The sequence below is a fragment of the Myxine glutinosa genome, chromosome 5 (assembly GCF_964187855.1).
Source record: "Myxine glutinosa chromosome 5, kmMyxGlut1.1, whole genome shotgun sequence".
NCBI lineage: Eukaryota > Metazoa > Chordata > Myxini > Myxiniformes > Myxinidae > Myxine > Myxine glutinosa.
Window position 1 is genome coordinate 113778722 of NC_136265.1, and position 72089 is coordinate 113850810.

A 72089-nucleotide genomic window follows, 5' to 3' on the forward strand; every position below is an offset into this window, starting at 1 on the left:
CTGGGAATACAGAGAACGAAAGTTATTGGATCACAAACGACGGACCGCTGAGAGAAAAACAAAGCCTCAAGGTTGTACAGTGCACACTGTACAAGGCCTCAAGACACGACACGGCAAACAGACGATCAATTTATGAAAGATAAACACCGAGAAACAACCAAAGTTGCACACAATAACTTCACACACCGAAAGATAAATACAGTTTCGACAAAATACAATTGTGAACAGACTTAACTTCGAAAAACGTGGAGACCGTGTGGAGCTTCGAAAATCCCTCCCACCGTCTCCGAGATCTCTAATACAAAAAATGTCGGGACGGGCCCCGGGAAGGTTATAAGCTGGGTGGCGAGGCCGTTCGAGGCCAACCTCAGCGGAGCTGGGTCCATTTCACAATTAAAAGCTGAGCTGAATTATAGTAGTCCATCGTCTACAGCCGCAAGTAAAAGCTGAATTATAGTTGTAAATTCATTCAAAATCAACCCGGGCAACGCCGGGTGCTTTCAGCTAGTTTATTATAATTTTTCATGGCGCATCAATCTTCGACATAAATTGAGTTTGTACACTCGTTCCTCAAAAGTATAAAATCCTTCCTTGGCACCCAAAGGTTTCATCTCAAGGATTTGGAAAACATCTGAACAAGTGAAGAACGAAGGTTTGGTTTTGGTTATCAGTGATATCTGTCACCACCACCGGCCCTACTCATGTTTACCCACCACATACTGATAGGGTGGTGGTTTCATCACTCCACCAATGATAAATGATATCCCACCTTCACCAAGTCATTGTGGTTATAAAACTCACACTGGATCCAAGGTGTGTGATCTCACCTCTACATATCCGTTCACTATTGACCTTCCCACGAGGAGAATTATCCATACACAGACAACAACACAACAACAGTCATTTTAAGGCCATTTTCCCTATTAGAGCATGGGTTAGCCTTGCGGGCCCCATGACAATCTTCTCCATTTTGCCCTATTTTCTCTATCTCCCCTTGTTAACCTCCTTGCCCGTGCAGCCGAACGAGAAGGACCAAGGGAAGAGCTCTTGCTTGGTTGCCTTGCGCCGACGGCTGACGGTGGACCAGACTTCACGCCAATGCGGGTTTTCCCACGCAGGGACGCGGGACCTGTGACGGCACCAAACCCAATTGTTACGGCACCTCCCCGCTGCCTAATGTTCGGATTCGGAACCCTAACCGCAGCAACTCGAACCCTTACGTCGAGACCAGAGCTGAGGGCCGGCAAAAAGGGGGGATTTTATTTTATCATCCCCTTGTCTGTTTTCGAGGAATAGCTCCTCATCTAGGAATTATAGATTTTCACCTCAACTTTCCTTCTTTTTTTTTGTATACAAGATGGAGGCTCGTGTAAGAGCTAGAATTGATCACAAAAAGACAAACTGACACATAAAACATATGATAAAGGGAGCTGGAGACAAGATGGAGAGCAGGGACATCGGGAGATCTGTGGGAGAGAACTTCGGGGGAGGAGGCATGGGAAGGGGGGGGGGGGGGTGGGAGAGGTAAAATCAAGGTTTTGGATGGGGGAAGATAAGAGATGGTGGTGAACAGCTGTTTCAAAGACCTGGAGGGAGGAGTGGGATTGAAGAGAGTGAGGGAGTTTGTTCCAGAGGGAGAAAAGAGGAACGAAGGAGTGAAGGTGAGCAGAGAGTCTTGATTTTAGCAGTTTCACCAGAAGAGGGTTTCTAGCAGCTCTTGTGCGACCCGTAGGAGTATTTGGAGGACAGAGCACAGAGAGAGCTGGGGGAGCTAGGTTCGGAGGGGAGTCAGTAGAAGACAGAAAGACCACCAACCTGCCTGCAGTGAGAGATGAAAGGCCCTCAGAATCAGCTTCATCACGGGATATTCCAATGATTCTGAAAGCTTTGGTTTCAACAGCGTGAAGCCGAGCTAGGTGTGAGGCAGGAGCACCAGCCCAGAGGGGAGAGCAGTACTCCATTGAGCTGCGGATGAAAGCCTCGTATGTGGTGAGGAGCTCAGGTGTGCCATGGAAGGACTTCGCACGACGGAGGATGCCCAGTCGGCGACTGGCTTTGGAGGCCAGCTTGGAAATGTGGTTTTCCCAGGAAAGAACATGGCAGATCGTGAGACTCAAGAGCTTGAGTGACAGAACGTATTGGACAGGATTGTTGAGAAAGTAGATGGGAGGGTTGTCCAGTCGGTCTTTTCGGAGAGACATCGTAAGAGTGTGAGATTTGTCAGGATTGAAAGACATGTTCCACTTTTTGACCAGTCTGTGATTTTGTCCAGGTCTGCAGAGAGTGAGGAGGCTGCAGACTGCCGATCTGAGGGATGAGGAATGGAGCAGCAGAGAGTGGAGTCATCAGCAAAGAGATAGAGAGGATTTTACAGAGAGTCGGAGAGATCATTGATGAAGACCAGAAAAAGCAGAGGGCCCAGAATACTACCTTGGGAAACCCCAGCCGGGATAGTAAGGAGAGATGAGAGAAATCCATTCAGTGCTGCACGTTGACTACGACCAGAGAGGAAGTCCGCAAGCCATGTATGGAGGTTCTAATGGATACCATAAGGCATAAGAGGAGAGTTTGGAGAGCCATTCTTGCTTTGGGGTGCCAGACCGTATCGAAGGCACGAGATATGTCAAGGGAGACAGCTCTGATTTCCTGTTTGGCATTGAGAACCTCCATCCATCATGACACTTAATGTTGGCAAGTCGAGATTCTACAAAACATTTGTGGAGACTATTGTTGAGAGCCCTCCCAAACCCACCACCCTGCCCACGTTCCCCCTCCAAGGTCCGAAAGACCCTTCCCCAAAAAATTTATTCTGTATCCATCTTGTTCTGCTGTGCTCCTCATCGTTACTTGCATTCCTTGTTTCTCAGTCCCCTTCTTTATCCACCCCCTCCTCCCCCACCCCCTCCTGCTGTTGTTCCTTTTGTTATGTTACATCCTGATTCGTTCTGTGTTCTTGCTCTTCCATGAGCCTTGACTGCATGAAAAAAATAAACAAAGTTGTCCAAGTGGAAAGCACGTTCACGATTCAATGAAGGAAAAAAGCATTTTATTGCTTCAATATTGTCTTGCGTTGCTTTATTTCTCAATCTCCGTCTATGGTGGGTCCTCTGAGTCCTCAGGGTATTTTGGGGGTGTTTAGGATCTTGTCGGTGTTAAAGTGATGATTCATTGGATTAGCGATTTATTATTCTCAGGTCACAGTGTGTACGAACAAAAATCCCTCCCAACTTTCTCCCCAACATGTGCATAAATTAGCAAACCAATGCGCATACATTTGCACAGCAATGTGCATGACTTATCATGACAATGCGCAAACAAACAACATAACACAACAATGTAGCATACATTAATGTCGCAATTTGCACGCGTTAACAAAACAATGTGCATTTAGCGTCGTCTGCATGAATACAGGTGACCAGGACTACTCGTCACGCTGTCCACAGCAGAGGATTCGCCGTCGGACAGGACCTGAGATGTTGCTGTGTGGTCTCCGGTCGCCTCTGGGACAACTTTTGGAGAATCCTCGTTTTTCAACTTGTCTTGAGTCATGAAGTCGTCTGCGGAATCAAAGTATTTCTGCTCCTATTTGTGGGGTGAGAAACGGTGAAGGTGGGAGTAACAAGAATGACGAATACAAAAAGTATATGATTAGACGAGCAGTTTTAGGACACACGATCTTCCATTACTTTTTCCAAGCATTATAACATCCCGGGTGGTAAAAGTGAAGGTAAATTCGACTACATCAGAAAGCATTGACTGAAAGCATGCATTCCTCACCTGATGATTGGTACTTATCCTCAAAAAACACACAATATTAAGTTGACATTACTGTATCTCCTTTTTTTGGTGCATTCTATAAAGGTTTTTTATGCGTTAATAATTTTTTTTATTAATTTTTTTTAATTTTATGTAATGTTTTAATTTAAAAAAAGCTATGACCCCGGTTTGCAGTGAGTGCACCCTTCGAAGTTCGAGTAGTAATTTGAATTTGTTCATGGTGTCGCCCATTACTCATTCACTCTTCGTGAAGGACACCTTCCATGTCCACCAACTAATGCCAGCACACGAAATGCTCAGCTTATAGACGTCCATCCGAGGGACAAATTGGTGATTTTACGCAACCTTGACCTTTGACCAAATTATTAATTTGCCTTCTCCATATTATCATAATAAAACTTTGTTGAAAATTTTACGACAAAACCCAAATGGTAAAAAAGTTATGGCCCGGACACACACACACACACACACACACACACACACACACACACACACACACACACACACACACACACACACACGCTCCAGGCCTTCTTAACTCCTGTGTCGCCCTCATTGAGGCCAGGCCTTAAATAAAAGAGAAGAAAAGTGTGTGATGAAAAGAGTGAAAAGTCCACAGCCCACACGCACCCCATCACGTATCATATGTCGTAGGTTGACCAAGTATTGGTCCTCATCCCCGTAATCGTCTTCAAGAGCATCACCCAGTTTGGGTTGTTTCTCCAAGGGCGAGACAGAGTTGAGAAAATTGGTTTTAACCAATGAAGTGAAAAAAATAAACAGAGAAGGCAAAATATTCTCGATTTGAAGCAGCTAAGGTAACCAAGAGATGCAATGACACCTTTCACAAGGAACAGGAGAGCCGAGGAGATGCGAACAACAAATGACCTCTCCTGGGCCGAACTTGCAGCAACTTTGCCCCGCAATGCCAGCTGCAAACTGGGCATCCTCCGTCGTTCCAGGTCTTTCCTTGGAAAATCAGAATTCCTCTCGGGCTGCAAAACCTTTGTCTGTAGCTCAATGGCGTACTGCTCTCCCCAATGGACAGAGTTTACAGATTACACACCTACACCTCATCCCTCACCCCTAGCCCCCTCTGGCAGCTTTAATTGCACCTCCAGGGCTTTAAGCAGACGATGCACCACCTTCTCATGTCCTTCCCCCATCCCAACCGATAATCTTTTCTTCCTCCATGAACCCCACCTCACTCAACCCTCCAACTTGCAGGTTACAGTACTTCTTCCCTTCCTCATTTGTTCATTTCCTTGCTGGTTGTGTCAAACTGGGACCCCATTGGCCCAATGTCAGTACATTACCTTTGTGCTCTCTTCCCTCATTCTTCCATGAGCCTCAATGTTGCATGAAAAAAAGTACACAAATTCTGCACACAGGTTAATAGTGCTGCCATTACCAAACAAGCTGAGAACATTTGTGGCGGTGGAATGCTCGTGACCTCCACCACCTAAGGTCACCCCTGTCTGCCTGTGAGTAGGTTATCTCTAAAGGTTGTGGACGGATTCAGACAAAGTTTGATGGAGGTGTGTGTGTGTGTGTGTGTGTGTGTGTGTGTGTGTGTGTGTGTGTGTGTGTGTGTGTGTGTGTGTGACAAGTAAAATATTTTGGTTGAGGTCCAGATCCAGATCCGGTCTTTACGTAAGCTGTTCAGCCTGGTGGTGGAGGTAAGCTCTCTAACGAGTACCGTTCAAGTTTTACACCTGTGCTATCAATTACATATCCAGGCATTATCGAAATAAAACCACACACTCAGTACAATTTGCAGGTGAGAATAAACCTTTCCATTCATTCCGAGACCTGCCTTCCCTGCATCGGTCCAATCAGCAACGGCAACCTGCTTGAAGCATGACCAGCAGCAATTTCAGAACGCTTTGCAGCAACTTACAAACATAATTATGGACTAATCTTCTGTTTGAACATGTTCTTGATATGGCATCAATGTCAACGACTGGAAATGACCTCAAATCAATTGTACCTATCTCGCTCTTCTTCTTCTTCTTCTTCTTCTTCTTGCATATGGCATACAGGCCCATGTCTAAATTATACTTTAACACCATCACAAGTTTGACAACAGATTATATCAGTCTTGGTCACGAAGTCTTGTCGTCTTGTCTTGAAGACATTTGACGTTCTTGACGTTCTTCATTCTTGACGAAGACGAAGTATCAGTCTTGTCGTCACGAATCAAGTCGTGATTTTGTTTTTATCCTTGAACTTGAATGTTTAATCTGAATTATAACACTTTTGGGGCTCGTTTGTATCTCATTTGCATATATATTGGACAATTTGTCCAGGGAGGTAGGTCTGTCGTCTTTCACAATTTAAATGGGACATTGGGACAAAAAGCTCCCCAAAAAGCTTACATACCAAAATTACACAAAGTTGTGGTTAGATCATTAACAACTCAAACAACTCACCATGGAAACCATTGCTTGCGACTTTGGGTGAAAACCTGAGCGTTTCTGTGATGGAAAAATAGGAGATTTATCGATATCATCTTCCATATCGTCATCCTCGATATCAGACATGGCCTCCAGACCTGACACAAGTACACATTGGAATGTTTAGTTACATCATAACTAAAGGCCAAGGAATCCAAGAGGCACAACAAAAACACAACCACTTTTCAACACAAACCACAAAATGACGCCGACACAGCCTGTGATATCATCCTCCTTTTTCCTTGCAACTCACAATATTGCCCAGAAATGTAAATCGGACCAGAGCCAGCCTTGAGCTTTAAAGTCACTGGTGGTTTCACATTGAGGCCCAATAATGGTACCTGGGAAAGGAAGACAACGGAAAACGGTATGGAATGGATTCAAGAACAAGAACAAGTAGGAGAAGGAAGTAATGTCACCCCCACCCACCAAAAAAAAAAAAAAAAAAATTAAAAACAGGAGAAAAAAAGGAAGATGGAGTACGACATGGATACAGGGAGATAGAGATACAGGGAGCGTCTATACCGATAGCTGTACGGAGGGTTTCAACGTGGCGATCGTAGCAACGACGTTTCTGCCTTGGCTGTCCAGAGATTGAACTTCAACAGAGTGCATCTCGTCAGAAGCATCTCCACCAAGACATACCTGGGTAACACCAAACGGTAAGTTAGCAATTCATAATTCAAAGATACAAACAACAACACCGAAAGTGTAACAGCGGCGTAGCCGGGCTTGTAAAATATTATAAACCACAAAAACATGCGATTGGCTTTTTGAACAGTCGCTAATGCTGTTCATGACATTAAACAAAGAAATTTGGAGGAATCCCGACATCCGTGAGGTAAGTTTTACAAACAGAACTGAGCGAAGATCTACTGTAATCTACATGCCCCACAAAGGTTGGGTAAATAACATGACCCTTCCTGCCGCTAAAGTGACGTTTTTCGTCGCGGCTTTTTGAAACCCACCAATTAAGGTTTTGTTTTGAAAACCACCAAGGAAACCCACGTTTCCTGCTGTTTAACACGAAACTGAAAGGGAGAAGCTCGGTTGTGCTCATTTACCAAGCAGCTAGCTAGCGCTTGCCAATCCAGCCGTTCCTTAAGGGTTTTGAATGGAGTGCTTGCTCGAATGTTTAAACCACTTGGTGATCTCTCCACAAGAAACTTGGTAAATGAACACACCCAATGTTCTTGAGACCCGACCATCGATCTACTGTAATCTATATACCTCAAAGAGAAATGACCCTTCGTGCCTCACCCGTCGTGAGCGGGTGTACTAGAAAATTAAAATATCGATCGGTGGAGTCGACCGTTTTAATGACATCATAGACGTAATGACGTGGGGTGACGGCCGGACACAAAACTGCCGCTACTTTAATATATAGAACATGATGTATTTTAACCTCCAGATATCGGTGAGGAGACTCAACGCAAACGTATGAAAAGCAGAGATACAAGTATTAGTGAAGAAGAAATAACAACTCGTATTAATAACAATAAAGAATTTGATGAAATATTTAAAGAAAAGGATTTATTTCAACACATTTACTATAATGATGAAGAAAAGGAAAATTTTCCCATTGACCTTTACAATTCATTAAACGATATTTTTCAATAAATAAATACAGAAGATGAATACCGAAGAAAGAGCAAGAAAGTTTAAAGAACATCAAGAGTTGCTTTCAAAAGTTGTAAAGCAACAGGAAGAGATAAAGAAGAAACGGAGACAGAAACTAACTGGTGAAGAAGCCTTTGAAAGAAAACAAGAGAAATTTTTTAAACCACTTTAGAAAACTCAACAAACGATTTCACCTACAGTTCCCACGGTAGAATTTACTCCGAAAAATCTTCAAATGCTCAAAGATTTTAGTCAAATGACAGAGCAAGAACTTGGTGAATTAGAACATGATGATGAAGGATTATTTCGGAAACTTGAGGAGGTAAATCAACCCCCTAATTATGTTGTGGAAGCTCTTCAAAACAATGAATATTCGGTGGGTTCAAAAACCAGAGCAGGTCTCATTCCAACAGAAGAACCAGCACAGTTTCATCTTGTGAAAGAAAAGTTATTGATATTTAATGATAAATTGGTGTTCTTAAGTTCTGCTCAACCAAATGTTGAATTAACTCCAAGATTAATGTTTCTTCTAACAAACTCCGGATTCAGCGGTTCAAAATATTTTGAGGAACCACTTGTTATGGAAAGAGAGGAAGATAGGGTATATATTGATTTACTAAATGCACTTGATTATGGAGTTTCTGTTGCTGGTAAAAGTAAGAAGAATGAGAAGGAGAAACATATTATTGATGCTTTAAGTAAACTTGGTTCAGGTGTTAGTTTTCTTCCAAATGACCCATCACAATTAGTTAATAGGCTATTATTGTTGTTAGGTAGTAAGAAGGCTGGAAACAACAATTGTTTTAATGAATCCTCAGCCATTTTAGACCAGTTGATGAATATGAAAATAATTAATAAATGTCAATACAAAGATATTTTATTAGATATTAAATAAGATGAGAAGCACAATTCTTAGTTTTAATTTCACAACGAGTGATTACACAGCATCATTCCCTTACCCACTACAACTTGACCCCCTTACCTCATATGAGGCATCTTTATTGTCAATGGAGACTTACAATACCCTTTTTAATATCACAGAGAAAAACAACAAGTTTAGTTATAATCCAGGAAGTGGATATAAAACTATAACCGTTTCACCCGGAGCTTACGATCCACACTGCGTTTACATGTTTACTCTGGTTCATACACTGCGTTTACATGTTTACTCTGGTTCATACACTGCGTTTACATGTTTACTATGGTTCATACACTGCGTTTACATGTTTACTCTGGTTCATACACTGCGTTTACATGTTTACTCTGGTTCATACACTGCGTTTACATGTTTACTATGGTTCATACACTGCGTTTACATGTTTACTCTGCTCCATACACTGCGTTTACATGTTTACTCTGGTTCATACACTGCGTTTACATGTTTACTCTGGTTCATACACTGCGTTTACATGTTTACTATGGTTCATACACTGCGTTTACATGTTTACTCTGGTTCATACACTGCGTTTACATGTTTACTCTGGTTCATACACTGCGTTTACATGTTTACTCTGGTTCGTACACTGCGTTTACATGTTCACTCTGGTTCATACACTGCGTTGACATGTTTACTCTGGTTCATACACTGCGTTTACATGTTTACCCTGGTTCATACACTGCGTTTACATGTTTACTCTGGTCCACACACTGCATTTACATGTTTACTCTGGTTCATACACTGCGTTTATATGTTTACTCTGGTTCATACACTGTGTTTACATGTTTACTCTGGTTCATACACTGCGTTTACATGTTCACTCTGGTTCATACACTGCGTTTAAATGTTCACTCTGGTTCATACACTGCGTTGACATGTTTACTCTGGTTCATACACTGCGTTTACATGTTTACCCTGGTTCATACACTGCGTTTACATGTTTACTCTGGTCCATACACTGCATTTACATGTTTACTCTGGTTCATACACTGCGTTTACATGTTTACTCTGGTTCATACACAGCGTTTAAATGTTCACTCTGCTTCATACACTGCGTTGACATGTTTACTCTGGTTCATACACTGCGTTTACATGTTTACCCTGGTTCATACACTGCGTTTACATGTTTACTCTGGTTCATACACTGCGTTTACATGTTTACTCTGGTTCATACACTGCGTTTACATGTTTACTCTGCTCCATACACTGCGTTTACATGTTTACTCTGGTTCATACACTGCGTTTATATGTTTACTCTGGTTCATACACTGCGTTTAAATGTTCACTCTGGTTCATACACTGCGTTTACATGTTTACTCTGGTTCATACACTGCGTTTATATGTTTACTCTGGTTCATACACAGCGTTTAAATGTTCACTCTGGTTCATACACTGCGTTGACATGTTTACTCTGGTTCATACACTGCGTTTACATGTTTACTCTGGTTCATACACAGCGTTTACATGTTTACTCTGGTTCATACACTGCGTTTACATGTTTACTCTGGTTCATACACAGCGTTTACATGTTTACTCTGGTTCATACACTGCGTTTACATGTTTACTCTGGTTCATACACTGCATTTACATGTTTACTCTGGTTCATACACTGCGTTTACATGTTTACTCTGGTTCATACACTGCGTTTACATGTTTACTCTGGTTCATACACAGCGTTTAAATGTTCACTCTGGTTCATACACTGCGTTGACATGTTTACTCTGGTTCATACACAGCGTTTACATGTTTACTCTGGTTCATACACTGCATTTACATGTTTACTCTGGTTCATACACAGCGTTTACATGTTTACTCTGGTTCATACACTGCATTTACATGTTTACTCTGGTTCATACACAGCGTTTACATGTTTACTCTGGTTCATACACTGCGTTTACATGTTTACTCTGGTTCATACACTGCGTTGACATGTTTACTCTAGTTTATACACTGCGTTTACATGTTTACTCTGGTTCATACACTGCGTTGACATGTTTACTCTGGTTCATACACTGCGTTGACATGTTTACTCTGGTTCATACACAGCGTTTACATGTTTACTCTGGTTCATACACAGCGTTTACATGTTTAACTGGTTACCCTGGTTCATACACTGCTTTGACATGTTTAACTGGTTACCCTGGTTCATACACAGCGTTTACATGTTTAACTGGTTACCCTGGTTCATACACTGCGTTTACATGTTTACTCTGGTTCATACACTGCGTTTACATGTTTACTCTGGTTCATACACTGCGTTTACATGTTTACTCTGGTTCATACACAGCGTTTACATGTTTACTCTGGTTCGTACACTGCGTTTACATGTTTACTCTGGTTCATACACTGCGTTTACATGTTTACTCTGGTTCATACACTGCGTTTACATGTTTACTCTGGTTCATACACAGCGTTTACATGTTTACTCTGGTTCATACACTGTGTTGACATGTTTACTCTGGTTCATACACTGCGTTGACATGTTTACTCTGGTTCATACATTGCGTTTACATGTTTACTCTGGTTCATACACAGCGTTTACATGTTTAACTGGTTACCCTGGTTCATACACTGCGTTGACATGTTTAACTGGTTACCCTGGTTCATACACAGCGTTTACATGTTTAACTGGTTACCCTGGTTCATACACTGCGTTGACATGTTTAACTGGTTACCCTGGTTCATACACAGCGTTTACATGTTTAACTGGTTACCCTGGTTCATACACTGCGTTGACATGTTTAACTGGTTACCCTGGTTCATACACTGCGTTGACATGTTTAACTGGTTACCCTGGTTCATACACTGCGTTGACATGTTTAACTGGTTACCCTGGTTCATACACTGTGTTGACATGTTTAACTGGTTACCCTGGTTCATACACTGCGTTGACATGTTTAACTGGTTACCCTGGTTCATACACTGCGTTGACATGTTTAACTGGTTACCCTGGTTCATACACTGCGTTGACATGTTTAACTGGTTACCCTGGTTCATACACTGCGTTGACATGTTTAACTGGTTACCCTGGTTCATACACTGCGTTTACATGTTTACTCTGGTCCATACACAGCGTTTACATGTTTACTCTGGTTCATACACAGCGTTTACATGTTTACTCTGGTCCATACACAGCGTTTACATGCTTAACTGGTTACCCTGGTTCACACACTGTTGACATGTTTACCTGGTTACCCTGATTCAACAAGCGAGAACGCAACCTGAAAAGCGCTTCTGATTGTGCGTGGTGAGGATTCACTGACGAATAGGAAAAGAGGATCAATTGGGCGTGGCGAGATAGCTCCTCCTACGAAGAGGCGAAGCTTAATTTCGGTTGGGTGTGGTAAGTAAAATCCACCAATGAAAAGGAAAATGTTTCCTGTTGGGCGTGGTTAGGGAGGGGCGGAGCGTGAACGAATGTCTGCTGCAGAGAGTGGTCATCGATGGTAAATGACGCTCTAGTACAGTGCGTGTACAGTACGGTATCGCGGCTATTTTTATTACATCGTCACTGTGTCCTCCATCACGGACTCGGTGTTCATGTTTGTTTGACGTTCAAGCGGAAGTTACAATTTTTAATATGATAAAGCGGGTTTTTATTTCCCATTTCTGTATGCTGCACCTTGCCCTGGTACACGTTGATGTTAATCGTTCATGTAGGGCGTGGCTTGCGCTGTTTATTCGTTCATGTAGGGCGTGGCTTGCGCTGTTTATTCGTTCATGAAGGGCGTGGCTTGCGCTGTGTGTTTGATGGAAACACGAACTTGTTTCTCCATCGATCACGTGCGAAAGCCGTGGATACCATTTTATTTATTGTGATGTTTTTTTGTTTTGTTTTGTTGTTGTTTTGGTTTTGGCCCAGTCAGTTCCGGTACTTGAGACGTTCGCCAGGGTTGTGGGTCAAGCCGATCATCTGTGGGATTGATGTGTATCGTGTTGTGACTGATCTTTATTTAGTAAAATTAAACTGAAGGTGTGAGGAGGGAATTAAAATGAGGGTGATGAATGAATGGACAGAGATTATGGACACACGTCGTGGGTATGGGAGACATTTGGGGGAGGGTAGTGGAGGCGAAGGGGACAAGCCCCAACCCCCCCCCACCCCCAAACCCTCACCCCTCCTCTCCAAAACTCCCCCCTCGCCCCTCCTCTCCAAAACTCCCTCTTCACCCCTCCCCTTCAAAACTCCCTCCTCACTCCTCCCCTTCAAAACTCCCCGAGCTTGACATGCAGGACCCAAATATATTGAATGAGCACGAAACCATACACAGGAGTGAGCACTGAATACGAAGAACGATCAATACAAAGAGAACATCAAATTGATGGCAGCGTAGACCAATCAATTACCTGGCTGTTTCGAAGTCTATCTCTCGCAGGACCAGGACAAGCGACCACGAGTGGGAAAACGGAAACCAATTTAGTTAAATTTAATCGATCAAGTTACTTTATATGTCCTCTTCTGATTTCAGCAAATAATATTTTGTTCTTATTGAGTGATACAAATCTCAATTGTTGTTTTAATAAGATTGGTGATTGATGATTTGTTCTGTAATATGGCTGGAAGTTTTCAAAGTTTTGGTCCTCAAACTGGAGGTCCTCATAGTGGAGGTACTCAAACTGGAGGTCCTCATAGTGGAGGTACTCAAACTGGAGGTCCTCATAGTGGAGGTACTCAAACTGGAAGGCCTCATAGTGGAGGTCCTCAAACTGGAGGTCCTCATAGTGGAGGTACTCAAACTGGAGGTCCTCATAGTGGAGGTTCTCAAACTGGAGGTCCTCATAGTGGAGGTTCTCAAACTGGAGGTCCTCATAGTGGAGGTACTCAAACTGGAAGGCCTCATAGTGGAGTTACTCGAACTGTTTGTTATCAGGCAATGCACACACGGAGGAGAGTGGAAATGGACACCGAGCTACAAAATGCCAATGCTTATCCTGTCCCCTCTGGCATCACCATGGAGTATGGGACGGCTGGTTTCCGTGCTCCTGCATGCAATCTTCCCCACGTGATGTACCGCATGGGTCTACTGGCGGTGATGAGGGCGAGGTACACCAGAGAAGTCATTGGGGTAATGGTGACTGCCTCGCACAACCCAGAGGTAAGTTACCTGTGTGTGTGTGTGTGTGTGTGTGTGTGTGTGTGTGTGTGTGTGTGTGTGTGTGTGTGTGTGTGTGTGTGTGTGTGTGTGTGTGTGTACACACACGTACCAGATTTGTGCTTTATTACCTCTTCCCACCCACCCCTGCCCACTCCCATCCCTTCCCCTGCCCACTCCCATCCCTTCCCCTCCCTCCCTCCTCCAACCCACCCCTTCCTTCAACCCCACCCCTCCCTCATCTCACCCCTTCCTCTCACTCCTTCCCTTTCCTCCTCTCACCCTCTCTCCTCCCTACTCTCACCCCTATGTCCTCCCTACTCTCACTCCTTCCCTTTCCTCCTCTCACCCTCTCTCCTCCTTACTCTCACCCCTATCTCCTCCCTACTTTCACTCCTTCCCTTTCCTCCTCTCACCCTATCTCCTCCCTGCTCTCACCCCTTCCTCTCCCTCCTCTCCCTCCTTCCCTTTCCTCCTCTCACCCTATCTCCTCCCTACTCTCACCCCTTCCTCTCCCTCCTCTCACTCCTTCCCTTTCCTCCTCTCACCCTATCTCCTCTCTACTCTCACCCCTTCCTCTCCCTCCTCTCACTCCTTCCCTTTCCTCCTCTCACCCTATCTCCTCCCTACTCTCACCCCTTTCCTCTCTCTCCTCTCACCCTTTCCCATCCCTCTGGACTCCCACCGCATCCCTTCCCTCCTCCTACCCCACCCTTTCACTCCAGACTCCCACCCTTTCCTTGCGACAGGTGGTGATTCATATGTTTACAGTGCCTTCAGGAAGTATTCACACCCCTTCACTATTTCACATTTGGTTGTTCCAGCCTGAATTTAAATTGGATTATTGTACACCGCTCCTTTCCTACTCCATCTCCAGGCGCTGCATGGCGTCATCACCGGGCACTGAAGGGGGCCTGGCGATGACGCGCGCTGAAAGGAAGTACTCGGTTTTCACTCGGGTTTCTTGTTACCCTCGCCAGAGAGGGTATTGTATTTGAGTCCGTTTGTCCGTTTGTCTGTTTGTTTGTCCGCACAGAATAAATATGATTTTCTCTGCAACCGTTGGTCCAATTGACAGGAAATTTTCACCATAGGTGCAACTCCACCTGTAGAATTTTTTAATGATAATTATGACGTCATAGGTCACATGGTTTGGCCGCTATCTCGGAAAAACCGAAAAACTTTGCACGTCTTGCTGAATAGAAAAAACTGAGACGTGGCTCATTGTAAAGAACTCTCCATGGGGAATAAAATATGTTAATGATGATGTCATTGGTGCCTCCATTATGACGTCATAATTCGACAAGTACAAAACTTCATCCGATCAGATGAAATTTTTTGAGAATAATCTAGGAATAAATTAGTTTAGAAAAAAGAAATAATGATGACGTCATTGGTCACGTGGTTTGGCCGCCATATTTGTTTTAACACAAAAGCCTTAAAAACCACTGAAAATACATCCTGGCGATGGTTTGCAATCACTGATTGCTCTTTTTCTTGTTTATCCAATTGCAATCAAACTTGACAGGGAGACCAAGGGTCACATGATTGGGGTTGTAGCAATTTAACCCCCTTCCCTCCACCACTCCAAGGTGGGTTTCACACCAAGGGTGTTGCATGTTCAGGTTTTCATGGTTGGGCTAGGCCCCTTAGTTCAAATGAAGGGAAATCTTAACGCTACAGCATACAATGACATTCTAGACGATTGTGCTTCAAACTTTGTGGCAACAGGTTGGGGAAGGCCCTTTCCTGTGTCAGCATAACAATGTCCCCATGTACAAAGCGAAGTCCATGCAGAAATGGTTTGTCGAGATCAGTGTGGAAGAACTTGACTGGCCTGCACAGAGCCCTGACCTCAACCCCATCGAACACCTTTGAGATGAATTGGAACGCCGACTGCGAGCCAGGCCTAATCGCCCAACATCAGTGACCGACCTCACCAATGCTGTTGTGGCTGAATGGAAGCAAATCCCCGCCGCAATGTTCCAACGTCTAGTGGAAAGCCTTCCCAGAAGAGTGGAGGCTGTTATAGCTGCAAAGGGTGGACCAACTCCATATTAATGCCCATGATTTTGGAATGAGATGTTCGACGAGCACATACGGGTGCGGGTGTGATGTTTCGGGTATCCACATACTTTTGGCCATGTATTGCATGTTATTCCTCATGGAGGGTTCTTTACAATGAGCCATGTCTCAATTTTTTTCTATGCAGTGCTTTTGGAGAAAAAGAGGTGCAAAGTTTTTTGGTTTTTCCAAGATGGCGCCATACCACGTGACATATGACGTCATAGTTATCATTAAAACAATTCTACAGGTGGAGGTGCACCTGTGGTGAAAAAAAGATTACAAACCACCAACACGTTTGATTACCTTTTGAAACAGTCGCTCCTGCTGTTTAACATTAAACTGAAGGGGAGGAAACCCGGGGTATGTTTAGTTACCAAGCAGCTAGCTAGCGCTTGCCAAGCCAGCCGTTCCTTATCAACAGATCAAATGGAGTGCCTGTTTATATACTTAATGCACTTGGCGAGCGCTGTACAAGAAACTTGGTAAATGACCAAACCCACAATGTTCTTGAGGCCTGGCCGGAGATCTATCGTAATCTATATATACCCCAGAGAGGAATGACCATTCCTGCCACTCCCTTAGGGAACGGGTGTACTAGTCAAGAAATTGACCAAATGCCAAGTACTCAACAACGAAGTGAAAGGATCCTGGAAGCTGAAGAGTGCCGAAATTGTACCAGTGATAATTGGGCAACTGGAATGATAAAGAAGAACCTTGCAGGGATCTTACAGACCATCCCTGGGAGCATTACGACAAATGATGTGCAGGTGGAAGGTGTCTGAGGTTCAGTGATGATCCTCAAAAGATCCTCCTCGGAAGAAAACTTTGAGAACAAGAAAACTTCACAAACTGGTCCATGAATCATGATCCTTTACTGAAACGGAGGTGGATGCTTGGAGACCTGGGAAACCTACATATTCCACCCTCTGAAACCCGCATAGGAGAGAATATACACTCACTCACACTCACACACACACACTCACATTTATTATTATAGATTAAATCTTATGTTGTATGTTGTGTCCACAGGAAGACAATGGTGTCAAATTGATGGAAGGGATGGGGGAAATGTTGCCAGTTAGTTGGGAGAGACACGCAACATCATTCGCTTCTGCTCACCTTGGAGAGCTTCGTACACAGCTGAGTGCTCTGCTCCGAGATTGCCCAGGGACTGAGAGCAGCTCACCTGCACAAAAGTACCACGTGCTAATTGGTGAAGACACACGGTAAGTGCATTGTGACCATCGTTTCGGGGAGACCCTTCATGTATTAGCGATTTAGGTTCCCATTGGGTGGTGTGTGTGTGTGTGTGTGTGTGTGTGTGTATGTGTGTGTGTGTGTGTGTGTGTGTGTGTGTGTGTGTGTGTGTGTGTGTGTGTGTGTGTGTGTGTGTGTGTGTGTGTCAAACCATGAAAGTGATGCAACGCAAGGCAAAGCAGGGCAGCTCCCAGCTGAACCAGCGTCCCTGGGGACTAACCATCCTCAGAGGATTTGTGGTAACTTCGACAAGGTAATGCTGTCGTTAACTCAGATATCCAGGCTGTAGGAGGTGGCCATTCTGGGTTAACCAATGGGGAAAACTTGTCTGAAGTCAAAGTGCGTAAATGTGGGATTTCCAATTGCAAAACTTGTCTTATATTTACCACAAACAATATAATTAATTGTACAGTAACGGCTAGATGTTACAAGTTAAAATAAACAAAATAATCAATAACATGTAAAACCTCAAATATAGTTTACCTATTGACCTGTAGCAAATGTGCGATGATGTAATATGTTGGTGAAACAATGCAGAGATGTAATGTGAGAATGAATGCACACAGGAGCGGCATGAAAAACCCAGATAGAACTACTGGTTGTCCACTACTTACCCATCATGTCCACTACTTACCCATCATGGCCACTACTTACCCATCATGTCCACTACTTACCCATCATGTCCACTACTTACCCATCATGTCCACTACTTACCCATCATGTCCACTACTTACCCATCATGTCCACTACTTACCCATCATGCTGACTGACTGATGGACTGACTGACTGACTGATGGACTGGCTGACGGGCTGACTGGCTGACTGACTGACTGATGGACTGGCTGACTGACTGACAGGCTAACTGACTGACTGACTGATGGGTTGGATGACTGGCTGCCTGACTGACTGACTGACTAATGGACTGGCTGATGGGCTGACAGACTGGCTGACTGGCTGACTGGTTGAATGGCTGATGGGCTGACTGGCTGACTGGCTGTCTGGTTGAATGGCTGAATGGCTGACTGGTTGAATGGTTGAATGGCTGACTGGCTGACTGGTTGAATGGCTGATGGGCTGACTGATGGACTGGCTGACAGGCTGACTGACTGATGGACTGGCTGACGGGCTGACTGACTGATGGACTGACTGACGGACTGGCTGATGGGCTGATGGGCTGATGGGCTGACTGATGGACTGGCTGACGGGCTGACGGGCTGACTGATGGACTGACTGATGGACTGGCTGATGGAGTGATTGACTGACTGACTGACTAATGGACTGGCTGAAGGGCTGACTGACTGACGGGCTGACTGACTGACTGACTGATGGACTGGCTGACTGGCTGACGGGCTGACTGACTGACTGATGGACTGGCTGATGGGCTGACGGGCTGACTGACTGATGGACTGTGATGGGCTGACTGACTGATGGACTGACTGACTGACTGACTGATGGACTGGCTGATGGGCTGACTGATGGACTGACTAATGGACTGGCTGATGGGCTGACTGGCTGATGGGCTGACGGGCTGATGGGCTGACGGGCTGACTGGCTGACTGATGGACTGGCTGACTGGCTGACTGATGGACTGGCTGATGGGCTGACTGGTTGATGGGCTGACTGACTGATGGACTGGCTGATGGGCTGACTGATGGACTGACTGATGGACTGGCTGATGGGCTGATGGGCTGACTGGCTGACTGATGGACTGGCTGACTGGCTGACTGATGGACTGGCTGATGGGCTGACTGGTTGATGGGCTGACTGACTGATGGGCTGATTGACTGATTAACTGGCGGACTGGCTGATTAACTGATGGACTGGCTGACTGGCTGACTGACTGACTGGTAGACTGAGTGACTGGTCGACTGACTGACTGGTAGACTGACTGACTGGTTGGCTGACTGGTTGACTGACTGACTTGTTGACTGACTGGCTGGTTGACTGACTGACTGGCTGACTGACTTGCTGACTGGTTGAATGGCTGACTGACTGGTTGACTGACTGATGGGCTAACTGACTGACTGACTGACTGATGGGTTGGATGACTGGCTGCCTGACTGACTGACTGACTAATGGACTGGCTGACGGGCTGACAGACTGACAGACTGGCTGACTGGCTGACTGGTTGAATGGCTGACTGGCTGACTGGCTGTCTGGTTGAATGGCTGAATGGCTGACTGGTTGAATGGTTGAATGGCTGACTGGTTGAATGGCTGATGGGCTGACTGATGGACTGGCTGACAGGCTGACTGACTGATGGACTGGCTGACGGGCTGACTGACTGATGGACTGACTGACGGACTGGCTGATGGGCTGATGGGCTGACTGATGGACTGGCTGACGGGCTGACTGATGGACTGGCTGACTGGCTGATGGAGTGATTGACTGACTGACTGACTAATGGACTGGCTGAAGGGCTGACTGACTGACGGGCTGACTGACTGACTGACTGATGGACTGGCTGACTGGCTGACTGGCTGACTGGCTAACGGGTTGACTGACTGACTGATGGACTGGCTGATGGGCTGACGGGCTGACTGACTGATGGACTGTGATGGGCTGACTGACTGATGGACTGACTGACTGACTGACTGACTGATGGACTAGCTGACTGGCTGATGGGCTGACTGACTGATGGACTGGCTGATGGGCTGACTGGCTGACTGGCTGAGTGATGGACTGGCTGACTGGCTGACTGATGGACTGGCTGATTAACTGATGGACTGGCTGATTAACTGATGGACTGGCTGACGGGCTGACTGACTGACTGGTAGACTGACTGACTGGTAGACTGACTGACTGGTTGGCTGACTGGTTGACTGACTGACTTGTTGACTGACTGGCTGGTTGACTGACTGACTGGCTGACTGACTTGCTGACTGGTTGAATGGCTGACTGACTGGTTGACTGACTGGCTGGCTGGCTGACTGGTTGAATGGCTGACAGGCTGACTGGTTGACTGACTGGCTGACAGGCTGACTGGCTGATGGGCTGACTGGCTGATGGGCTGACTGGCTGACTGACTGATGGGCTGACTGACTGATGGACTGATGGGCTGACTGACTGATGGACTGGCTGACTGAATGGATGACTGACTGGTAGACTGACTGACTGGTAGACTGACTGACTGGTAGACTGACTGACTGGTAGACTGACTGACTGGTAGACTGACTGACTGGTAGACTGACTGACTGGTTGGCTGACTGGTTGACTGACTGACTTGTTGACTGACTGGCTGGTTGACTGACTGACTGGCTGACTGACTTGCTGACTGCTTGAATGGCTGACTGACTGGTTGACTGACTGGCTGGCTGGCTGACTGCTTGAATGGCTGACTGACTGGTTGACTGACTGGCTGACAGGCTGACTGGTTGACTGACTGGCTGACAGGCTGACTGGCTGATGGGCTGACTGGCTGACGGGCTGACTGGCTGACTGACTGATGGGCTGACTGACTGATGGACTGATGGGCTGACTGACTGATGGACTGGCTGACTGAATGGATGACTGACTGATGGGCTGACTGACTGATGGGCTGACTGACTGATGGGCTGACTGACTGATGGGCTGACTGACTGATGGGCTGACTGGTTGACTGGCTGACTGGTTGACTGACGGACTGACGCGCCATCACATAAGCTCCCCTGAACTTTGTTCCAGGTGAGCTAAAGATAAATAAATTACGTGCATTACTTACAAAAGGACAAATAACTTGTGAAAACTAGAACGTCACTCAGAGCGCATGGTCTCAACTTGAGCGTTCATTCTGAACACAAATCGCATCGTTAACAGAACATGCCGCCATTATGGCCGATATACTCAGATATACGAAGTTTCGGATTTTTTGGAAACGGATTTCAATTCAACCAATTATGGCTGGAATACCACTTCATTGATGACATCACCGTTATTACCCAATATACCCCATGGGGAGTTGATGACGCACACAAAAACATAAATTATATTATATTTTATGAACAGCCGATACTGCACAATGAAGAAGAACTGTCAGGTGTTTGTGGTGTGTGTGTGTGTGTGTGTGTGTGTGTGTGTGTGTGTGTGTGTGTGTGTGTGTGTGTGTGTGTGTGTGTGTGTGTGTGTGTGTGTGTGTGTGTGTGTGTGTGTGTGTGTGTGTGTGTGTGTGTGTGTGCGTTTTCACGTGTTTAGTCAATTTTATTAACTGTATATAGGCTTGGACACGTACATTTGGTTGGTGTTGGAACAAAAGTGTTTGTAGGGCTTGAATCGTGGTCTGGCCTCGGTTTTTGATTTATTTTATTTATTTTCTTCTTTCAGGGCGAGTAGCAAGATGCTGGCTCAGGCTGTCAGTCATGGGGTCACAGACTTGGGAGGAACTTTCAAAAGTAAGGGTTATGTTATATGCAACCTTGACCATTGTTTCAGTATCTCAGATCAACTGTCATCAATTACCCTTTAGTTGTTTAATAGACTGACCAGACTTCTGCCACTCACCAAGTTATAACTTTTCAGCCTTGTGAGAGGATGGTTAAAAGTTTAATTGTGCATGTGTACACCCACGTTTAATAATTTAATTATTAACCATTGTTTAACCCCATCCTCCCTCATCTCGGCCCTCACTGGCATGTCTGATGTCTGCTGAAATCCACAGCTCTTGTTTCAGTATAATATCAAGAATAACAACGAAATTGGATGCAGGAAAAGGCCGTTCGGACTATCAAACCTGCGGGCTGCGGCGTACCAAAACTAGGTTGAACTAGAACTGCGCTCGGTACCTTCATCAGGTTGAACAGTTTATGTTTTCTATCCCACTGATAGGTAAGATCTGGATTCGGACCTGGAACAAAATTGAATCTGCTTGTTCTTGTCACTTACCCAACTCATCCACCAAATTTATCATAGGTCGTCCAAAACTTTTTGAAATATCGTGTTCTTTATCGTTTTTGGCCATTTCACTCAATGGTGAAGAATGACTTAGTTAAAAAAAAAAAATTCCACCAAAATCTAACCGTTTTCTCCTTGTCACATACCCAATCTCTCCACCAAAGTTCGTCCGAATGGATCCGAAACCTTTTAAAATGTACTTTCACAAACAGACAGCCAAACAAGCAAACCAAGAAGATATATGTCGTGCCGAGCACGAGACTTGCGAAATCCATAAAATAAAGTTTTGACCTTTGCCTATGGTTGACCTGTGGCTTATGTTGACCTCAAAAATAATTGGTGGTTGAATTCGGTGATCTCATACAAATCCTATTCAAATGTCAAGTCAATCAATGAAAATTGAGGATTTTAGAAATTTGGCCGACATTGACCTTTTGGCATATGTTGACCTCAAAAAGAATAGGTGGTTGAATTTACTGACCTGAAATGTAAATTATTTTCAAATTTCAAGTTGATTGGATGAAAATTGAAGATTTTAGAAATTTGACAAAGTTGTTGACCTTTGGCCTGTATTGACCTTTTGACCTCAAAATCAAATAGCTTCTTCCTTATGACCAGCTCCACCATTTGGTGAAGTTTTATAAAGATCGGTTGAAAATTGTGACCTGTAGCGGATTGACAGACAGACGAACAGACAGACAAACAGTCAGAACAATGCACAAGACCAACCAATATTTTTGAAAAATCTGGGATTTTCGCAATTAACAAGAATGATGACGTGCATAGCACGATACTTGTGAAATCTATAAAACAAATTTGACCTTAAAATTGGTCGTTGAATTAAGTGACCTGGTATGCAAATCCTCTTCAAATTTCAAGTCAATCTAATGAAAATTGAGGATTTTGGGTATTCCACCTAAGTTGTTGACCTTTGGCCTATGTTGACTTCAAAAATAATTGGTGGTTGAATTTTAATGACCAAATGGGAAAGTCCTCTTCAAATTACAAGTAAATTGGATGAAAATTGTTGATTTTAGAGATTTGACAGAGTTGTTGACCTTTGGCCTATCGCCTATGATGACCTTTTCACCTTTTGACTTCAAAATGAATAGGGTTCATGCTTATGACGAACTCCACAATTTCGTGAAGATCAGTTTAAAACTGTGACCTGCAGGTGATTGTCATACAGACAGGCAAACAGATAAACAGACAGATGAACAGACGGACAGAATAACACACATGACCAATCAATATACTTGAAAAATCTTCGACTTTCGCAAGTAACAAACAGACAGGGGTGAAAACATATCCTCCATCCACCATCTGTACCCAAAGTATGTAAAAACGACCTGCACTACCTTCAGAAAGCCGTCACACACTTTGACTTTCACGTTTTGTTGTTAAAGTCTGAATTTAACATGGATTAAATTGAGATTTTTAAAATCACTGATCTACAATTTGTCATAGCAACAATTTGGCCTAGCAAAGGGGTTGAAAAGTTATTGAATCCAGATATTTCAGATTTTCATTTTGAATTATTTTGTAAAAATTTCCAAAAAATATTTCCACTTTGACATTATGAGATATTATGTACGAGCAGAAGTACCCGGCGTTGCCGGGGAGGGGAGGGGAATGGGGTGGAGGGGAATGGGGAGGAGGGGGAGGGGTGGGGAATGGGGGGAGGGGAGGAGAAGGGGGGGAGGGGAGGAGAATGGGGGGAGGGGAGGAGAATGGGGGGAGTGGAGGGGAGGAGAAGGGGGGGGGGAGTGGAGGAGAAAGGGGGGAGTGGAGGGGGGCGGGGGGAAATGGAGGGGGGGGGAAGGGGAGCAGTCAGAAGTGGAAGCTCTTTTACAGATAATTTATATCTTAAAGGGGAGAGGGTGGAGGGGGGAAGGGTGGGGAGAGGGGGAAGGGGTGCAGTCAGAAGTGGAGGCTCTTTTACAGAGAATTTATATCTTAAAGGGGAGGGGAGGGAAGGGAAGGGGAGGGAGGGGAGGGGAGATGGAGGAGGGGGAGGGGGGAAGGAGGGGAAGGGTGGGGAGAGGGGAAGAGGAGGGGAGGAGGGGAGGGGGGGGGGGAGGCAGGAGAGGAAGGGGAGTGGCTCACATTTCTGAGTGAATGTGGCTCACGTTTCTGAGTTAAGTGTCATGCCGATCAGGAAGAAGAAGAAGCCATACTACCAAATTCGTACACTTCCGGAATTGTTTGATTTATTTGTATTCAAATGTCTGGTAATTGTTTTGTATTTATTTATGCGAATGTGTACTTGTATATAACTGTCATTCATTTAAAAAGGCTTCAGCACTATCGAGCGATAAAAAAATTTTTTTTTTTAACTCCAAAAAAACGAACCTTTTTTTTCCAATTTTTTTTGGTTTGCCTAAAACACTCCCAGGCACTCACTGATGAACCTCTGAAAGTTTGATGAAGATCCGTTCAGCCATCAATGAATAAAACGCGGACACACAGACAACTCACGTTTATATATATATATATATATATATATATATATATATATATATATATATATATATATATATATATATATATATATATATATATAAATCGGGATTTAAATTTAATTCAAAAATTGATCCAGACGTCTACTCTCTTTCAAACATTCAAACCGACAGACGAGAGATAGTTATTTATCACAGCATCTGTATAATTTTCACCCTTTTACTCAACTCCGTTTCGCTGTTATTTTGTGGAGCAAAAAGTCAACTGAGCTTTACAGATATTTAGATATCTCATAATGTCAAAGTGGAAATATTTTTTGGAAATTTTTACAAAATAATTCAAAATGAAAATCTGAAATATCTTGATTCAATAACTTTTCAACCCCTTTACTATGACAGTCCAAATTGAGCTCAGGTGCATCCAATTTCCTTTGATCATCCTTGAGATGTCTCTACAAGTTGATTGTAGTCCACCTGTGGCCAATTCAATTGATTGGACATGATTTAGAAAGAAACACACCTTTCTATATAAGGTGTCACAGTTGACAGTGAATGTCAGAGCAGAAACTCTACCAGGAAGTCCAAGAAACGATTTGTAGAACTCCAAGATAGAATTGTGAGGAGGCCTAGATCTGGTGAAGGGTATAAAACAATTTCTAGAGTGTTGAAAGTTTCCAAGAGCAAAGTGTGCTCCATCATGAGGAAATGGAAAGAATATTGAACCACCCAGACTCTTCCTCGAGCTGGACTTCCGACCAAACTGAGGAACCGGGGACGAAGGACCTTGTTCAGGAAGGTGAACAAGAACCCAATGACCACTCTGACAGAACTACAGAGTTGCTTGGCTGAAATGGGAGAACCTGCCGGAATGACAACAGTCTCTACAGCCATTCACAAATATAGGTTGTATGGGAGAATGGCCAGACGGAAGCCACTCCTGAGAAAAACGCACATGACAGCACGCCTGGAGTTTACAAAAAGGCACGTGAAATACTCTTGAGTATGAGGCAAAATATTCTGTGTTCTGATGAGCTGAAAATTGAACTTTTTGGCCTGAATACAAACACTACATCTGGTGGAAACCGAGCACAGCTAACCACAATCTAACACCATCCCTACCGTGAAGCATGGTGGTGGCAGCATCATGTTATGGGGATGCTTTTCAGTGGCAGGGACTGGGAGACTTGCAAGGATAGAGGGAACACTGAATGGAGACAAATACAGGCAAATCCTTGAGGAGAACCTGTTTCAGAGTGGAAAAGACCGTATACTGTGGCGAAGATTTACATTCCACCAGGACAATGACCCCAAGCATTCAACCAACGCAACACTGGAATGGCTTCAGAACAAGAATGTGAAAGTGCTTGAGTGGGCCCAGCCAAAGCCCAGACTTGATCCCATTGATAATCTGTGGAAAGACTTGAAGATTGCTGTTCACTGACGCTCCAATCCAACTTTACAGAGCTTGACAAATCTGCAAGGAAAAATGGGAGAAACTCCCCAAATCCAGATGTGAAAAGCTGGCACAGACAAACCCAAGAAGACTTGAAACTTCAATCACTGCCAAAGGCGCTTCTACGAAGTAGTGACTCGGGATGGGTGAGGGGGGGAGGGGATGGGGGTTAAATGCTTATGTCCATTGGATATTTTTGTATATTCCTTTTTAATTATTTTGTTAAAAAATTCTGAAACAAAATTCCACTTTGACATTCTGGGATATTATGTGTTGATCAGTGACAAAAAAAAAAATCTCAATTCAAACCATTTAAAATTCAGGCTGAAACAACAAAATGTGAAAAAAGTCAAGGGGTGTGAATACTTCCTGAAGGCCCTGAAATATTCAATTGGGTTAATAATAATCTCGCTTACCTGCTCAGTTGACATGTCGCTTACCTGTTCAATTAACATGTCGCTTACCTGCTTTGTAAAATCTTGCTTACATGCTCCGTTAACATCTCACTTTCCTGCTCCATTAACATCTCACTTACCTGCTCAGTTAACATGTCGCTTACCTGATTTTAACATTTCGTTTACCTGCTTAGCCACCTCGCTCAATGCTCTCAGGTGCCCATTATCTGTCTCGGGCTTTATCTACTCTTGGTTTTCCGAGCTGTTCCTTTACCTCCACCACTCCTACCTGGATCTTCTGTAAAATCCCTTCCTCACCTCTTTGATCGATCTTCTTCCTCGATGTTGCAGTTCGTTTGAATAGCGCCCACTTTGGTGAAGTTTACCTCTCTAGGATGGATTAAATTTCCCCAGACAACCACCTGACCGTCATCTTCTGTGGTTATTCTCGCCACCATAACCACCTGACCGTCATCTTCTGTGGTTATTCTCGCCACCACCTTGCCTAGCTTCTCCCGTCCCGGTCCAGGCCTCCCTCCCACGTGGGTCCACCAAAACTCGGGCCCTCCCATCCAGCAGCACAGAGTCCACGAGTCCCACCAGGCCTCAAGGCCAGGCCACGTCCCAAATGGCACAGAGTCCACAAGTCCCACCAGGCCTCAAGGCCAGGCCGCGTCCCAAACGGCACAGGATCCACAAGTCCCACCAGGCCTCAAGGCCAGGCCGTGTCCCAAATGGCACGTTCCTCCATCTTGCCTCAGTCTCCCACATCCTCGGTGGATGGAGCAAGCCCTCCGATTGACCGGATATTTGAGCAGGGTTTCAACATTGGGTCAACAACAACAACAACAGGCATTTTAAGGCCATTTTCCCTGCAAGAGCGGGGGTTAGCCTTGCGGTCCCCATGACAATGTTCTCCATTTTGCCCTATTTTCTGCATCTCCCCTTGTTAACCCCCTTGCCCGCATTTCTTCTTCGACCATCTTTAGCCAAGTCTTTCTCGGTCTTCCCCGTCCTCTACTTCCTTCTACATTCATTTCCATCACTCTTCTCAACCAGTCATTTTCATCCTTCCTCAACACATGACCAAACCATCTCAACCTGTTTCTCTTCACAGCATCCATCACAGGCTCTATTCCCATCATCTTTCGCAATTCATCATTTGTCTTCCTCTCTCTCAACGATACTCCACACATCCACCGAACCATTCGCATTTCCACCCTTTCCAGCCTTCGTTGCTGCTCTACGTTCATTACCCATGTCTCACTCCCATAAATCATAACACTTCTCACACATGCAGCATACACCTTTCCCTTCAGCTTCAACGACACTACCCTCCTCAACAGCACACCACTCAGTTCCCGAAACTTCTTCCATGCACATCTCACTCGAGCAACCGTTGCCGAGTCTGATCCACCTTCTCCATTCAGCATGTCTCCAAGGTAACAAAATGTTTTCACACCTTCCAGCTTCACGCCGTCTCCAAGATCCAACTCAACATTTCCTCCATTTGCAGCTCCCTCTGTGCACACCTTACACTTGAATGTAGCTGCCACACTGGTTAATGACCCTCTCAAACCACGACATTTTTGATGAACCCACTCAGCGCACATTGTACATTGAATGGAATTCACTCCGACACCCTTCCTGCACACAGCACACGACATTGGGTCACTGAAACATATTTGCTTTTGAGGTCAAAAAGGTCAAGATCTCCCAAAATCGTCAATTTTATTATTATTTTTACCTGTTTACATCAGGTCAAGATCTCCCAAAATCGTCCATTTTATTATTATTTTTACCTCTTTACATCAGGTCAAGATCTCACAAAATCGTCCATTTTATTATTATTTTTTACCTGTTTACATCAGGCCAAGATCTCCCAAAATCGTTCATTTTATTATTATTTTTACCTGTTTACATCAGGTCAAGATCTCCCCAAATCGTCCATTTTATTATTATTTTTACCTGTTTACATCATATGTAGCAAACGGAAGAAGAAGTCTGAATACAAGGCAGATGTGGACGGCCTTTCCATTTTCACCTGCTTTCTAGTGTATACATTTTTAGTTGTTACTGTAATACTCGTACCTGCTCTAATTACACGTTTTCTCATGTATACATTTTTAGTTGTTGCTGTAATACTCGTACTTACCTGCTCTAATTACATGTTTTCTAGTGTATACATTTTTAGTTGTTGCTGTAATCCTCGTACTTACCTGCTCTAATTACATGTTTTCTAGTGCATATGTTTTTAGTTGTTACTGTAATCCTCGTACTTACTTGCTCTAACTACACGTTTTCTCGTGTATACATTTTTAGTTGTTAATGTAATACTCGTACTTACCTGCTTTAATTACACGTTTTCTAGTGTATACATTTTTAGTTGTTACTGTAATCCTCGTACTTACCTGCTCTAATTACATGTTTTCTAGTGTATACATTTTTAGTTGTTACTGTAATACTCGTACTTACTTGCTCTAATTACACCTTTTCTAGTGTATACATTTTTAGTTGTTACTGTAATACTCGTACTTACCTGCTTTAATTACACGTTTTCTAGTGTATACATTTTTAGTTGTTACTGTAATCCTCGTACTTACCCGGCTCTAATTACACGTTTTCTCGTGTATACATTTTTAGTTGTTACTGTAATCCTCGTACTTACCTGCTCGAATTACATGTTTTCTGGTGTATACATTTGTAGTTGTTACTGTAATCCTCGTACTTACTTGCTCTAATTACACCTTTTCTAGTGTATACATTTTTAGTTGTTACTGTAATACTCGTACTTACCTGCTTTAATTACACGTTTTCTAGTGTATACATTTTTAGTTGTTACTGTAATCCTCGTAATTACCTGCTCTAATTACATGTTTTCTCGTGTATACATTTTTAGTTGTTACTGTAATCCTCGTACTTACCTGCTCTAATTACATGTTTTCTAGTGCATATGTTTTTAGTTGTTACTGTAATCCTCGTACTTACTTGCTCTAATTACACGTTTTCTCGTGTATCCATTTTTAGTTGTTACTGTAATACTCGTACTTACCTGGTCTAATTACATGTTTTCTTGTGTATACATTTTTAGTTGTTACTGTAATACTCGTACTTACCTGCTTTAATTAACGTTTTCTCGTGTATACATTTTTAGTTGTTGCTGTAATCCTCGGACTTACCTGCTCTAATTACATGTTTTCTCGTGTATACATTTTTAGTTGTTGCTGTAATCCTCGTACTTACTTGCTCTAATTACACGTTTTCTCGTGTATACATTTTTAGTTGTTACTGTAATCCTCGTACTTACTTGCTCTAATTACACGTTTTCTCGTGCATACATTTTTAGTTGTTACTGTAATCCTCGTACTTACCTGCTCTAATTACACGTTTTCTCGTGTATACATTTTTAGTTGTTACTGTAATCCTCCTACTTACCTGCTCTAATTACATGTTTTCTCGTGTATACATTTTTAGTTGTTGCTGTAATCCTCGTACTTACCTGCTATAATTACACGTTTTCTCTTGCATACATTTTTAGTTGTTACTGTAATCCTCGTAATTACCTGCTCTAATTACACGTTTTCTCGTGTATACATTTTTAGTTGTTGCTGTAATCCTCGGACTTACCTGCTCTAATTACATGTTTTCTCGTGTATACATTTTTAGTTGTTGTTGTAATCCTCGTACTTACTTGCTCTAATTACACGTTTTCTCGTGTATACATTTTTAGTTGTTACTGTAATCCTCGTACTTACTTGCTCTAATTACACGTTTTCTCGTGCATACATTTTTCGTTGTTACTGTAATCCTCGTACTTACCTGCTCTAATTACATGTTTTCTCGTGTATACATTTTTAGTTGTTACTGTAATCCTCCTACTTACCTGCTCTAATTACATGTTTTCTCGTGTATACATTTTTAGTTGTTGCTGTAATCCTCGTAATTACCTGCTCTAATTACACGTTTTCTCGTGTATACATTTTTAGTTGTTACTGTAATCCTCCTACTTACCTGCTCTAATTACATGTTTTCTGGTGTATACATTTTTAGTTGTTACTGTAATACTCGTACTTACCTGCTCTAATTACACGTTTTCTCGTGTATACATTTTTAGTTGTTACTGTAATCCTCCGATCTTACCTGCTCTAATTACACGTTTTCTCGTGTATACATTTTTAGTTGTTACTGTAATCCTCCTACTTACCTGCTCTAATTACATGTTTTCTCATGTATACATTTTTAGTTGTTGCTGTAATCCTCGTACTTACCTGCTCTAATTACACGTTTTCTCGTGCATACATTTTTAGTTGTTACTGCAATCCTCGTAATTACCTGCTCTAATTACATGTTTTCTCGTGTATACATTTTTAGTTGTTGCTGTAATCCTCGTACTTACCTACTCTAATTACACGTTTTCTCGTGTATACATTTTTAGTTGTTAATGTAATCCTCGTACTGACCTGCTCTAATTACACGTTTTCTAGTGTATACATTTTTAGTTGTTACTGTAATCCTCCTACTTACCTGCTGTAATTACATGTTTTCTCGTGTGTACATTTTTAGTTGTTGCTGTAATACTCGCACTTACCTGCTCTAATTACACGTTTTCTAGTGTATACATTTTTAGTTGTTACTGTAATCCTCCTACTTACCTGCTCTAATTACATGTTTTCTAGTGTATACATTTTTAGTTGTTACTGTAATACTCGTACTTACCTGCTCTAATTACACGTTTTCTAGTGTATACATTTTTAGTTGTTACTGTAATCCTCCGACTTACCTGCTCTAATTACATGTTTTCTCGTGTGTACATTTTTAGTTGTTGCTGTAATCCTCATACTTACCTGCTCTAATTACACGTTTTCTCGTGTATACATTTTTAGTTGTTACTGTAATACTCGTACTTACCTGCTCTAATTACACGTTTTCTAGTGTATACATTTTTAGTTGTTACTGTAATCCTCCGACTTACCTGCTCTAATTACATGTTTTCTCGTGTGTACATTTTTAGTTGTTGCTGTAATCCTCGTACTTACCTGCTCTAATTACACGTTTTCTCGTGTATACATTTTTAGTTGTTGCTGTAATCCTCGTCCTTACCTGCTCTAATTACACGTTTTCTCGTGTATACATTTTTAGTTGTTACTGTAATACTCGTACTTACCTGCTCTAATTACATGTTTTCTCGTGTGTACATTTTTAGTTGTTACTGTAAACCTCGTACTTACCTGCTCTAATTACACGTTTTCTCGTGTATACATTTTTAGTTGTTACTGTAATCCTCCTACTTACCTGCTCTAATTACATGTTTTCTCATGTATACATTTTTAGTTGTTGCTGTAATCCTCGTACTTACCTGCTATAATTACACGTTTTCTCTTGCATACATTTTTGTTGTTACTGTAATCCTCGTAATTACCTGCTCTAATTACACGTTTTCTCGTGTATACATTTTTAGTTGTTGCTGTAATCCTCGTAATTACCTGCTCTAATTACACGTTTTCTCGTGCATACATTTTTAGTTATTACGGCAATCCTCCTACTTACCTGCTCTAATTACATGTTTTCTCATGTATACATTTTTAGTTGTTGCTGTAATCCTCGTACTTACCTGCTATAATTACACGTTTTCTCTTGCATACATTTTTGTTGTTACTGTAATCCTCGTAATTACCTGCTCTAATTACACGTTTTCTCGTGTATACATTTTTAGTTGTTGCTGTAATCCTCGTAATTACCTGCTCTAATTACACGTTTTCTCGTGTATACATTTTTAGTTGTTACTGTAATCCTCCTACTTACCTGCTCTAATTACATGTTTTCTCATGTATACATTTTTAGTTGTTGCTGTAATCCTCGTACTTACCTGCTATAATTACACGTTTTCTCTTGCATACATTTTTGTTGTTACTGTAATCCTCGTAATTACCTGCTCTAATTACACGTTTTCTCGTGCATACATTTTTAGTTGTTGCTGTAATCCTCGTAATTACCTGCTCTAATTACACGTTTTCTCGTGCATACATTTTTAGTTATTACGGCAATCCTCGTAATTACCTGCTCTAATTACATGTTTTCTCGTGTATACATTTTTAGTTGTTGCTGTAATCCTCGTACTTACCGACTCTAATTACACGTTTTCTCGTGTATACATTTTTAGTTGTTAATGTAATCCTCGTACTGACCTGCTCTAATTACACGTTTTCTAGTGTATACATTTTTAGTTGTTACTGTAATCCTCCTACTTACCTGCTCTAATTACATGTTTTCTCGTGTGTACATTTTTAGTTGTTGCTGTAATACTCATACTTACCTGCTCTAATTGCACGTTTTCTAGTGTATACATTTTTAGTTGTTACTGTAATCCTCCTACTTACCTGCTCTAATTACATGTTTTCTAGTGTATACATTTTTAGTTGTTACTGTAATACTCATACTTACCTGCTCTAATTACACGTTTTCTAGTGTATACATTTTTAGTTGTTACTGTAATCCTCCGACTTACCTGCTCTAATTACATGTTTTCTCGTGTGTACATTTTTAGTTGTTGCTGTAATCCTCATACTTACCTGCTCTAATTACACGTTTTCTCGTGTATACATTTTGAGTTGCTACTGTAATCCTCGTAATTACCTGCTCTAATTACATGTTTTCTAGTGTATACATTTTTAGTTGTTACTGTAATCCTCATACTTACCTGCTCTAATTACATGTTTTCTAGTGTATACATTTTTAGTTGTTACTGTAATACTCGTACTTACCTGCTCTAATTACACGTTTTCTAGTGTATACATTTTTAGTTGTTACTGTAATCCTCCGACTTACCTGCTCTAATTACATGTTTTCTCGTGTGTACATTTTTAGTTGTTGCTGTAATCCTCGTACTTACCTGCTCTAATTACACGTTTTCTCGTGTATACATTTTTAGTTGTTGCTGTAATCCTCCTACTTACCTGCTCTAATTACACGTTTTCTCGTGTATACATTTTTAGTTGTTACTGTAATACTCGTACTTACCTGCTCTAATTACATGTTTTCTCGTGTGTACATTTTTAGTTGTTACTGTAATCCTCGTACTTACCTGCTCTAATTACATGTTTTCTAGTGTATACATTTTTAGTTGTTACTGTAATCCTCGTACTTACCTGCTCTAATTACATGTTTTCTCGTGTGTACATTTTTAGTTGTTACTGTAATCCTCGTACTTACCTGCTCTAATTACATGTTTTCTCATGTGTACATTTTTAGTTGTTACTGTAATCCTCGTACTTACCTGCTCTAATTACATGTTTTCTAGTGTATACATTTTTAGTTGTTACTGTAATCCTCGTACTTACCTGCTCTAATTACATGTTTTCTCGTGTGTACATTTTTAGTTGTTACTGTAATCCTCGTACTTACCTGCTCTAATTACATGTTTTCTAGTGTATACATTTTTAGTTGTTACTGTAATCCTCGTACTTACCTGCTCTAATTACATGTTTTCTAGTGTATACATTTTTAGTTGTTACTGTAATCCTCCTACTTTCCTGCTCTAATTCCTTAAGAGAAGAATATTCCTCGGGATGGGGAGCAAATAGATAAACTTCTTTACAATAACATCTTAAAGGGGTGGTGTCCACTGAATGCACCTTTTACCTGTTTGAAATGTCTTTGGTTGTGTGGCCCAACTAGTTTGAAATGTCTTTGGTTGTGTGGCCCAACTAGTTTGAAATGTCTTTGGTTGTGTGGCCCAACTTGTTTGAAATGTCTTTCGTTGTGTGGCCCAACTTGTTTTGAAATGTCTTTCGTTGTGTGGCCCAACTTGTTTGAAATGTCTTTGGTTGTGTGGCCCAACCTGTTTGAAATGTTTTTGGTTGTGTGGCCCAACTTGTTTGAAATGTCTTTGGTTGTCTGGCCCAACTTGTTTGAAATGTCTTTGGTTGTGTGGCCCAACTTGTTTGAAATGTCTTTGGTTGTGTGGCCCAACTTGTTTGAAATGTTTTTGGTTGTGTGGCCCAACTTGTTTGAAATGTCTTTGGTTGTGTGGCCCAACTTGTTTGAAATGTCTTTGGTTGTGTGGCCCAACTTGTTTGAAATGTCTTTGGTTGTGTGGCCCAACTTGTTTGAAATGTTTTTGGTTGTGTGGCCCATCTTGTTTGAAATGTCTTTGGTTGTGTGGCCCATCTTGTTTGAAATGTGTTTGGTTGTGTGGCCCAACTAGTTTGAAATGTCTTTGGTTGTGTGGCCCAACTTGTTTGAAATGTCTTTCGTTGCGTGGCCCAACTTGTTTGAAATGTCTTTCGTTGTGTGGCCCAACTTGTTTGAAATGTCTTTCGTTGTGTGGCCCAACTTGTTTGAAATGTCTTTGGTTGTGTGGCCCATCTTGTTTGAAATGTCTTTGGTTGTGTGGCCCAACTAGTTTGAAATGTCTTTGGTTGTGTGGCCCATCTTGTTTGAAATGTCTTTGGTTGTGTGGCCCAACTTGTTTGAAATGTCTTTGGTTGTGTGGCCCAACTTGTTTGAAATGTCTTTGGTGGTGTGGCCCAACTTGTTTGAAATGTCTTTGGTGGTGTGGCCCAACTTGTTTGAAATGTCTGTTTTGCCCAACTTGTTTGAAATGTCTTTGTGTGGCCTGGCCCACGTGCTGAGGATTTTTGGTTCTGGCCAATGACCAAAGATATTTGCGGACCCTTGATGTAGCGTATGTCCGGCATTCTTTGATCCTGCATTCTTTGATCCTGCATTCTTTGATCCTGCATTCTTTGATCCTGCATTATTTGATCCTGCATTATTTGATCCTGCATTATTTGATCCTGCATTCTTTGATCCTGCATTCTTTGAACCTGCATTATTTGATCCTGCATTATTTGATCCTGCATTCTTTGATCCCGCATTCTTTGATCCGTATTGTTTTATCCCGCATTGTTTTATCCCACATTGTTTTATCCCGCACTATTTGATCTCGCATTATTTGATCCCGCATTATTTGATATCGCATTATTTGACCCCACATTATTTGATCCCGCATTATTTGATCCGCATTATTTGATACCGCATTCTTTGATCCACATTCTTTGATCCGCATTCTTTGATCCGCATTCTTTGATCCGCATTCTTTGATCCGCATTATTTGATATCGCATTATTTGACCCCACATTATTTGATCCCGCATTATTTGATATCGCATTATTTGATCCCGCAGTATTTGATCCCGCATCATTTGATCCCGCATTATTTGATACCGCATGCTTTGATACCGCATGCTTTGATACCGCATGCTTTGATACCGCATGCTTTGATACCGCATGCTTTGATACCGCATGCTTTGAGCCCGCATGCTTCGATGCCGCATGCTTCGATCCCGCATTATTTGATGCCGCATTCTTTGATCCGCATTCTTTGATTCCGCATTCCTTGATCCTGCATTCTTTGTTCCTGCAGTCTTTGATCCTGCATTCTTTGATCCTGCATTCTTTGATCCTGCATTCTTTGATCCTGCATTCTTTGATCCTGCATTCTTTGATCCTGCATTCTTTGATTCTGCATTCTTTGATCCTGTATCCCCACTATCATTAGTCATTGCTTCAGATGGGAACGAATCCCAACAGACAAACCCAAGCAATGCAAGTATAATATAAAGAGGTTTGAATCCATGTTTATATTCCCTTTGCAGACTTTGGACTCGTCACGACCCCTCAGCTGCACTACCTCGTCGCAAGTCACAACTCTGAGGGTCTGATTGGTGAGCCCTCCCTGGATGGCTACTACCACAAGCTGTCTGAGGCCTACAAGGCCTTGATGGCTCAGGTTGGTGTCTTGCCTAAACCCGCAGGCTTGTTATTTCTCTACCAAGTCTAATGTTTATTCACGTCATTTATTCATTGTTGAAGTTTTCTTGTTGGATAAACCGTTACCTTCATCCTTTACTCACTCAAAAGTTAACTTGTGACCAGGATAAGCTCTTGGCACCTCATCAGATTGATATTCGAGCCTCGTGGACTATATATTATTTTCTCCCAATCATTACCTCCACCACCAAAGGTGCATGGAGGTAATGTTTTCACTCCTGTCTGTTATTTGCCAAAACCGAAGATTTTTAGCTGCGACGAGCAGCTCTATGAGAGGACCGCGTTGTTGTTCTTGTTGTTGGGGTGCCTTTTTGAATAGCGCATGCGCGTACACTCGGACGTGCGTTGGTATGAGGTAAGAACATTGCGGACTAAAATCGCGATTTGTTTGAAGAAACCAGAATAAATTTAATGACTGGTCGAATTTGGTAGCGCATATTGCAACGGATATCCTCATGATTCTACACGTCGCAGCTGGTGACTTGTTCAAGTATATTGGTTTGTCTTGTGCATTATTCTGTTTGTCTGTTTGTCTGTTTTGTCTGCTCGTCTGTGTCTGTCTATCTGTCTCTCTGTCTGTATGTCAGTTGCCTACATGTCACAATTTTCAACCAATCTTCACAAAACTTCACCAAATGATGGACTTGTTCATAAGCAAGAAGTCTATTGTTTTTGGGGTCAATAGGTCAACTTAGGCCAAAGGTCACCAACTTTGTCAAATTTCTAAAATCCTCAATTTAAATCCGATTGACTTGAATTTGAAGAGAATTTGCATATCTGGTTACGGAATTCAACCACCATGTATATTTGACGTCAACATAGGCCAAAAGGTCAACATAGGCCAAATTTATAAAATCCTCAATTTTCATCCGATTGACTTGAAAATTTAAGAGGATTTGCATATCTGGTCACTGAATTCAACCACCAAGTATATTTGATGTCAACATAGGCCAAAAGGTCAACATAGGCCAAATTTCTAAAATCCTCAATTTTCATCCGACTGACTTGAAATTTTAAGAGGATTTGCTTATCTGGTCACTAAATTGAAACACCAAGTATTTTTGAGGTCAACAGGCCAAATGGTCAAATAGGCCAAAAGGTCAACAACATACGCCAAATTTATAAAATCCTCAATTGTCTTCCAATTAACTTGAAATTTTAAGAGGATTTGCATATCTGGTCACTGAATTCAACCACCAACTATTTTTGAGGTCACCATAGGCCAAAAGGTCAACATAGGCCGAATTTCTAAAATCCTCAATTTTCATCCAATTGACTTGAAACTTGAAGAGGATTTGCATATCTGGTCACTGAATTAAACCCCCAACTATTTTTGAGGTCAACATAGGCCAAAAGGTCATTTTGGCCGAATTTCTAAAATCCTCAATTTTAATCAGATTGACTTGAAATTTTAAGAGGATTTGCATATATGGTCACTGAATTCAACCACCAAGTATTTTTGAGGTCAACATAGACCAAAAGGTCAACATAGGCCTTATTTCGAAAATCCTCAATTTTAATTCGATTGACTTGAAATTTTAAGAGTATTTGCATACCGGGTCACTGAATTAAACCACCAGTTACTTTTGAGGTCAACATAGGCCAATAACGCATTTTAGGGATTTCGCAACTGTCGTGCTAAGCATGACATATTTCCTGTTTGTTTGTCTGTCTGTAAACAAGATACCTCAAAAAGTTAAGGACGGATTTGGACGAAACTTGGTGAGAGGTTGGGTGTGTAATATATAATTTTTAGTACCATCACTCAATGCTGAAGAATCCCTCAAAAAATTGTCGGATCCAGATCCGGATTCAGATCTTCAAAATAAAAATCAATTCTTCTTTCGACCTTTTCAGACCTTTCCACCTTTTCAGACCTTTCCACCTTTTCAGACCTTTCCACCTTTTCAGACCTTTCCACCTTTTCAGACCTTTCCACCTTTTCAGACCTTTCCACCTTTTCAGACCTTTCCACCTTTTCAGACGTTTCCACCCTTTCCACCCTTTCAGACCTTTCCACCTTTTCAGACCTTTCCACCTTTTCAGACCTTTCCACCTTTTCAGACCTTTCCACCTTTTCAGACCTTTCCACCTTTTCAGACCTTTCCACCTTTTCAGACCTTTCCACCTTTTTAGACCTTTCCACCTTTTTAGACCTTTCCACCTTTTTAGACCTTTCCACCTTTTTAGACCTTTCCACCTTTTTAGACCTTTCCACCTTTTTAGACCTTTCCACCTTTTTAGACCTTTCCACCTTTTTAGACCTTTCCACCTTTTTAGACCTTTCCACCTTTTTAGACCTTTCCACCTTTTTAGACCTTTTGACCTTTTCAGACCTTTCCACCTTTTCAGACCTTTCCACCTTTTCAGACCTTTCCACCTTTTCAGACCTTTCCACCTTTTTAGACCTTTCCACCTTTTTAGACCTTTCCACCTTTTTAGACCTTTCCACCTTTTTAGACCTTTCCACCTTTTTAGACCTTTCCACCTTTTCAGACCTTTCCACCTTTTCAGACCTTTCCACCTTTTCAGACCTTTCCACCTTTTTAGACCTTTCCACCTTTTTAGACCTTTCCACCTTTTTAGACCTTTCCACCTTTTTAGACCTTTCCACCTTTTCAGACCTTTCCACCTTTTTAGACCTTTCCACCTTTTTGGACCTTTCCACCTTTTTAGACCTTTCCACCTTTTTAGACCTTTCCACCTTTTTAGACCTTTCCACCTTTTTAGACCTTTCCACCTTTTCAGACCTTTCCACCTTTTTAGACCTTTCCACCTTTTTAGACCTTTCCACCTTTTCAGACCTTTCCACCTTTTTAGACCTTTCCACCTTTTTAGACCTTTCCACCTTTTCAGACCTTTCCACCTTTTCAGACCTTTCCACCGTTTTAGACCTTTCCACCTTTTTAGACCTTTCCACCTTTTTAGACCTTTCCACCTTTTTAGACCTTTCCACCTTTTTAGACCTTTCCACCTTTTTAGACCTTTCCACCTTTTTAGACCTTTCCACCTTTGGACCTTTCCACCTTTTCAGACCTTTTGACCATTTCAGACCTTTTGACCTTTTCAGACCTTTTGACATATTCAGACCTTTTCAGACCTTTCCACCTTTAGACATTCAAACTTTTGCCCTTTAGACCATTTAGACCTTTCATTTGCAATCAACAACAACCTTTCATTTCGTACTTCCTTCCAAGCCCACAAGGTACACCACACAAAATAATTTCTGGCAAGGTTCTGCCATCTCTGATTGTTCTTTCTTGGACTCATCCTGAAACCCATAATCCAAATATGTTTTCAGCTGGAATATAACCGACACCACAACCACGGCCAGGTATTCCTCACCACTAACCCACATCCTCATCCTCGACAGGATGCCTCTATCATTCTAAGCAGGCCTTTTCTTAACCTACGCTACTACTCAAAAGGTGTTTGGAGGTGATTATGAGTCGGTACATTGAGAGTTTTGATGGATTTTCACTTGATCTAATATTCCTGGTTCTTCAGTCCAAACCGCAGCCAGGAAACGAAGGGTCATACCCTTTGACAATGGATGGAGCTAATGGTGTTGGGGCACCCAAGATGGCAGAGCTGCTGAGTTACATGAAACATTCACTTTCAGTCAAAATCATTAATAATGGAGAAAGTGGAAAGCTCAACCACGAGTGCGGCGCTGACTATGTCAAAATTGGTCAGCGAGCACCAAAAGGTATGTTTCAAATATCTTTATTTTCTCCATTGACCTTCGTTATGAAATCCATCGAGTTGGTGTTGTGGTGGTTTGGGTAGGGGGGCATACCCCTTGGACCCCACACCTCCCCCTCATCCCCCCCAGCAGGTTTGCTTCATTACAAGCACTTTTGGTTTTGAAAGCATGGCCTGGCTACTTTAGAAAACAAGTTGTATGACCTCCTCCTTGGATCTTCAACAAGGCCCATCATCACACTAACTCAGGGTCATATGACCGTGTTTCAGGCTTGCAGATGCGCGAAGGCCGAATCTACTGTTCCCTGGATGGTGATGCAGACAGACTCCTCTATTACTTTGTGGACAAGTCTGACACATTTCATTTAGTTGATGGAGACAAGATTTCCACTTTGATGGCAATCTTCATCCAACACCTTCTGAAAGAGGTTTTTTTTACCCCTTTCTTTCTGTCTTGCTTTTGCTTTCTTTCTTTCTTTCTTCCTTTGCTTTCTTTCTTCCTTTACTTTCTTTCTTTTGCGTTCTTTCTTTTATATTTTCTTTTTATTATTTTTATTATTATTTCTTTTATATATTTTTCTTTTTTATTATTTTCTTTTTTATTTTTCTTTATTTTTCTTTTTATATCTTTTTTTAAATATTTATTTATTTATTATTTTTCCTTTTTTATTATATTTTTATTATTTCTTTTTTATTTTATATTTTTTATATTTTCTCTTTCTTCCTTTACTTTCTTTCTTTTGCGTTCTTTCTTTCTTCCTTTACTTTCTTTCTTTTGCGTTCTTTCTTTCTTCCTTTACTTTCTTTCTTTTGCGTTCTTTCTTTCTTCCTTTACTTTCTTTCTTTTGCGTTCTTTCTTTCTTCCTTCCTTTGCTTTCTTTCTTCCTTTGCTTTCTTTCTTCCTTTGCTTTCTTTCTTTCTTTCTTTCTTCCTTTACTTTATTTCTTTTGTGTTCTTTTTTTCTTTCTTCCTTCCTTTGCTTTCTTTCTTCCTTTGCTTTCTTTCTTTCTTTGCTTTCTTTCTTTCTTTGCTTTCTTTATTTCTTTCTTTCTTCCTTTGCTTTCTTTCTTCCTTTGCTTTCTTTCTTTTGCTTTCTTTCTTTCTTTTTCTTTCTTTCTTTTGCTTTCTTTCTTTCTTTTGCTTTCTTTCTTTCTTTGCTTTCTTTCTTTCTTTTGCTTTCTTTCTTTATTTTGCTTTCTTTCTTTTGCTTTCTTTCTTTATTTGCTTTTCTATTTTTCTTTCTTTCCCCCTTTCCTTTGCTTTCTTTCCTTTGCTTTCTTTCTTTTGCTTTCTTTCTTTCTTTCGTTCTCCCTTTCCTTTGCTTTTCCCATGCTTTTAATATATCCATCTTTCTTGATTTGTGCTCATTATTTGGAAGTTTAATTTTAATCTTGCGTCTCCATATTGGTTTGTGGATCCTGATCTTGGACGTCGACAAAGTTTGTATTTTAAAGAAATTTTCTCCTCATTAAACCTCTGGCCTAGTTGTTAAGGGTCCAGTCGTTCATGGTTCAAGTGAATCTGGGGCTCACATGGGGATTGGGATTTCTGGGGGTGAAAGTTTTCAGTCTGACACGTATGTGTGATGTCATTACTTTATAATGTGCGGCACAGTTCAGGCCTAACGGGTTCCTCTCCTTTACGGCCCTCAGGCTCAGCTACCATTCCAGGTGTCTGTGGTGCAGACGGCTTACGCCAATGGAAGCTCCACACATTACTTTGAAGAGACTCTGCTGGTGATGCAAACATTAAATGATGTTACCTGTCATGGATGGTAGACCGGTGTCCATCCCGGTCTTTGGGATGTAATGAATAGGTCATTTGGATAACTTGTGTGCTCCAGTATCACCTCACAGATATTTCTTCCAAACAGCTGCAGGTGTACTGCCTGCCCACCGGTGTGAAATACCTGCATGCCAAGGCAAAGGAATGCGACATTGGTGTTTACTTTGAGGCGAACGGTCATGGGACGGTGAGGCACCGAGTGTGAGACACCTGCGCTCCACACACCTGCTCATCAGAGATAGGAAGTGGCCTTTTTAAGGGGAAAACCTTTACCTTGTCGTATGCAGGTGTACGCCTGGTGTTGCTTTACGGTTAAGGTGGCTGGCATAAGATCTTAGGGTCTTCAGTTTGAACCGCTGTTGAAATATCACCAGGTGGGTTGACTCAGCCTGTCATGTTTCCGCGGTTGGCAAAATGAGTACCAGCTTACTGGCAAAGGGGCACAGGTGCATTTCCAGAAAATGATGCAACCATCAGCCACGTGCGGCAAACAAAATAACAACAACAACAACAACAACGTATATTGCTGTCTACCAGTTGAAGAATATAAATAGGATGATCATGCTGACCCAATAACCAAGCAGGGTGTTGTTCTAGCAAAGGAAATGTAATTACTTGGCTGTACATACACAGGTGTGCATTTACCTGTGAGACAGGTGTTGTTTGGGAAGAGAGTGCTGGACAAGGTGGCTGAGATAATGCAAGATTCCGGTAGGCCAGAGGCTCAGCGTGCCGCAGCTACGCAGTTGTACCACACTTCGCAGCTCATAAACCAGGTAACCTCAGGTGAACCACTCATACCTTGATTCCACATTAGACATTCCAGGAGACAAACCTGACCACAAAATGTGATGTGAGCAAAGTATTGGAACAAAAATGGCCAAACGGAAACGATAAGTTAATCGTGTGTGTGTGTGTGCGTACGTACACCCCCAGTGGTGTCTATAATAGAGGACATGGATTTGTCCCCCCATTGGAGGAAGACCCTCTCGTGTTCAGGCCGTTGGTGCTCCTATGGTTGGCAGCGAGTGCCCCAGAAGCATTGACGGAAAGAGAGTGGCAATTATATGTGGGAAAATTGCATGCTCGATCAGGGTCGCCCAGGTACCTCAGGTGGCAGAGCACAGGTACGGTTTACCATAGCACCTGGGTTCGATCCCTGGTCTGGGCAGGTGTTGGTGTTGGCTTAGCGGTTAGGGTGCCGGCTTGGGATCCTAGGATCCTGGGTTCGAATCCCGATCGATCGCTGAATTAACGCCAGCGGGGTTGACTCAGCCTGTCATCCTTCCCGGGTCGGCAAATTGAGTACCAGCTTGCTGGGATGAATGATCACGGTGTGTACCCCGATTTAGAATAGGTACACCATATCCCTGCGCATCGTAAGAGCGTGACCAAGGGTTGGCGTCAGGAAGGGCATCCGGCCATAAAAACATTGCCTCAAACAGGGAACTATGATTGTCATGGGGCCCGCAAGGCCCCCGCTCTAGCGGGGAAAATGGCCTTAAAACGAGAATTCATTCATTCATTCATTCATTTTGAATGATCACACATGTGGCCAAATTTGCATCAAATTCTTAACCGTTCCAACACGATGTTGTTGTTTTATTTGTTTCAGTAGCTATGGAGCCTATTTCTGTACGGCCTACATACCGCTCAGCTGGCCTGTGGAGATCGTATCGGGCACTACAAGGCCTTCAGAAAGTATTCACACCCCTTGACTTTTTCACACTTTATGTTTCAGCCTAAATTTAGAATGGATTAAATCGAGATTTTTTTGTCACTGATCTACACGTAATACCCCGTAATGTCAAAATGACATTTTCTTTTTAGAATTTTTTTTTACAAAATAAATAAAAATGAAAAGCTGAAATGTCTTGGTGGATAATATAATAATAAAATAAGTTTTGAACCCCTTTGCTATGACACTTCAAGTTGAGCTGAGGTGCATCCAATTTCTTTGATCATCATTGAGATGTCTCTACAACAAGTTGATTGGAGTCCACCTGTGGCCAATTGAATTGATTGGACATGATTTAGAAATGAACACACCTTTCTATAAAAGGTCCCACAGTTGACAGTGAATGTCAAAGCAGAAACTCTACCAGGAAGTCCAAGGAACTGTTCGTAGAACTCCGAGATAGAATAGTGAGGAGGCCTAGATCTGGTGAAGGGTATAAAACAATTTCTAGTGTGTTGAAAGTTCCCAAGAGCACAGTGAGCTCCATCATTTGGAAATGGAAAGAATATGGAGCTATCCAGACTCTTCCTAGAGCTGGCCGTCCAACCAAACTGAGCAACCGGGGAAGAAGGACCTTGTTCAGGGAGGTGACCAAGAACCCAATGACCACTCTGACAGAACTACAGAGTTCCTTGGCTGAGATGGGAGAACCTCCTGATGAACCTCCTGATGGGAGAACCTCCTGATGAACCTCCTGATGGGAGAACCTCCTTCCTCCTGAAGGACAACAGTCTCTGCAGAACTTCACAACTTTAGACTTAATGGGAGTGTGGCCAGATGGAAGCCACTCCTGAGAAAAAGGCACATGACAGCACACCTGGAGTTTGCAAAAAGGCACGGGAAATACTCTTGAGTATGAGGCAAAAGATTCTGTGGTTTAATGAGATGAAAATTGAACTTTTTGAATGCAAACTATACGTCTGGAGGAAACCGAGCACAGCTGTTCACCCCCATCTAATACCATCCCTACCATGAAGCATGGTGGTGGCAGCATCATGCTATGGAGATGCTTTTCAGCGGCAGTGCTGAGATAGAGGGACTTGTAAGGATTGAAGGAACAATGAATTGAGCCAAATACAGGCAAATCCTTGAGGAGAACCTGTTTCAGAGTGGAAAAGACCTTCGACTGTGGTGAAGATTTACGTTCCGACAGGACAATGACCCCAACATACAGCCAAAGCAACACTGGAATGACTTCAGAACAAGAACGTGAAAATCCTTGAGTGGCCGAAACAAAGCTCAGACTTTAATCCCATTGATAATCTGCGGAAAGACTTGAAGATTGCTGTTTACCGACGCTCACCATAAAACTTGACAAAACCTGAGCAAATATACAAGGAAGAATGGGAGAAACTCCCCATATTCAGATGAGCAAAGCTGATACAGACAAACCCAAGAAATTTGAAGCTGTAATCACTGCCAAAGGAGATTGTACGACGTATTGACTCAGGGGGTTGATTACTTATTGACTTAAGACATTTCAGCTTTTCATTTTTTATTATTTTGTAAACAAAATTCTAAATAAAAATTCCACTTTGACATTATGGGGTCGATTAGTGATTAGTGTAGATTAGTGATTAGTGTAGATTCGTGATTAGTGTAGATTAGTGACCAAAAAAAATCTCAATTTAATCCATTTTAAATTCAGGCTGTATAAGAAAATGTGAAAAAGTCAAGGGTGTGAATACTTTCTGAAGGCCCTGTATCTCTAATCCTGGTGGTGTTATGGTATTACCTGTGCATTTCTGTCTCCACGGTATAACCTGTGCATTCCTGTCTCCATGGTATAACCTCTGCATTCCTGTCTCCAAGGTATAACCTGTGCATTCCTGTCTCCATGGTATAACCTGTGCATTCCTGTCTCCATGGTATAACCTGTGCATTCCTGTCTCCATGGTATAACCTGTGCATTCCTGTCTCCATGGTATAACCTGTGCATTCCTGTCTCCATGGTATAACCTGTGCATTCCTGTCTCCATGGTATAACCTGTGCATTCCTGTCTCCATGGTATAACCTGTGCATTCCTGTCTCCATGGTATAACCTGTGCATTCGTGTCTCCATGGTATAACCTGTGCATTCCTGTCTCCATGGTATAACCTGTGCATTTCTGTCTCCATGGTATAACCTGTGCATTCCTGTCTCCATTGTATAACCTGTGCATTCCTGTCTCCATTGTATAACCTGTGCATTCCTGTCTCCATTGTATAACCTGTGCATTTCTGTCTCCATGGTATAACCTGTGCATTCCTGTCTCCATGGTATAACCTGTGCATTCCTGTCTCCATTGTATAACCTGTGCATTTCTGTCTCCATGGTATAACCTGTGCATTTCTGTCTCCATGGTATAACCTGTGCATTCCTGTCTCCATGGTATAACCTGTGCATTCCTGTCTCCATGGTATAACCTGTGCATTTCTGTCTCCATGGTATAACCTGTGCATTCTTGTCTCCATGGTATAACCTGTGCATTTCTGTCTCCATGGTATAACCTGTGCATTCCTGTCTCCATGGTATAACCTGTGCATTCCTGTCTCCATGGTATAACCTGTGCATTTCTGTCTCCATGGTATAACCTGTGCATTCCTGTCTCCATGGTATAACCTGTGCATTTCTGTCTCCATGGTATAACCTGTGCATTCCTGTCTCCATGGTATAACCTGTGCATTCCTGTCTCCATGGTATAACCTGTGCATTCCTGTCTCCATGGTATAACCTGTGCATTCCTGTCTCCAAGGTATAACCTGTGCATTCCTGTCTCCATGGTATAACCTGTGCATTTCTGTCTCCATGGTATAACCTGTGCTTTCCTGTCTCCATGGTATAACCTGTGCATTCCTGTCTCCATGGTATAACCTGTGCATTCCTGTCTCCATGGTATAACCTGTGCATTCCTGTCTCCATGGTATAACCTGTGCATTTCTGTCTCCATGGTATAACCTGTGCATTCCTGTCTCCATGGTATAACCTGTGCATTCCTGTCTCCATGGTATAACCTGTGCATTCCTGTCTCCATGGTATAACCTGTGCATTCCTGTCTCCATGGTATAACCTGTGCATTCCTGTCTCCACGGTATAACCTGTGCATTTCTGTCTCCATGGTATAACCTGTGCATTCCTGTCTCCATGGTATAACCTGTGCATTCCTGTCTCCATGGTATAACCTGTGCATTCCTGTCTCCATGGTATAACCTGTGCATTTCTGTCTCCATGGTATAACCTGTGCATTCCTGTCTCCATGGTATAACCTGTGCATTTCTGTCTCCATGGTATAACCTGTGCATTTCTGTCTCCATGGTATAACCTGTGCATTCCTGTCTCCATGGTATAACCTGTGCATTCCTGTCTCCATGGTATAACCTGTGCATTCCAGTCTCCATGGTATAACCTGTGCATGCCTGTCTCCATGGTATAACCTGTGCATTCCTGTCTCCATGGTATAACCTGTGCATTCCTGTCTCCATGGTATAACCTGTGCATTCCTGTCTCCATGGTATAACCTGTGCATTTCTGTCTCCATGGTATAACCTGTGCATTCCTGTCTCCATGGTATAACCTGTGCATTCCTGTCTCCATGGTATAACCTGTGCATTCCTGTCTCCATGGTATAACCTGTGCATTCCTGTCTCCATGGTATAACCTGTACATTTCTGTCTCCATGGTATAACCTGTGCATTCCTGTCTCCATGGTATAACCTGTGCATTTCTGTCTCCATGGTATAACCTGTGCATTCCTGTCTCCATGGTATAACCTGTGCATTTCTGTCTCCATGGTATAACCTGTGCATTTCTGTCTCCATGGTATAACCTGTGCATTTCTGTCTCCATGGTATAACCTGTGCATTTCTGTCTCCATGGTATAACCTGTGCATTCCTGTCTCCATGGTATAACCTGTGCATTCCTGTCTCCATGGTATAACCTGTGCATTCCTGCCTCCATGGTATAACCTGTGCATTTCTGTCTCCATGGTATAACCTGTGCATTCCTGTCTCCATGGTATAACCTGTGCATTTCTGTCTCCATGGTATAACCTGTGCATTCCTGTCTCCATGGTATAACCTGTGCATTCCTGTCTCCATGGTATAACCTGTGCATTCCTGTCTCCATGGTATAACCTGTGCATTTCTGTCTCCATGGTATAACCTGTGCATTCCTGTCTCCAAGGTATAACCTGTGCATTCCTGTCTCCATGGTATAACCTGTGCATTTCTGTCTCCAAGGTATAACCTGTGCATTCCTGTCTCCAAGGTATAACCTGTGCATTCCTGTCTCCATGGTATAACCTGTGCATTCCTGTCTCCAAGGTATAACCTGTGCATTCCTGTCTCCAAGGTATAACCTGTGCATTCCTGTCTCCATGGTATAACCTGTGCATTCCTGTCTCCAAGGTATAACCTGTGCATTCCTGTCTCCAAGGTATAACCTGTGCATTCCTGTCTCCAGGCTGTGGGAGATGCTCTATCTGACCTTTTGGCCGTGCAGATGATGTTGTCGCTGTTGGATCTCTCGCTACCCCAGCTTTATGCTCTTTACACAGACCTGCCGAGTAGGCAACTCAAAGTAAAGGTGTGTGTGTGTGTGTGTGTACAGTGTAATGCAGTATTGCTTGATAACTTGTACTTGAACAAGAATGCACAGGTAAGCGATGTGCACATGACTCTCTTCAGCTCGCTCTTCTGTTACCTTTGTGTTTGTGGAAGAGGAATTGCTGATTTCTCTTTTCAGAAAAGGTTTTCACATTTTTACCAAAAGCTTTTGTAGGTATCGGGTGATAATTGATAATTTTGTCACCTTTAGGTTATGGACCGTCAGCGGATTACGACGACGGATGCCGAGCGGAGAGTGACCCATCCAGATGGTCTGCAGGCGGCCATAGAGGAAAGGGTACACCGTCACTTACAAGCACGCGCCTTCGTAAGACCTTCGGGCACCGAGGACATGGTGCGAGTGTATGCCGAGGCAGAAACCCAGGTGAGGAAATACAGTCGCATACCTACGATGCTAGGTCCAACGTAGCCGAGCCCATGCCTGGATACCAGGGCTTAGGCCTAGCGTCCCTGTATAGAGAATCCTGACATGGCGTGTCAGGAATAATTCTGGTCAGGTGGCCGTGTCCGCCATTTTGTTTCCATCCCCCCCAAAATCGGTCATTTTCACTCTGTGAAAATAACGAATATGACCTGATTGTATCCTGTGTTTTGGTGGCAAAATATGATAAAAAAACATCAACATGGGAGAAAGACCTTTTTCTTGATGTTCAACTAAAATTTAAATGTCTATTTCATTGTTTAAATGTCTAAATGCAATAACTCTATTTCATTGTTCTTCTTTTTCTCCTTATAAATATGTATTTAATATTCACTCATTCCTCATGTTCAATGTCTATCTCTTATATTTATCTTTACCGGCCATAAAAACATTGCCTCAAACAGGGAACCATGATTGTCATGGGGCCCGCAAGGCTGACCCCCGATATGATTGTCATGGGGCCCGCAAGGCTGACCCCCGATATGATTGTCATGGGGCCCGCAAGGCTGACCCCCGATATGATTGTCATGGGGCCCGCAAGGCTGACCCCCGATATGATTGTCATGGGGCCCGCAAGGCTGACCCCCGATATGATTGTCATGGGGCCCGCAAGGCTGACCCCCGATATGATTGTCATGGGGCCCGCAAGGCTAACCCCCGATATGATTGTCATGGGGCCCGCAAGGCTGACCCCCGATATGATTGTCATGGGGCCCGCAAGGCTGACCCCCGATATGATTGTCATGGGGCCCGCAAGGCTGACCCCCGATATGATTGTCATGGGGCCCGCAAGGCTGACCCCCGATATGATTGTCATGGGGCCCGCAAGGCTGACCCCCGATATGATTGTCATGGGGCCCGCAAGGCTGACCCCCGATATGATTGTCATGGGGCCCGCAAGGCTGACCCCCGATATGATTGTCATGGGGCCCGCAAGGCTGACCCCCGATATGATTGTCATGGGGCCCGCAAGGCTGACCCCCGATATGATTGTCATGGGGCCCGCAAGGCTGACCCCCGATATGATTGTCATGGGGCCCGCAAGGCTGACCCCCGATATGATTGTCATGGGGCCCGCAAGGCTGACCCCCGATATGATTGTCATGGGGCCCGCAAGGCTGACCCCCGATATGATTGTCATGGGGCCCGCAAGGCTGACCCCCGATATGATTGTCATGGGGCCCGCAAGGCTGACCCCCGATCTAGTGGGGAAAATGGCCTTAAAACGATCATTCATTCATCATCTCTGTATTCCCATCACTTTTGACTTTCATCTCCTCACCTTTTTATCTACCTGTTGCGTTTCTCTGCCATTATAATTTCCTTTTCCTTTTCTCTCCCTACATCTAAATTTACTTTGTGGACATAGATTATTTTGCATTAACAGAATAATGAACGAAACAAACCAAAAAAAATCAAATAGCCATCTTGGATTCGGGGAAAGTTTGATAAAATGCAAAAGCCACAGTACTAATCATATGCACACCGCACCAGGTAAGGATAGATAGACATGACGTCATGATGGTGCTTCACAGGCAGGTTAGTTCATCATCACGTGCCATCCCTCGGATTGACATTAAGCCGGGTGTCTCATCTGCTATCGTTAGTTGGTGTACGTTAAAAATCCGACGGTGTCCTTCACCAAGATTAGGCGACTTATCACCGGCATCCTGAACAAATTACAAATTCCTGCCCTGACTAACTGCTGGGAAGGCAATGGCAAACCACCTAGTATCACTCTCACCAAGCAGACAAGGACCTGCCTTGAAGCAGAGCAATCAATCAATCAATGAATCTTCTCAAGCTTTTTCTCTTTTTTTGCTCACAGTTGTTATATTTTCTAATTCTCTACTCTCTTCAAGGTGTGCACACCTGGCATGGATGGTGTGCCTCCATCTCTGTCTTTCACTTTCCTTCTTCCACTTCTTTCAAATTTCTCCATTCTGTCACTACCTGTGTGTGTTTCTTGTACTCACTCACTTTGTACATATGGACACTGCTCGGACTTCCAGGAAAGAAGTTGGTGTTTCAAAAAAATGGATCTGGGGTGAATTAGCGGGGGGTAGAAAAGATCAAGGTTTTTGATGGGGGAAGATAAGAGATGGTGGTGAACAGCTGTTTTAAAGACCTGGAGGGAGGAGTGGGATTGAAGAGAGATTCTTGACCCCAAAACCTCTTGACCCCAAAATCCTCTTCCTCAATATCCTCAAAATCGAATGAGACCTCTTGACCCCAAAATCGAAAGAGTTAACCTTTACATCGTTATACATACCTGTACCAAGTTTGAATTAGATCCCTTCAGCGGTTCTCAAGTTACAGGCCTATTGTAGACTTTGAACTTTGACCTATGACCCCAAAATCGAATCACTTAACCTTTGCATCATTATACATACCTGTACCAAGTTTGAATTAGATAAACTAAGCTGTTCTCAGGTTATCGACCTATTAAAGACTTTGACCCTTGACCTCTTGACCCCAAAATATAAGCCATTGCAATTAGTTGCAATTAGTTCCCTAATTAGTTATAATTATATAATTAATTAATTAATTAGTAATTAATTAGACTAATTAGACTAATTAATTAGTTATAATTAGTTGCAGTTGCAATTAGGGGAAGTTGCAATTAGATCCCTTTAGCCATTCTCAAATTCTAGACTTATTACAGACTTTTACCTTTGACCTCTTGCCCAAAATGTAATCAGTGACTCTTTACATCATCTATCTATAATTCCAGTAATCTCTGTGTGTCTGTGTGTCTGTGTGTCTGTGTGTCTGTGTGTCTGTGTGTCTGTGTGTCTGTGTGTTTGTCTGTGACCGCTGTTTCTCGACAACCACGGGTCCGATATACTTTAAACTTGCCAGGTATATTGCTGGGGACCCGAGGATGTGCCTTTTCAAGGTTTTAAATTAATCGGACAAGTACTTACCGAGCTATGTCCAAAAAACGCTTCAACCAATCAGAGAGCAGCGAGCTATCACGTGTGCCGAACGTGGCGATCAGACTCTACCTCGGACGGCACATTTGAGAGCGTATTCATTTATTTCACGTTGGAAAACTATGTTGCCGTTAAACTATGTTTTAAAACGAATTCAAACTGCGATTAAATTAAAACGATTCATCGTAACTGCGACGATTTGCGAACTTCCGGTCCGGCAGCCAATCACAGAACACTTTGTTGCGTAGGCGTGGGCGCGTGGCCGATGTGAGAACGAGCGGAGCTGAGCGCGTTACGAGCTGACCGCCATTACGTTACGGTTCGTAATTCGATTTCTTCCGGAGAAAATAATAATTTCTCGATTTCATATGCGCATTATTTCTCCCAATTCAGTCAGAGCGAAGGGCGGAAGCGAAGAGCGTTGTTTTTTTTGTTTACGGGCGTACGGGCGGGGTAGAGCGTACGGGTAGCGTTTTTTTTTTTTTTGGCAAGGAACGGGCACCCACGTACGGGCAATGCCCTAGTCTATCTATAATTCCAGTAATCTCTGTGTGTCTGTGTGTCTGTGTGTCTGTGTGTCTGTGTGTCTGTGTGTCTGTGTGTCTGTGTGTGACCGCTGTTTCTCGACAACCACGGGTCCGATATACTTTAAACTTGCCAGGTATATTGCTGGGGACCCGAGGATGTGCCTTTTCAAGGTTTTAAATTAATCGGACAAGTACTTACCGAGCTATGTCCAAAAAACGCTTCAACCAATCAGAGAGCAGCGAGCTATCACGTGTGCCGAACGTGGCGATCAGACTCTACCTCGGACGGCACATTTGAGAGCGTATTCATTTATTTCACGTTGGAAAACTATGTTGCCGTTAAACTATGTTTTAAAACGAATTCAAACTGCGATTAAATTAAAACGATTCATCGTAACTGCGACGATTTGCGAACTTCCGGTCCGGCAGCCAATCACAGAACGCTTTGTTGCGTAGGCGTGGCCGATGTGAGAACGAGCGGAGCTGAGCGCGTTACGAGCTGACCGCCATTACGTTACGGTTCGTAATTCGATTTCTTCCGGAGAAAATAATAATTTCTCGATTTCATATGCGCATTATTTCTCCCAATTCAGTCAGAGCGAAGGGCGGAAGCGAAGAGCGTTGTTTTTTTTGTTTACGGGCGTACGGGCGGGGTAGAGCGTACGGGTAGCGTTTTTTTTTTTTTTGGCAAGGAACGGGCACCCACGTACGGGCAATGCCCTAGTCTATCTATAATTCCAGTAATCTCTGTACGTTTGTACGTCTGTACGTTTGTCTGTGACCGCTGTTTCTCGACAACCACGGGTCCGATATACTTTTAACTTGCCAGGTATATTGCTGGGGACCCGAGGATGTGCCTTTTCAAGGTTTCATATTAATCGGACAATTGCTTACCGAGCTATGTCCAAAAAACGATTCAACCAATCAGAGAGCAGCGAACTATCGCGTGTGCCGAACGTGGCGGACACACTCTGCCTCGGATGGCACATTTGAGAGCGTATTCATTTATTTCACGTTTGCAAACTATGTTGGCGTTAAACTATGTTTTAAAACTAATAAAAACGAATTTGCGATTCATTCGCTTTCCTGCGCGTTTGTGCACGCGATGGCGATTTCTTTACCAAACTCCGGAAGCCGTTCGCTTTGGACCAAACCATTTCATGTAAATAGAGGGGGGGGATTGTCACCGTACTCGCAAGCCGTTCGCTTTGGACCAAACCATTGCATGTAAATAGAGGGGGGGGATTGTCACCGTACTCGCAAGCCGTTCGCTTTGGACCAAACCATTTCATGTAAATAGAGGGGGGGGATATAATTTTAGATATAGATATAGTACGGGCAATGCCCTAGTTATACATAAATGTACCAAATTTGGTCAGAATCCCATCACTGGGTCACAAGTTATCGTGGTAACAGGATTTCTACCTAACATGACCTCTGACACTCGTGACCTTTGTTTGACCTCGTGACCCAAAAATCTAATCATTTCATCTTTACCTCTTGTACATACCTGCACTAAGTTTGATTAAGATCCCTTCAGCAGTTCTCAAGTTATCACTGTAACGACAACCTGTTACAGACAGGACAGGACAGGACAGGACAGACAGACAGGACAGACGGACAGGACAGACGGACAGGACAGCCGGACGGACACCTGAAAACATAGTGCCTCTGGCGACTTCGTCGGCGGAGGCATAATGAATCATTACGTGATATAGTCAACCTTTTGGGTGCAGATAAAGATAGATTGATTATAAAATGGGCACGTTATGCTTCACACACAATGGAAACAAAATGGCTTCTAATTGCAAGTTGTTGGACTCTATATACAGGGATTCTACTTAGGCCTAGATGAACCAAGAAGCTTAAGCTGATATTACAGCATGGGAAGAATCCTTCCACAAGATATCCGACTTTACGAGTAATCTAATATTGATTACAATTGAAATGACAGTCCGAAATAAACTGTAATCAATAGTAAGTTTGCCAACTCGGATGGCACCCACCGCCCCACCCCCCTCCCAGGACATGATGAGTCCACATGGGTCTCGCCTTATGGTGTCAGGAGATAAACCCACAAGCAGGAAGGTTGGACACGAGGAAGCATTGTGGTGGGAGGGGTGGAGCAAGGGGGGGAGGAGGGGGTAGAAGGAGGGGAGGAGGAGGAGAAGGAGGGGGGCAGGGGGAGGAAGGGGAGGAGGGGGAGGAGGGGGCGGGGGGAAGTAGGGGGGAGGAGGGGGCAGGGGGAAGTAGGGGGGAGGAGGGGGTAGAAGGAGGGGAGGAAGAGGAGAAGGAGGGGGGCAGGGGGAGGAAGGGGAGGAGTGGCGGCAGGGGGAAGTAGGGGGGGGCAGGGGGAAGTAGGGGGGAGGAGGAGGAGGGGGGAGGCGGGGGAGGAGAGGAGGAGGAGGAGAAGGGGGGTCAGGGGGAGGAGGGGGGAAGTAGGGGAGGAGGGGGGAAGTATGGGAGGAGGGGGGGAGGAGGGCAGGAGGGGGAGGAAGAGGGGGGGAAGAGGGGAGCAGGGGAGGAGGAGGAGGAGGGGGAGAAGCCAACGAAAAAAGCAAAACATTTGGTGAGCATACCCTTGCTTCATGCCAGTGCCCCACGCTCAAGTGTGCCAGTACCACATGCCCAGAGCTACATGCACAAGCGTGCCCCAAGGTACATACCCAAGCACGTGCCCCCAACCTCATGCCAAAGCCTGCCCCGAGCCCCATGCCCAAGTGTGCCCGAACCTCAGGCCTCCACTTAGTGCTCGATCCCTGAGCCCCATGCACCAAGCGGGGCCTGAGCCCCATTCCCCATGCCCAAATTTTACTGAACCTCTTGTCCGCACTTTGTGCTCGATCCCTGAGCCCCATTCCCCATGCCCAAGTGTGCCAGAACCCCATGCCCACGCTTCGTGCTCAATCCGAGACCCATGCCCAAGCATGCCAGAACCCCATGCCCACGCTTCGTGCTCAATCACAGACCCATGCCCAAGCATGCCAGAACCCCATGCCCACGCTTCGTGCTCAATCAGAGACCCATGCCCAAGCGTGCCAGAACCCCATGCCCACGCTTCGTGCTCAATCAGAGACCCATGCCCAAGCGTGCCAGAACCCCATGCCCACGCTTCGTGCTCAATCAGAGACCCATGCCCAAGCGTGCCAGAACCCCATGCCCACGCTTCGTGCTCAATCAGAGACCCATGCCCAAGCGTGCCAGAACCCCATGCCCACGCTTCGTGCTCAATCCAAGACCCATGCCCAAGCGTGCCAGAACCCCATGCCCACGCTTCGTGCTCAATCCGAGACCCATGCCCAAGCATGCCAGAACCCCATGCCCACGCTTCGTGCTCAATCACAGACCCATGCCCAAGCGTGCCAGAACCCCATGCCCACGCTTTGTGCTCAATCAGAGACCCATGCCCAAGCGTGCCAGAACCCCATGCCCATGCTTCGTGCTCAATCAGAGACCCATGCCCACGCTTCGTGCTCAATCAGAGACCCATGCCCAAGCGTGCCAGAACCCCATGCCCACGCTTCGTGCTCAATCAGAGACCCATGCCCAAGCGTGCCAGAACCCCATGCCCACGCTTCGTGCTCAATCCAAGACCCATGCCCAAGCGTGCCAGAACCCCATGCCCACGCTTTGTGCTCAATCAGAGACCCATGCCCAAGCGTGCCAGAACCCCATGCCCACGCTTCGTGCTCAATCAGAGACCCATGCCCAAGCGTGCCAGAAGCCCATGCCCACGCTTCGTGCTCAATCAGAGACCCATGCCCAAGCGTGCCAGAACCCCATGCCCACGCTTCGTGCTCAATCAGAGACCCATGCCCAAGCGTGCCAGAACCCCATGCCCACGCTTCGTGCTCAATCCAAGACCCATGCCCAAGCGTGCCAGAACCCCATGCCCACGCTTCGTGCTCAATCCGAGACCCATGCCCAAGCGTGCCAGAACCCCATGCCCACGCTTCGTGCTCAATCAGAGACCCATGCCCAAGCGTGCCCATACCAGGGCTGTGTGTCCCGTGCATGAACTTCCTAATACATGTGTGCTGGTGTTAGTATTTATGTAAAGCTGAAAATGTTTTTTCTTCCAAAAACGAAACATGCATGATACCGTCTCCAGGAAAGTGCAGACTGCTTGGCACACGAGGTGGCTCTTCTTGTTCATCGATTGGCAGGAGGTGTTGGCGAGGAGCCAAGAGCACCCAGCTGACTTGAAAGTAACTTCTGATTGGTTGCTTGAGTTCTTGCATGCATTGCTGTTGTCCTTCCTTCCTGTTTAAACACACACCTGGTGGTGGGCTTGAAATTCCAAAATGTTTTGTTTTAAAAAAGGAACCTGTTATTAATACCTGCCGAGCGTGGATCAGTCATTTTTATATTACGAATACCACATTTTGAGAGCACCCTGATGTTTGACGAGCAAGTTGTTGTACATCATTGCTGGTGTCCCTTTATTGGATGGAGACAAATGTGCTGGGTTAATAACCACACTAGGCCCCGAGTTTGGTTTCCTATCACTATAACCGTGTAGAGACTTCCTCCCTTGCCTCCTCCAGGAGACCATAACTTGTTGTAACCAAATGGGTTTGGGAAACACATCAGTGGCAGCTTCACCACAGACCATTGAGGACCCACAATTGAACCTCGTCGTTTACTCTCTCTACACTAGTGGTTTCTAAACCTCAGGTGTTAGTGCCTTGCCTGAATTACAAACTTTGTTTCTTCCGATTGTGAAGATAATGAGCCATTAAAGGGTTAAAGTTTAACATAACAAAGGACTTTGATCGACTTGTGGGATGATGCCTTTGCTGCAATTGAAATCTATTGTTCTCTTTATGAATGTTCATCGATTTCCATGAATGTGATGGTGTGGAGCCAAATAAACAAATGTTGATTCACCATTGTTTTATGGACAACAGTTCAGCTTTCTCAATCAGTTTGTGGATGATCTCGAGACGGGTTTCTATGTCTGAGGATGTATGGTGCACAATTGATATGAGCAAGGTGGCTGCATGAATGTCTGTGAAGCGTTACCAGGTAGGTGTAAGGTAACTGCTTTATTGGCAGGCCATAACTGTGTGGCTTGCTCTCGCGAGATCACACGCGATTTCCCACGAGTCCAAAGGGCATGTGGTATTTCACAAAACACGGAACCAAACACACATGGAGCAGGAAGAGCATTACATCACACATCCTCTACTTCAGAATGAAAATTAACAGAATGAAAATCAATTTAAAGATTGAGTTTCAGAATGAAAATCTTATTATCATGGAGCGTATATGGTGGTGATTGTATGTTTGTTTATTTGTGACCCAAACGTCTTCTTCCTCAAATAAAATTAACACCCAAAACAGTCCATGAACTCTTAATTACGTACTGTTGGAATATACCTTTGACCCTTCATTCTGCTGAGACCCCTCAGACCTTTGACGACCCTTTAAGTCCTCCAAGCCCTTTAAGACCAACAAGACCCCCGAAGACCCAAAATACCCTTGAAGATTGCAAAGACCCAAAATACCATGAAGACCCGTAAAGACCATGAATACCCAAAGGATCCCAAAATATCCTGAAAACCCAAATACCCGAAGACCCAAAAGACCCCAAAGATTCTTAAAGACTCAGAGGACCCAAAAGCTCCTGAAGACCCCAAAGACCCAAAATACCCTGAAAGGCCCAGAGGATCCAAAAGACCCTGAAGATCCAAAAGACTCCGAAGACCCCAAAGACCCTTAAATACCCTGAATACCCAAAAGACCATTAAATTAAAGACCATTAACATCATTAAAAGACCATTAACCATCTTGTCTTCTGCTCCCCTTATTTTGTGTTTTATGTGTCGGTTTGACTTTTTGTGTGATAAATGTTAGCTCTTTCACGAGCCTCGATCTTGTATACAAAAAAATAATAATAATAATAATAATTAAAAATACCCAGAAGAACCAAAATACACCAAATATCCGAAAAACCCAGAGGAACCAAAAGACCCTTAAGACCCAGAAGACCCTAAAGACCCAAAACACCCTTAAAGGCCCAGATAATCCAAAAGACCCTGAAGACCCAAATGGCCCCAAAACACCATGAAGACCCGGAAAAACCCAAAATATCCCAAAGACCTAAAACACCCCGAAGACATTAAATACAATGAAGACCGCAAAGACCCCAAAGGGCCAAAATACCGAAAATACTCTGAAGACCCTGAAGACCCAAATTACCACAAAGATCCAAAATACCCTGAAGATCCAAAACACCCCTAAGAGCCAAAAGACCCTTAAAGACTCAGAAGAACCAAAAGACCCCAAACACCCTCAAAGACCCACAGGAACCAACAACAACAACAACATGCATTTTAAGGCCATTTTCCCTGCTAGAGCGGGGGTTAGCCTTGTGGTCCCCATGACAATCTTCTCCATTTTGCCCTATTTTCTGCATCTCTCCTTGTTAACCCCCTTGCCCGCATTTCTTCTTCCACCATCTTTAGCCAAGTCTTTCTCGGTCTTCCCCGTCCTCTACTTCCTTCTACATTAATTTCCATCACTCTTCTCAACCAGTCACTTTCATCCTTCCTCAACACATGACCAAACCATCTCAACCTGTTCGTCTTCACAGCATCAATCACAGGCAATATTCCCATCATCTTTCGCAATTCATCATTTGTCTTCCTCTCTCTCAACGATACTCTGCACATCCATCGAACCATTCGCATTTCCACCCTTTCCAGCCTTCGTTGCTGCTCTACGTTTGTTACCCATGTCTCGCTCCCATAAATCATAACACTTCTCACACATGCAGCATACACCTTTCCCTTCAGCTTCAGCGACACTCTCCTCCTCATCAGCACGCCACTCAGTTCCTGAAACTTCTTCCATGCACATCTCACTCGAGCAACCGTTGCCGAGTCTGATCCACCTTCTCCATTCAGCATGTCTCCGAGGTAGCAAAATGTTTTCACACCTTCCAGCTTCACGCCGTCTCCAAGATCCAACTCAACATTTCCTCCATCTTCAGCTCCCTCTGTGCACACCTTACATTTGAATGTAGCTGCCACACTGGTTAATGACCCTCTCAGACCACTACATTTTTGATGAACCCACTCAGCGCACATTGTACATTGAATGGAGTTCACTCTGACACCCTTCCTGCACACAGCACACGGCCACTTCCCAGTTCTTTCCACCTCAACACATGCTTTACCACTTGCCATCACCTTCGTCTTTCCGATATTCACCTTCAGACCTTTTGTCTCCATACATTCCTTCCACTTGTTCATCTTTTCCTTCAGTCCATCCATACTTTCCGCAATCAACACCAGATCATCTGCATACAACAACTCCCACGGTAAACCCTCCTTTACGTTCTGAGCCAGCACCTCCATCACAGCTACAAATAGTAGTGGACTTAGTACCGACCCCTGATGCACTCCCACCTTCACCTCAAACTCACCACTGTTCCCGTCCTTCGTCCTTACAGCTGTGCGCGCTCTTTTGTACATTGCCATCACTACTCTGATCAACCATTCCTCCACTCCTAACTTCCTCAATGCCCATGTCAATACTTTGCGTGAAACCCTATCGAATGCTTTCTCCAGATCAACAAACCCAAAAAACAACTTCTTCTTCTTCTCCATGTACTTCTCCTGCAACTGCCTCACAATGAAAAGCGCGTCTGTCGTTCTTCTTCCTGGCATAAATCCAAACTACATTTCGTCGATCTTCACTTTCTTCCTTATCCTCCTCTCCAACACCCTTTCCAATACCTTCATTCCATGCTCCAATAACTTTATCGCTCGGTACGAGCCACACTCCAGAGGGTCACCTTTCCCCTTGTATAGAGGGACGAGGGTACTCAGTTCCCAATCCACTGGAATGCGGCCTTCTTTCACCACCAGATTACAGATCTCTGTCATTCTCTTCACACCCCAACTTCCTGCTGCCTTCAACATATCTCCCACAACTCCCGTCGGCCCTCCCGCTTTTCCACTCTTCATTGCTTTTATCGCTTCCTCAACTTCCTTCTCAGTTATCTTCTCTGCCGGTCCTAAAACTGGGTTACTCTCCATGTTGCCATCCCATTCATTCTCTGTATTCAACAGCATTTCCATATATATTTTCCATCTTCCTTTAATTCCATCTTGGTCGACAACGATTTGTCCCACTTCATCCTTCAAGCAACTCACCCCCATCACATCAAGAGCTAACATTAATCACACAAAAAGACAAACCGACACACAAAAAAAACAAAACAAGGGGAGCGGCAGACAAGATGGGGAGAGAGGGGGAAGGACACAAAAGAGAGGGGGAAGAGGGGGAAGGACACAAACACAACATTTGAGAGCAGGGACATCGGGAGGACTTGGGGGGAGGTGGGAGAGGAATAAAACATATGAACACTGCAAGGACTCTGGGCTGAATTACCGGGGGTAGAAAAGATCAAGGTTTTCGATGGGGGAAGATAAGAGATGGTGGTGAACAGCTGTTTTAAAGACCTGGAGGGAGGAGTGGGATTGAAGGGAGTGGGGGAGTTTGTTCCAGAGGCGGGAGAAAAGGGGAATGAAAGAGTGAAGGTGAGCAGAGAGCCTAGACTTTGGCAGTTTAACCATAAGAGGGTTGCAGGCAGATCTTGTGCGACCTGAAGGAATATTGGGGGGACAGAGCACAGAGAGAGCTGGGGGAGCAAGGCCGGAGAGGAGTCGGTAGAAGACAGAAAGACCACCAACCTGCCTGCGGTGAGTGAGTGAAAGGCCCTCGGTGTTGACTACATCGCAGGAGATTCCAATGATTCTGAAAGCTTTGGCCTCAACAGCGTGAAGCCGAGCAAGGTGTGAGGCAGGAGCACCAGCCCAGAGGGCGGAACAGTATTCCATTGAGCTGCGGATGAAAGCCTTGTATGTGGTGAGGAGCTCAGGTGTGCCAAGGAAGGACTTCGCACGATGGAGGATGCCCAGTCGGCGACTGGCTTTGGAGGCCAGCTTGGAAATGTGGTTTTCCCAAGAAAGATCATGGCAGATAGTGAGACCCAAAACCTTGAGCGACAGAACTTCTTGGAGAGGATTGTTGAGAAAGTAGATGGGAGGGTTGTCCAGTCGGTCCTTTCGGAGAGACATTGTAAGAGTGTGAGATTTGTCAGGATTGAAAGACATGTTTCACTTGTTTGACCAGTCTGTGATTTTGTCCAGGTCTGCAGAGAGTGAGGAGGCTGCAGACTGCCGATCTGAGGGATGAGGAATGGAGCGACAGAGAGTAGAGTCGTCAGCAAAGAGATAGAGAGGATTTTCAAGAGAGTCAGAGAGATCATTGATGAAGACCAGAAAAAGCACAGGGCCCAGAACACTACCTTGGGAAACCAGCCTGAACAGGAAGAGGAGATGAGAGAAACCCATTCAGGGCCACACGTTGACTATGACCAGAGAGGAAGTCCGCCAGCCATGCGTGGAGATTTCCATGGATACCAAAGGAGGAGAGTTTGGTGAGCAGAGCAGGGTGCCAGACCGTATCGAAGGCACGTGAAATGTCAAGGGAGACAGCTCTAATTTCCTGTTTGGCGTTGAGGACCTCCATCCATTGTTGAGAAAGCAGAAGCAGCATGTCCAGAGTAGAGTGACCAGGTCTGAAACCAAATTGATGATCAGAGATCAAGCCATTGGAGAAGAGGAAAGATTTAATATCTGAAGCAATGATGGATGCCATGACTTTGCTGATAATTGGGAGAAGGCTGATTGGTCTGTAGTTGTTGGGATCTGTTTTTGCACCTTTTTTGTGCAAAGCGGTGATGTTGGCTGATTTCCAAGCAGATGGCAGATGACCTTGAGCAAAAGAGAGGGTGAAGAGAACAGAAAGAGGGAGTGAAAGAGCAGAAGAACATGATTTTAGGACCCGTGGGCTGATGCCGTCAGGACCAGTTGCAGAATCAGAGTCGAGGGTTGACAGAAACTTTTCCACCTTGTCAGGAGGAAAGGACACAGAGTCCAGGAGCAGCTGGGTACGACTGGGTACGGTGGGTACAGAGAGGGATGGGTTTGGGACACAAGATTTAGAGGCAAACACAGAGTTGAGGCATTCAGCTTTTTCACGTGCGGAGTCAGCCGTTAAGCCATTTGAGGTGAGGGAGGGGATGGAGGGGGAACAAACACCAGAAACAGATTTGACCAGACGCCACCAGGATTTGGAAGAGGGAGACAGATAAGAGAGTTCGGTCTTGAGAATGGTGAGATATTGTTTCCTGGCTCTCCTGAGGGTGGACACACACTTGTTTCGGGCTTTGTGAAAGGAAATGAGATTTCCTTCCGTTGGATTTGCTTTCCAGGAGACGAAAGCAAGTTGTTTCAGGGCAACAGCCTCACCACAAGATTCCGTGTACCATGGACGGGAGGAAGGGTATGACAACTGAAGACGAGATGGGATAAATCTGTGCATGAGAGAGAGCAATTTACTTTGAAAGAATTCCCAGGATGAGTTGATGTCAGAGGCGGTAGAGATGGGAGACCAGTCCAGATGATTGATGGCTGCTTGAAGACCGTGCCAGTTGGCCTGAGTGAAATGCCAGACTCGTCGACGCTGAGGAGGCTCTCTGAGAATGGTCAGAGAGATGTCCACTTTGACAAGCACATGATCAGATGAGCCGATTGGAGCAGAAGAAGAGCAGGAGACATTTTCAGGGAAGTTTGTCATAACCAAATCCAGAAGAGAAGATGCTCTGTTGACTGGGATCCGGGTCGGGAAATTGACAGATTGTGTCAGTCCCAGTGAGTCGCAGAAGTCCATTGCTGAAGAGCCATGGCTGGTGAGAGAGGTACCCACACTCAGCCAACTGGCATGGTGACAATTGAAATCACCACATATGAGGAAGAGAGAGTTGGGATGGGTAAATAGAAGTTGGTCCATATTATCAGACAGTGAGATGTAGATGGAGTCATCGCTGTTTGGTGGACGGTACAACACACATATGAACAAAAGGTGGGAGCGAAGGGGAAGCCGCAGCCAAAGGTATTCCTGGGGGTGAGGTGGAGGGCAGTGGAGGGCGAGTGAGGAAGAGAGTTTTTTTATAAAGATAGCAACCCCACCTCCAGGACGAGGCTCAGGTCTATCATACCGGAGGAGGGAGTAACCTGGGAGAGATACCAAGGCATCAGAGACATCATGAAGGAGGAAAGTTTCTGTTAAGCAGATCACATCTGGTTTGTCAGAAGCAACCTGTATGGAGAGGTCAGTCAAGTTTGAGCGAAGGCCCCGGATGTTTGAGGTCCATACCGTTAATGAAGAGGAAGGGGGAGCATCGGGTCCAGAACAGGGGGGGGGGGGTAGGGGGAAGATGTGGAAGAGGAGGAAGAGGTAGGGAGAGCTGTTGAAGGTGTGTCAGAGATTTCAGAGATTTCAGAATAGCTTGGAGAAAGGGAAGAATGGGGCGGACAAAAGGTTTGATGGAGATTGGGTGAGGCACAGTGAGGTGTTATTTGAGGAGGGGGAAGAGCGAGGCAGAAGGTTTGGGGAGATGAAGGTGAAAGTTGGAAGGGGGAAGAAGCAGGGAGGATGCTTTGAGGAGGAGGGGTGAGAGGGGAGTCTAGGAGGGGAGGAGCGAGGGAGAGTCTCGGAGGGGAGGGGTGTGGGGGGAGTTTAGGAGGGAGGGGAGGGAAGGGGCAAGGGGGGAGATTTGAAAGGGATGGGTGATGGGGAGGATTTGGAGGGGAGGGGTGAGATTGGATTTTGAAAAGTGTACGATTCATGGGAAACGAACATTTTTTGCAAAAATACGTTTGAGGACACTGGAGGAGGGGTGGAGTTCTGGATAGTTTAGGGAATGTAGAAAGGAGGAACTGTAAGAGATGGTATTGTATATATATTTTGGAATGAATAGATTTGGTGAGCAAGACGAAAGCATCCTTTTGTAGGAAAAGAAGAAAAGGGTGTTATAATATATGAGAGAAAATAGTTGTTCAGGGGAGAGATTATACATTTCTAACCGCGTGATCGCGAACGAAGAACGAACGAACAAAAAGAACAACAAATAAACGAATAAGACCTGGGAAGGAAATATTTTTTTGGGGTTTTTTTTTTTTTTTGTGAGTGGAGATATTAAACAAGGAGGTACGGGGTGAACGACTGGGACGAAACAGAGAACTAAAATAATTTCAGCGCATTCGACGAATCGCTGAGAGAAAAACAAAACCACAAGGTCGGAGACGGTACGGTAGCCTAAGCCTACGAGTACTAGGCCTCAGAATACTCGATACGCATTCACCGACGATTGTGTATACATGTACGAAAAATTAGCACCGAAAATTTTCCAAAAGAGAATAATAATAATAATCAACAAAATGAAAATTAATGTAAAGATTAGGTTCCAGAATGATAATAACACAATGAAAATGAATTTAAAGATTAAGTTTCAGAATAATAATAATAATCAACAGAATGAAAATCAATTTAAAGATTAAGTTTCAGAATAATAATAATAATAATCAACAAAATGAAAATTAATGTAAAGATTAAGTTTCACAATAATAATAATAATCAACAGAATGAAAATCAATTTAAAGATTGAGTTTCAGAATAGTAATAATATTATCAATCAAAATGCCTTGGACAAAGGAGGAAAAAATATTTTGCGTCACTACTTATTTGGAGACGAAATCATTCAAAACGGTGCAAGCAAAATTTCGCAGGAAGTTCAACTTCAACAACTATCCCCAGAAAAACCAAATTTATCGTTGGGCACACAAATTTCAAGCCACTGGATCAGTAAACAACCTCAACAAGAAGGCAGAAACACCCAGTTCTGGCAGGAAGCTGACTGCAAGATCTCCTGACAATGTGAATGCGGTGAGACATTCTGTCGGAAGGAGCCCGAAAAAGTCCATCCGAAGACGTAGCCAAGACTTGGGTCTTTCATGTGCGTCAGTGCAAAGAATCTTGATCAAGGATCTTCAGCTGTACCCATACAAGATCCAGATCAAGCGTAAACTCACACCAGCTGACATGGCAAAACGTGTGGTGATGTGCCGGTGGTTCGAGAACAAGATCGAAGAGGATCCTGACTTTCTTGATGATGTTCAGCGACGAAGCACACTTCTTGCTCTGTGGGCATGTCAATAGCAAGAACAATGTGTTCTGGGGCACACAAGCCCCAGACGAGGTGCTTCAGAGGCCCTTGCACTCTGTGAAATGCACGGCCTGGGTGGCCATCTCAAAACATGGCATAATCGGACCGTTTTGGTTTGAAGACGCAGACGAGGAGGCAGTCGCCGTCACAAAGGAGCGTTACATTGTGGCGCTCAACAAGTTCTGGAGGGGACTTGCGAGACGTCGTGGCGTGAATCGAGATGTGCAATGGTTACAACAAGATGGGGCAACTCCACATACAGCCAACATCACGATGGAGTGGCTGGACCACCGATTCCCTGATCGGCTGATCAGCAGGCGCCGCGAACCCGAGTGGTCTCCGCATTCACCCGATCTGAAGCCCCCAGATTTTTATCTCTGGGGGTTCTTGAAGGACCACGTGTATGAGAATCGTCCTCAATCCATTTCTGAACTGAAAGTGGCCATCACCCAGAAGATTCGTGCCATCAGGAAGGAAGAGTGTGTCAGATTGATTGACAACTTCGCTCGTCGGCTTCAAGTGTGTCTAAGGCGCAAAGGCGGTCATTTGGAACATGTGCTCTAATAAATGTATCCTTTGAGCTCGAGACCTCAAATCTTCAGTTTTTTAATTGTTATATCAGCTTCCAGGAAATGTAATCTTTTTTGGAGTTTCTTGTCTCAGTAATAAATTATTATCATGTTAATGGGTTCCATCTATTTTGAGACACCCTGGTATGTAGCAGTGGAATTTCATAATGCATGGAGGATTGCATGCATTTCTTTTTCAATCTGTGCTTGCCATTGTTCCACAAGTGAGAAGGATCGTGAAGTCCATGCAACAGTTGCAACAGTCTTCTCTTCCTGTATTAATTAAGATGCCACCCAGACCGCTTTCACTTGTATCCGCATGGATCTCTACCGGTTAGTACCTCAGTACTGGCTGCTGACAGCAGAGGTCCAATCGTTTACGGAAAGCTTGGTCTTGTGTGGGTTGTCAGTCAAAAAAATCTATCAGCTCTCATTGAAGTTCGAAGAAACTTCACTTATTGGGGAATAAATTCAGCCAGGTAGGCAACGAATCCAAGGAAACGCCGCACATCCTCTTTATTCTGTGGAATTGGCATATTACGGAGGTCTTCAATTGTTGAGCAGGTCAGCCTTGAGTCCATCTGCAGTAGGTAGATGCCCGATATACTGAACCTCTGAAATTGTAGGATGTAGCCCTCTCCATTATTTGCTTTAAAATGCTGTTGTAATGGGCTCGATCTTGTCATGCAATCAAGATATTGTCCATGGTCTGTGGCTCCAGCAATGCGATCCGACATCTGAGCAATGATATGCTGAAATATTTCTGGGGCACATTTCAATCCAAATGGTAACCTCAGCTGAAGAAAACCATCTATTGGTGTACTGAAGGACATCATTGGTGACGATTCCTCATTCAGGACAATCTGCAGAAACCCACTCTTTGCATCCAATACTGAGAATAACTTGGCTTCTGGCATGTTGGAGACAACCTCTTCAACTGTCTTCATGGGATAGTGCTCATGTTTAATGGCATTGTTGAGATCTCCAGGATCCAAACATATTCTCAGCTTACCGTTGCAAACTGCAGCTGCCATTGAACTGAACGACTTGGTTGGCTCCTCCACCGGAGTTATGAAACCCTTATGGACCATACTGTTCAGTTCCTCCATGATTCTAGGCATCAGCACTGCCGGTTGTTGGCGTGCAGCATGTACAACATCATTGGCTGCAGGGTTTATTTTGATTCGGTAGACCCCAGGTAGGATGATATCGGGATAGTCTCGTAGCTCTGGAGGAACCGATTCACCATCCGCTGACTGGACCTTCACCAGGGAACTCAGCCAAACAATGAGGCCATGGTTCTCAGCATGTTCTCCTGATTCCCGGTTGATCATCTTGCTTGAAGCTCCTGTGGAGCTCTCCTTGAATTCCAGGGAAAGATCTGTGGAAGCAACCGGCTGAATGATATGGATGGAGTAGGTTCACAGGGTTCTATTCAACTTGCGAACTTCAGTGTTAATCGGTAGTCTTTGAAAATCCCTGAGTGAGTACACCTTGCACCTTGCACCTGTATCAATATGGAAGGTAATGTTCACAATGCCACTGACACGGAAAATCTGGGACCATTGGTCACCTGCCAGAACGCCGATCGTGTCAACCTTGTATATCCGAAGAACCTCTGAATTGTTTTTCCCTTATTTGTACCTCGTTTTCTCCAGCATCGATTAGGTGCGTTTTTCCCAGTTGCTGCCTCTTACGGCACACCAACATCCAGTGGTTGGGGCGGTTGCATTTACGGGATGCAATACAGTAAGTGTCTTCAGAGTCCGAGGAAAGTTGTAGGCTTTGAAGCTAATTTGCAAAGGCAAAGAGTACCAAAACACCTACACCAAGTTGGGAAAGAAATGGTCACCTCCAACAAACATGTTTGGCGTCCTTCATGTGTCGCCTGTATGTAGGGAGATGAAAAATCAGGTTAACGAGCTGCGATGTTGATCTTTCGGGGAAAAGATGGAAGAGGTTCAGTCGAGACAGCTGCCCTCATGTCTGCATGTCTGCATGTTTTGAGAGCAAACCCCCCAAGTTCCCGTGTGGTGCCCCAGTGTAGGTCGAGGGAGGAAGGTAGCCATCTTGTTATTTGTATGGCAATGCCTTCAGTTATATATGTAATCCTCGAGTTATCCTACAAATGTCACAAGGTTTTAAGCTGGTGTCTCACTAATGCACTGAAACGTAGGGTCACGTGTAAGCTGCAAACATGCGACAACATGAAATATGAGAGAATGGAAGATTCAAATCTTCAGGTTAACGAGGATCCACAAGGATGGTTAACCCCAGATCCACGAGGATGGTTAACCCCAGATCCACGAGGATCTGCCGTTCATATGTTTGATGATGAAAACATCCATGACGAACAGGATTAGGGAGGTGGGTAATTTCCCAAGACTGTTGTAGATCCCGAATGTAATTCCCCAGTCCATATCCTGAAAATGTTCTAAAGTCTGCAAGTTACCCGATTGACAGTGTCTGGCAAAAGGGCAAATTCATGGTCCCAGGTGAGCTGAAACATGCAAAAATAGGGAAGACCTTGAAGAGGCAAATGAACATGATGATCTATAAGAAGATTGAACTCAGTTTAGAGACAGAATCTGCTTCTACTCACCCAACAACTACTCCACTTTATTATATGTTTTTTGTGTGTTTCTGTTTACGTTTTTATGTGTTCTATGTGTTAGCTCGTACATGAATCTCGACTTTGTATACAAAAAAACAATGGGTGGAGGCCCTCAATGTCAGATATTAATTCAGTTTATTTAAAGTTATATTTATTTATTCATGTAGACACCTTGGTTTATTTTAATTTATATTTATTCATGTAAATACCTTAATTTATTTTAATTTATATTTATTCATGCAAATACCTTAATTTATTTTAATTTATATTTATTCATGTAAATACCTTAATTTATTTTAATTTATATTTATTCATGCAAATACCTTAATTTATTTTAATTTATATTTATTCATGCAAATACCTTAATTTATTTTAATTTATATTTATTCATGTAAATACCTTAATTTATTTTAATTTATATTTATTCATGCAAATACCTTAATTTATTTTAATTTATATTTATTTATTAATGTAAACACCTTATTTTAATTTATATTAATTAATTAATTAATGTAAATACCTTATTTTAATTTACTAGCAACGGTACCCACCCTATGGGCGGGGCTTTAATTGGGAGGCCCAAATGAAAAGGTAAAATATCAGAAATTGAAGGCTTTTTTAATTTTAAACGATTCATATAAACATCTGTTAAATTATATCACACGCAAATCATCAAAATCTAAACAGTATCTTAATATAATTCACCAAATGTCCCACAGTGATCGATATACGATGATTGTGATGATCGTGATCGTGAATCGTGATCGATAATCGTGTTCACAATCGCTATGTCGTATGTACTCCCGATACGTGTTTACTTCAGTTGAAATGGGTTAGAATTCTCTCAAGCAGGGATTCAACCCGTGTTCTTATAAAAGGTCTTTGTCCGAGGTCACCAAGTTCCTTCAGTGCAGCCGTTTGTGCGGCACCCGGGAAAACAACATCGTCACAATGAAACATCGTCACAATGAACGTTATGCGAACGCGAATGGTATGCAGGAGTCCAAACCTGAGAATGCTGGAGACTAAAGCTGAAATTGGGAAAACTAAATAGCCTATTTTACTCCTGAAGATTCCAGGATTACCCGCCCAAAATATCTTTGCGATTGGTTCAGCAGTTTTTACGGTACCTTCGAACAGACAGACAGACAGACAGACAGACGGAAGGACATTTGGTGAAGTATAGTAAGATATATATTAATTAATTAATTTAAACACCTTATTTTAATTTTTATTTATTTCTTTATTAATGTAAACACCTTATTTTAATTTTTATTAATTAATTAATCAATGTAAACACCTTATTTTAATATATATTTATTTCTTTATTAATGTAAACACCTTATTTTAATTTACATTTATTTATTTATTAATGTAAACACCTTATTTTAATTTTTATTAATTAATTAATTAATGTAAACACCTTATTTTAATTTTTATTAATTAATTAATCAATGTAAACACCTTATTTTAATTTATATTTATTTCTTTATTAATGTAAACACCTTATTTTAATTTACATTTATTTATTAATTAATGTAAACACCTTATTTTAATTTTTATTTATTTATTTATTAATTAATGTACACACCTTATTTTAATTTATATATATTAATTAATTAATTTAAACACCTTCGTTTATGGAGGGTGCTTCTGGTTATTCCGGTATTGCGTCTCACTCCCTTTCTTGTGGATACCGAGCATCTATTTAGTGGATCAGTGTGTTGAACCATATCCCCTCGGGAGGATGAGGCGGAGATGATAATGGGTAGTAGCTCCAGGACAAGGAGGACGAGGCTTTGCCGTCGTTTAACAGAGCCCCACGACGATCTGCCGTCGGTTAACAGAGCCCCACAAGGATCTGCCGTCGGCTAACAGTGCCCCACGAGGATCTGCCATTGGTTAACAGAGCCCCACGAGGATCTGCCATCGGTTCACAGAGCCCCACGAGGATCTGCCGTCGGTTAACAGAGCCCCGCGAGGATCTGCCGTCGTTTAACAGAGCCCCACGAGGATCTGCCGTCGGCTAACAGAGCCCCATGAGGATCTGCCGTCGTTTAACAGAGCCCCACGACGATCTGTCGTCGGTTAACAGAGCCCCACAAGGATCTGCCGTCGGCTAACAGTGCCCTACGACGATCTGCCTTCGGCTAAGAGAGCCCTACTAGGATCGGCCTTCGGTTAACAGAACCCCACGAGGATCTGCCGTCGGTGAACAGAGCCTCACAAGGATCTGGCGTCAGTTAACAGAGCTCCACGAGGATCTGCCATCGGCTAACAGAGCCCCACGAGGATCTGCCATCAGCTAATAGAGCCCCACGAGGATCTGCCGTTTGTTAACTGATGCCAGATCCTCGCGAGGCTCTGTTAACCGAGCCCCATGAGGATCTGCCGTCGGCTAACAGAGCCCCACGAGAATCTGCCATCGGCTAACAGAGCCCCACGAGGATCTGCTGTCGGCTAAAAGAGCCCCACGGTGATCTGCCTTCGGTTAACAGAGCCCCACGAGGATCTGCCATCTGCTAACAGAGCCCCACGATGATCTGCCATCGGCTAATAGAGCCTCACGAGGGTCTGCCATCGGCCAATAGAGCCCCACGAGGATCTGCCATCGGCTAATAGAGCCCCATGAGGATCTGCCGCCGGCTAACAGAGCCCCACGAGGATCTGCCCTCGGGTAACAGAGCCCCACGATGATCTGCCATCGGCTAATAGAGCCCCACGAGGATCTGCCATCGGATAATAGAGCCCCACGAGGATCTGCCGTCGGTGAACAGAGCCCCACGAGGATCTGCCGTCGGCTAACAGAGCCCCACGAGCATCTGCCGTCGGCTACCAGAGCCCCATGAGCATCTGCCGATGGCTACCAGAGCCCCACGAGCATCTGCCATCGGCTAATAGAGCCCCACGAGGATCTGCCATCGGCTAATAGAGCCCCACGAGGATCTGCCGTCGGCTAACAGAGCCCCGCGAGGATCTGCCGTCGGCTAACAGAGCCCCGCGAGGATCTGCCGTCGGCTAACAGAGCCCCACGAGCATCTGCCGTCGGCTAACAGAGCCCCACGAGCATCTGCCGTCGGCTAACAGAGCCCCACAATGATCTGCCATCTTTTAACAGAGCCCCACGAGGATCTGCCGTTGTCTAACAGAGCACCACAATGATCTGCCATCAGTTAACAGAGCCCCACGAGGATCTGCCGTTGTCCAACACAGCCCCCACGAGGATCTGCCGTCGGCTAATAGAGCCCCACGAGGATCTGCCATTGTCTAACAGAGCCCCACGAGGATCTGCCGTTGTCTAACAGAGCCCCACGAGGATCTGCCGTTGGCTAACAGAGCCCCACGAGGATCTGCCATTGGCTAACAGAGCCCCACGAAGATCTGCCATTGGCTGTCAGAGCCCCACGATGATCTGCCGTCGGCTAACAGAGCCCCACGAGGATCTTCTGTCAGCTAACAGAGCCTCACGAGGATCTGGCGTCAGTTAACAGAGCCCCACAAGGATCTGCCGTCGGCTAACAGTGCCCCACGAGGATCTGCCATCGGTTAACAGAGCCCCACGAGGATCTGCCGTTGGTTAACAGAGCCCCACGAGGATCTGCCGTCGGCTAACAGTGCCCCACGAGGATCTGCCATCGGTTAACAGAGCCCCACGAGGATCTGCCGTTGGTTAACAGAGCCCCACAAGGATCTGCCGTTGGCTATCAGAGCCTCACCAGGATCTGCCATTGGCTAGCAGAGCCCCACGAGGATGGGCCGTCGGTTAACAGAGCTTCACGAGGATCTGGCATCAGTTAACAGAGCCCCACGAGGATCTGTCATCAGTTAACAGAGCCCCACGATGATCTGCCGTAGGCTAACAGAGCCCCACGAGGATCTGCCATCCGCTAACA

The 72089-nt window shown here is 43.9% G+C and overlaps 2 protein-coding genes across 4 annotated transcripts; one reads left to right on the top strand and one right to left on the bottom strand.

Annotated features, from left to right (window-relative positions):
- Positions 1-3029: 3029 nt before the first annotated feature.
- LOC137427226 (nucleophosmin) lies at positions 3030-12059 on the bottom strand. The gene is made up of 5 exons (XM_068116529.2): positions 11978-12059; positions 6759-6878; positions 6487-6574; positions 6210-6331; positions 3030-3582 (listed from the first exon to the last, which is right to left on the bottom strand). The coding sequence occupies exons 2-5, from the start codon at positions 6846-6848 to the stop codon at positions 3388-3390; spliced, it is 495 nt and encodes a 164-aa protein (XP_067972630.2). The 5' UTR covers positions 6849-6878; positions 11978-12059; the 3' UTR covers positions 3030-3387.
- Positions 12060-12174: 115 nt separating this feature from the next.
- PGM3 (phosphoglucomutase 3) lies at positions 12175-56819 on the top strand. Of its 3 annotated transcripts, XM_068116526.2 has the most exons (13): positions 12175-12236; positions 13662-13886; positions 16980-17176; positions 21507-21574; positions 36036-36169; positions 39718-39919; positions 40186-40343; positions 41568-41651; positions 41789-41887; positions 42357-42476; positions 47882-48004; positions 48236-48409; positions 56041-56819. In XM_068116526.2, the coding sequence occupies exons 1-13, from the start codon at positions 12234-12236 to the stop codon at positions 56128-56130; spliced, it is 1677 nt and encodes a 558-aa protein (XP_067972627.2). In that variant the 5' UTR covers positions 12175-12233; the 3' UTR covers positions 56131-56819. The 3 variants fall into 3 exon arrangements, with proteins under 3 accessions (XP_067972627.2, XP_067972629.2, XP_067972628.2); XM_068116528.2 differs by lacking the exon at positions 47882-48004; XM_068116527.2 differs by lacking the exon at positions 42357-42476.
- Positions 56820-72089: the final 15270 nt, after the last annotated feature.

What these genes read in the sequence shown, in the direction of transcription:
- PGM3 (XM_068116526.2), top strand. An exon ending in CTGCCTCGCACAACCCAGAG is followed by an intron (nt 13,887 to 16,979) that starts GTAAGTTACCTG and finishes TTGTGTCCACAG; the next exon opens with GAAGACAATGGTGTCAAATT. An exon ending in ACTTTGAAGAGACTCTGCTG is followed by an intron (nt 41,652 to 41,788) that starts GTGATGCAAACA and finishes TCTTCCAAACAG; the next exon opens with CTGCAGGTGTACTGCCTGCC.
- LOC137427226 (XM_068116529.2), bottom strand. Translation starts at nt 6,848, where the DNA reads ATGCACTCTGTTGAAGTTCAATCTCTGGACAGCCAAGGCAGAAACGTC. An exon ending in AACCCTCCGTACAGCTATCG is followed by an intron (nt 6,575 to 6,758) that starts GTATAGACGCTC and finishes TTCCTTTCCCAG; the next exon opens with GTACCATTATTGGGCCTCAA. An exon ending in CGCAAGCAATGGTTTCCATG is followed by an intron (nt 3,583 to 6,209) that starts GTGAGTTGTTTG and finishes CCCCACAAATAG; the next exon opens with GAGCAGAAATACTTTGATTC.